Source organism: Hevea brasiliensis, chromosome 1, assembly GCF_030052815.1.
Source record: "Hevea brasiliensis isolate MT/VB/25A 57/8 chromosome 1, ASM3005281v1, whole genome shotgun sequence".
Taxonomy (NCBI): Eukaryota; Viridiplantae; Streptophyta; class Magnoliopsida; order Malpighiales; family Euphorbiaceae; genus Hevea; species Hevea brasiliensis.
In genome coordinates, this window is record NC_079493.1 from 108,451,128 (window position 1) to 108,523,216 (window position 72,089).

At 32.2% G+C, this 72,089-nt stretch overlaps 5 protein-coding genes across 5 annotated transcripts; 1 reads left to right on the plus strand and 4 right to left on the minus strand.

Moving 5' to 3' along the window:
- Nucleotides 1–17,403: 17,403 nt before the first annotated feature.
- On the minus strand, nt 17,404–19,757 carry LOC110668980 (proline-rich protein 4). Its single transcript, XM_058146753.1, has 2 exons — nt 19,472–19,757; nt 17,404–19,185 (listed from the first exon to the last, which is right to left on the minus strand). Exons 1-2 carry the CDS (start codon nt 19,644–19,646, stop codon nt 17,564–17,566), a joined length of 1,797 nt encoding a protein of 598 aa, XP_058002736.1. The 5' UTR covers nt 19,647–19,757; the 3' UTR covers nt 17,404–17,563.
- A 4,222-nt stretch (nt 19,758–23,979) lies between these two features.
- LOC110668979 (translocon-associated protein subunit alpha) lies at nt 23,980–28,868 on the minus strand. Its single transcript, XM_021830409.2, has 8 exons — nt 28,691–28,868; nt 27,854–28,018; nt 27,690–27,740; nt 27,421–27,509; nt 25,322–25,399; nt 24,977–25,180; nt 24,479–24,550; nt 23,980–24,309 (listed from the first exon to the last, which is right to left on the minus strand). The coding sequence occupies exons 1-8, from the start codon at nt 28,758–28,760 to the stop codon at nt 24,259–24,261; spliced, it is 780 nt and encodes a 259-aa protein (XP_021686101.1). The 5' UTR covers nt 28,761–28,868; the 3' UTR covers nt 23,980–24,258.
- A 5,414-nt stretch (nt 28,869–34,282) lies between these two features.
- On the minus strand, nt 34,283–38,530 carry LOC110668968 (protein XAP5 CIRCADIAN TIMEKEEPER). The gene is made up of 12 exons (XM_021830392.2): nt 38,235–38,530; nt 37,939–38,004; nt 37,783–37,847; nt 37,580–37,692; nt 36,350–36,428; nt 36,111–36,187; nt 35,965–36,026; nt 35,709–35,840; nt 35,537–35,590; nt 35,096–35,161; nt 34,887–34,961; nt 34,283–34,611 (listed from the first exon to the last, which is right to left on the minus strand). The coding sequence occupies exons 1-12, from the start codon at nt 38,403–38,405 to the stop codon at nt 34,561–34,563; spliced, it is 1,011 nt and encodes a 336-aa protein (XP_021686084.1). The 5' UTR covers nt 38,406–38,530; the 3' UTR covers nt 34,283–34,560.
- A 2,084-nt stretch (nt 38,531–40,614) lies between these two features.
- Nucleotides 40,615–45,833, plus strand: LOC110668969 (triosephosphate isomerase, chloroplastic). Its single transcript, XM_021830393.2, has 9 exons — nt 40,615–40,899; nt 41,267–41,293; nt 42,226–42,295; nt 42,604–42,727; nt 43,591–43,675; nt 44,653–44,785; nt 44,889–45,062; nt 45,284–45,366; nt 45,500–45,833. Exons 1-9 carry the CDS (start codon nt 40,693–40,695, stop codon nt 45,554–45,556), a joined length of 960 nt encoding a protein of 319 aa, XP_021686085.2. The 5' UTR covers nt 40,615–40,692; the 3' UTR covers nt 45,557–45,833.
- Nucleotides 45,834–51,183: 5,350 nt separating this feature from the next.
- Nucleotides 51,184–51,905, minus strand: LOC110668954 (uncharacterized). The gene has a single exon (XM_058146778.1). It carries the CDS (start codon nt 51,832–51,834, stop codon nt 51,442–51,444), a length of 393 nt encoding a protein of 130 aa, XP_058002761.1. The 5' UTR covers nt 51,835–51,905; the 3' UTR covers nt 51,184–51,441.
- Nucleotides 51,906–72,089: the final 20,184 nt, after the last annotated feature.

Below are 72,089 nucleotides of genomic sequence, written 5' to 3' on the forward strand. Positions count from 1 at the left end.
ATTTGTCAAAAGCCTCCTTGCACTCTTCACTCAACTCACAAGAAACATCTTTTTGCAAGAGTCTAGACAAAGGCAATGCTATCTTAGAGAAATCCTTAATGAACCTGCGATAGAAACCTGCATGACCAAGAAAATAGCGTACTTCCCTCATAGTTGTGGGGTAGGATAAGTTCACAATTAAATCAATTTTAGAATAATCCACCTCAATACCCCTATTAGAGACAACATGACCTAAAACAATCCCCTGTTCCACCATAAAATGACACTTCTCATAATTCAAAACAAGATTTTTCTCAATGCATCTCTCAAGAACAAAAGTTAAATGATGTAAACATGCATCAAATGAATCACCATACACAGTAAAATCATCCATGAACACCTCAATGCAAGTATCAATGTAATCTGAAAATATGCTCATCATGCATCTCTAAAATGTGGCAGGTGCATTATAAAGCCCAAAAGACATCCTTCTAAAAGCAAAAGTTCAAAAAGGGCAAGTGAAGGTAGTCTTGTCTTGATCCTCCAGTTCAATCACAATTTGATTATATCCAGAAAAGCCATCAAGAAAACAGAAATAAGACTTACCTGCTAACCGCTCAAGCATCTGATCAATGAATGACAGTGGGAAGTGGTCCTTCATTGTTGTTGAATTCAGCTTGCGGTAGTCTATACACATTCGCCATCCACTTTGAATCCTTGTTGGAACAAGTTCATTATCTTGATTTGCTACCACAGTGACTCCTAATTTTTTTGGCACTACTTGGACTGGACTTACCCATTTGCTGTTTGATATTGGGTAAATAACTCCTGTATCCAATAGCTTTAAAATCTCCTTCTTCACAACCTCCATCATCTATGGGTTCAATCTCTTTTGAGCTTCTCTACTTGGTTTAGTCTCATCCTTCAGTAAAATCCTGTGCATGCACACTGATGGACTTATACCTTTGATGTCAGCTATTGTCCATCCAATTGCTTCCTTGTGTATTCTCAGAACTCTAATCAATCTGTCTTCTTGAATCTTTGTTAAATTACTTGAGATGATAACTGGAAGTGTCTCATTGTCTCCCAAGTAAACATACTTCAAATGCTCAGGTAAAGGCTTGAGTTCAAGAACTGGTGCCTGCACCACAGAAGGTAATAATTTTGTGTGAGATACAGGTAAGTCAATCTTTGATACTCCATACCTTTTTGGAACAGGAGGTAATGACTGCAATGCCATTACTGCCTCTTGAACCTCTACACTTAATGGTTAATTGGTACTGACTTCTTGAATTCCTTGACTAATCACCACTTCTAACTCATCCTCCATGCTTAACTCAAAAATATCCTGCACAAATGAATCAACAACATCAATAAAAAAAAACAGAATGGTCATCAGCAGGATACTTCATGGCATCAAAGATATTAAATTTGACAGTCTCTCCATCAAACTCCATAGTTAAGGTACTATCATCTACATCAATTTTTGTCTTGGCAGTTTTTAGAAAAGGTCTTCCAAACAAAATCAAATCTGACTTTGATGTGGGAACACTATCCTCCATATCTAGAGTGTAAGAATATGTAAGAAAAATCAATTTTCCAACCTGCACCAACGCATCCTCAACTACTCCCATGGGTAAGCATTAGAACGATCAGCTAACTGAATAATGACACTGGTTTCTTTCAAAGGACCCAAATTTAAAGTTTGAAAAAATGAATTTGACATAACATTAATAGATGCTCCTAAATCTGCCATTGCACGTTCAAATTTAGAATCACTTATTATGCAGGGAATAGAAAACGAACCTAGATCCTTACACTTAGGGGGTAATTTTTGTTGAATTAATGCCGACACATTTTCCCCCACACTGATCTTCTCATTATTCCTCAACTTACGCTTTGTAGTGCATAGTTCCTTAAGGAATTTAGCATACTTGGGAACTTGTTTGATCGCATCAAGTAAAGGTATATTCACCTCCACCTTTCTGAAAGTCTCCAAAATTTCTTTCTCTTGTTCTTCTTTCTTAGTCTTAGCCAACCTGCATGGGAATAGAGGAAGAATAGAATTATTAACCTTATTCAAGTTAGGCTCAGTATTTACCTCAATTTCAGGAACTTCATACTCTTTTGGCTCTTTTGCTCCTTGCTTTTTCTTTTTCATTGGCTCATGTGGAGTCTGGTTATCAACTTCTTTCCCACTCTGTAACAGCATAGCACTCGCATTTTCTCTGGAGTTCATGACTGTTTGTGATGGAAGCTTTCCAGAACCTTGAGCTTTCAGCTTACTCACAGATGAGGCTAACTGACCAATCTGCCTCTCTATGTTTTTAATGCTATTTCTGGTCTCCTGTTGAAACTATTGTGTATTGTTAGCCAAAGCCTTAACATTTTCATCAAGTGACATACCTTGATTTGAGGGAGGTGGAGGTGGAGGTGGTTGATTCACTTGTGGTCTTTGCTGCTGGTATTGGTTTTACACCGGTTGATTTTTATAACTCAAATTGGGATGATCTCGCCATCCTAGATTATAAGTATTAGAAAAGGGATCATACCTGCTTTGTGGCTGTCCATAATGTCCTACTGCATTAGCATTTTGCATTGATTCATCCTCTTGTAAAGCAGGACACATGTCAGTAGCATGACCCGAACTCGAACAAATCCCACATACCTTAATAGTTTTCATATTCCCTACAGACAACTGCTGCACCAAAGAAGTTAAATAAGAAATCTTTTTCTCAAGGTTAGATGTACTTACCTCATTAACCATCATAGGTGTGTGATCCATTCTCATTCCGAACTGCTGAGAATTTGCTACCATGTTAGTAATCAGCCTCCTTACTTCTTCTGGTGTCTTGTTAACCGAAGCTCCTCCACTAGTAGCATCTATCATACTATGGTCCATTTGTAGAAGTCCCTCATAGAAATACTAAATCAAGAGCTGCTCATTTATTTGATGATAGAGACAGCTTGCACACGGTTTCTTAAATCATTCCCAATACTCATACAAGCTCTCTCCATTGTACTGTAGGATGCCACAAATTTATTTTCTTATGTTGGCAGCACGGGAAGCAGGAAAATACTTCTCCAGCAATATCTACTTCATCCCATTCCATGAGTTAACAAATCCGGGAGGAAGGTAATACAACCAATCCTTAGCTGTGCCTTCCAGTGAGAAAGGGAAAGCTCGAAGCTTGATTTGATCCTCTGAAACTCCTTGAGGTTTCATGCTGGAGCACACAACATGAAATTCTTTTAAATACTTATGTGGATCCTCACCTACAAGACCATGAAACTTAGGCAACAAATGGATTAGTCCAGATTTTAACTCAAAAGCAATATTTAAAACAGGGTATTGAATACACAAAGGTTGTTGGTTTAGATTAGGAGCATCCAACCCTTTCAAAGTTCTAGCAGCCATGGTTTCATTTTCAGAATTTGAATCCAAATCCGAATCTGAACTTAACTCCCTTGGAGATTGGACTCCTTCAGATGTACTCGGAATCTGCTTAGCCTGTTTAGCCAATTTTCTCAACTGTTTAGCTGTTTTTTCTACTTCTGGATCAAAGATCAACTCACCAGATTGAGAAGTTCTTGTCATAAACAAAAAGAATTCAAAGTAAAAACAAAAAAAAATGCCTCAAAACCCTAGAAAACGATGGAATTTGGCCTCAAAAGGGTGGGGCCAAAGAATCCTACGAATTAATTGGTCTCGATCAGAACGTCGTTTCCTTCAAAACACGTATGGGCCACCCTCCATATCAACCAAAATTCTTAATGAATAGTAACATCGTAATTTTTTTCCTTTTTTTTTTTCAAAAACCTGAAAATAGCAATAACTCATAAATAAAATTAATAACAGAATATCCTAACACTAAAAACACGAAATCCAATAAATTTCAATCCCCGGCAACAGCGCCAAAATTCTTGATGGTTGTCGATTTCACTAGAAATTAAATTAACTGAAATTACCAGTAATTAAATATTTTCTGCAATAAGTGGTAAGCCCAGGTCGAACCCCAGAGACTGAATTACTAAATTTTGTGCACTTGTGTAATGGAAAAAAAAACAAAGGTTGGAGGGGGGGGGGGTGTAATTCACAATCCAAAGAAGAAATCAGAAATTAAGAACTAAAATTAAATATGAAACTCTCAAATTAAACAGACTTCGGTCTAAGGTAATTCGCATTCAAATGTATTGATTCGATCATAGACAAAAGAAATACAATTATATCTTATTGAATACTTAACGTAGATTTACCAAACAGCGAGGTAAACCCCTAACTTCCCTATACCCATCAATTCGAGCCCAGCACTCTTGTTGACTCTAATTATTAATTGAATTGGTATTAAGCAATCCTCATCAAATTAATAATTGCTTCAAGAATAGGAAGTAGTTAAGCTGAACGACAATTTATGAAGCATAAATCATTTAATTCACCCTATTATTTCCTTAGGTTATTATCAAAAACTGGGATCATAATCAATAAAACCTAATTACCACTCATGTTCAATCTTACACAACAATTATGGATTATGAAGATGAACTAGCAATTGATTACATCAAACAATTAACTAATAGGTCTTTTTAGCAAATCATTCAATAGATCAAAGACAATGAAATCAGAAAATAATAGATATTCAAAAAGACATAAATTAAATTAAGAATCTGGTCTCACAAATCACGCAAAAGAACTTGAATCCCTTAAACTAAATTAAAAACTTAGCCACTCATGTTCATGGCTTATAGAAATTTGAAGAAGAAAATTAAAGAAATGTAGGATGTGAATAGAGAATGAAAGTCTTATTCTCTCTTCGAGAGGCTGCTTCATATCCCCTTGTGTCGGCTGCTGCCTTTTCTATTTATAATAAATGGTCTAGGGTTAGGTTTAAGAGTCTTTCTCTTTGTCAAAAACTGCAACTGGAGCAAAATCAGGAAACTGACTGTCGACGGATACATGGCCCGTGTATCACTACACGGCCCAAGGCCGTGTAACTTACTGGAGCTGAATGGGTATGTCTTGCATTGGCATAGAAGGTTACACGAGTCTCCAGGATTTACACGGGTCAAGTTACATGGCCCGTGTACTTTGTTTCTTCTTCGGTTCTCTAGATTTCTTCTGGCAGAATTTTGCACGGGTCCATGGTTATGCTTACACGACCCGTGTACTTTGTATTAACAATGCTTCTCAATCCTTCGACCTTTCCAAGCTTCCTTCCACACTTTTATGCTCTGAAACTTCACCAAAACCCTAAAAAATATAGAAAGAGTCAAATTAATGCAAATGCTAAAAATTTCTCCATTTAACACAATTATTCCAACAACTCTCTAAACATATGCCTAATAGATAATTATACTTTAATCAACTGAATTAGGCATAAAGATATCCTAGAAATACTAAATGTGATGGGAGTAAAATTAATAAATTATGCACTTATCAAATAGCAATGAGCAATAATATAATAGAATTAATTTGAACAATGAAGATGAATCGAACAATTAACATATTATCCAAAGCAAATTGATTGAGAAGCAAACTCATGCCATATATTGTAAATACCACTCACCTGATCTCATGATACCAACTAGCAAATATCACCTTCCACCCACTTAAAACCATAATCAAAAGCTCCTCCTAAAACTGTAACAATAATCAATCAAATCAACTATAAACTTCTACTTTTCTAATTAAAAATCTGATAAAATTTAACAGCATTTCCCCTTAAATTTAGACTAACCTCTATGTTCCAAATCTTAATTCCATAAGCCAATAATTATATAAACATACTCAATCATCCAACTTATAGCTCCATAAAAATAATAATATCAAAAATAATACTCAATTCTATAATTTCCATAATCATTAAAATGTACTCATACATCAAAATCCAACTAAAATCCACATATATACTTCTCAAAAAAAATTCCACAATCACTCAAAAATTCAACAAACACCATATTCTATCTCAAAATAATCTTAGTTCTATCAAAATCACTTATTCAATGTAACCCAACCATTAATACCTAATCTGACAGCTTATACATTCAAATTTATATATAATGATCCAACAGTCAGATAAATTCTAAATTTTAACCATATATTCAAGACATCCATATACATCATCAGTAAAAATTTTAGCCTAAATTATCACTACATCATGAGATATCAACATTTTTATCCAACCCTTAAAATTCTAAATTTTTCATAAATAATTCTTAATCAAATAACTTATACAAAATAATTTGTATCTCATAAACCACAAGTCTAAAATTCACCAAATTTTAACACAACAACCTCAACATCCCAAATATCATTTTTACCAAATTTCATAATTTTCTAAGAATCCTAACCATTTATTTTTCTCAAATTTTAGTAGCCAAAATTTAGAATTCTAATTGCAAACAGCCTGTGTTCAACAATATATTTCTCCAAATCTAACTGTTGAAAAATCATCAAATTTTAAACATAACTTCTACACATACAACCTCAAACATATCCAAAAATCAACAGTGAAAGATGAGCCAAACTCACCTGGACGGAAGAGAAACTTGCTGCCTTTGCTGAACCCCTATTTTTGCTACTGTTCACCTTCTTTTCCATTTCTCTCTTTTTAATTCCTTGTATCCTAGGCCATAATCATTCTTTTCTCATTGTTGGGTTCTTTCTTACTAGGGAAACTCCAAAAATCCAGCTACCTTTTCTGCCTTACCCCTTATCTTCTTTTCCTTCTTCCTTTCTTTCTTTTTTTCCCTTTTATTTCTCCTCCTTTTGTTCCTCTTTCCCGATTCTTCTTCCCATTTTCTTTCTTTTTTTTTTCTTCCTTTTATCTACTGGAGAGAGGTGTCGGCTGTCCAACTTTTTAAACAAATTTTATTTGGTCCTTGAACTTTTCAAAAATCCTATTTTCCATCCCAAAACTTCTACAACTTTTCCTTCAAGTCCAAGTTCAAATTAAATTTTTCTCCCTAAAAATTTATAAATTTTATTTCTATTCAAATAATAATCATATGTAATATTTCTTCAAAAATTAGGGTGTTACATGACTTCTCTTAAATCGCCATCAGTAAAAAAATAAACATAATCATAAGATAATTTACTTTGGTTAAATCTTCTCCAACTTAGAGAATAAACCAAACATCGACGTCAAATATAACGAATTCATTATTTTGTAATCCATCCTTCCATTGCATAAATTTATTCTGCACATGCAACACTTCATCAGGTTCCTCTCTTCTTTCCCTGACTTCACATCTCCATGAGTGCCGATTGCCAGGTTCCTTTTCACCAAGCCTTATATTGGCAATCATATCAAGTATGAATTGAAGACCATCCTCTATTAAGCAACAGTTCCATATATGAATTGTTTCCAGTTCAAGGCACTCATCAAAGATCATATTAATGGCTTCCCTGTACAAGTAAGCTCCTTCAAAAACTAGGGTCACTAAGTTCTTCATTCTCCATAAAGTTTCAGCTACATCAACTGTTATAAATGTCATCATTACAAAAGGGCTGATTACATGTAGTGTCTTAAGTTCAGAGCAATTTTTACCAATTGCTTGTATGACACCAACAAAAACAGATTGCTGCTTAACTTGTTAGAAAACTATATGCTCAGCTTTTTTCCAATCACATATTGCTTTTGCAAAGCCTTTTTTTGTTATCCTAGAAAAGCCTTCTAGTATTAGTCGTTCAAGATTAGGAGTTCTGGAAGTGACCAATTAATTAAAGGGTAAGAATTCTAATCAGCAACATAAATTGAAACACAAGGCATCAATGAAGAAAATTATAGCTTGCTTACCTTTTGGCTATGTACTGAAGGTATTCATTAGTAATATTAAGATCTATCGGGACTAAAACTGTCTTTACAGATAATCTCCATTGCTCTAGAGAAAACCCATTAGCATCATTACCATCCATTACAGTCCTTAGTAGCTTACTTATTGATTTTTTAATTTTGTAATTAAAATTTGCAGAAGCTTTCACGGCAAGAGTTAAATCAAGCATATTACGCGTCCAAAACAAGATATCCCAATAGGCCAACATCCATGACTGGCACACAGAGGAGACAATACAAAACAAGTCATGGTTGGGCATTTTATAAAATATTTTTCTAAGGATATTAACGTCTAATTCCTCCCATCTTCTCTCAACCGTCAGAGCGGTGTCATGCACACTGCAGTTATCAGTGTTTCTCTTCTCGTTAGATGCCATTCTGTTAAATCTAACATTAACAAAAATATAACTTTAGGCTATAAACAAACAAAGAAACACAAGCTACTAAGTATAAGGATTATTTTTATATCTATTGATAAAAAAAATGATAATAATAACAAAAGTATTTCAAACTGAGAAACAATTTTTAACAGAAAGAATTGAAATTAATGTTTTGAGAGCTATGACTTAATAACTAATTCCAAATCCTTTTTGGGTTAGAATCCACAAATATATGAAATACCAAAGGACTATCTTACTTTAAAAATAAAATTTTGCTTAGGTTTATTATTTTGAAATTCCTAATTCTAGTGTTAATAGAATAATTATACTATACTTACATATTATCATTATTATTATTGATAATTGAATTTTGAATATTAATAAAAAAATTGAGAATTGTTTTTTATCTTTCTTTATGTGGTTCTACATCTATAATGATCAAGTTTCTGGGTGCTAAGTTTCTTTCAGTGCAGTACTTCAAAAACAAATGCCAGATTATCAAAATAAAATAAAATAAAAACCAGCATACTCAAATACACCAAATGCATAAAGATAAAAGAGAGAGTTTCTGCAGACTCAAATCCATGATGAAAACAAGTAAATAAATAAACATCAAGGATTACAAAATTGCTGAACACAAGAGAAAAAAAATTTCTTGGAAAAAAAATTACAAGAACCATCAACACACAGCATCATTACAGTAAGAATACATGATTGTTAAAAAAAAAAAAACAAAAATTTTAGATCTTCTTAGATCAAAAAGCTCTAAATCATTGATCAACTCTAATAATCGAAGATGAACCCAATTAATAAAATGATGCCAATAGACCAAAAAAAGTAAAAATCAATTTAGGTAGAAAGTAGAAGGGCGACAACTGAAACGATACATACATGGCAAGGAAGAGGTAGCCTGACTGTTGTCTGGTGTTAGAAACTTAAAATTTTCCTCTCAGTCTCGACTTTATAACTTTTTATTATCCTTTGTTTCTAAGACTTCCTTTATATGATTTTTTTTCGTACAATTGCTTTTCAACATGAACTCGAATAATTTTGAAAATTCAAAAATTAGGAAATTGACTTCACACATTACAGGCTTCATAACAATGGAACATCAAATTTACTGAAAATTTATTGAAGGGAGGGTTTGTTCAAAGTAAATCTAATTATTTGTTGTTTGCTAAGAATGTTGAGAGTGATTTCATTGCATTGTTTATCTATGTGGATGATATTATACAAGGAGTTTTAATGGATCAATTGAAATGTAATTTGGGTTCATATTTCAATTTGAAAGATTTAGGGCATCTTCTATATTTTTTTAGGTCTAGAAATTACAAGATCAACTAAAGGAATTGTTATTTCCCAAAAAAAAAGTTTGTTTTTGATATGCTAGAAGAGTATGATATGCTTGGTTCTAAATCAAGTTCTATTCTAGTTGAAGTTAATGTCAAATTTGTTCACATGGAGGAAAGGTTACTTAAGGATCCTACTGTGTATAGACAATTGGTTGGAAAATTTATGTATGTCACTTTGACTAGGCTTGATATAGCTTATGAAGTGCATGTGTTGACTTAATTCATGGATAAGCCATCTTAGATGCATTTACTTACTACCTATAAAGTTCGAAAGTATCTTAAAAATGCACCAGGTCAAGGACTTTTTTGTCTTCTAGATTTGAGCTTAAGTTATTGGCTTTTTCTAACAATAATTAGACTGGTTGTAATGAAACAAGGAAGTCCTTAATAGGGTTTTGTATCTTTCTCGGGCAATCCTTGATAAGTTGGAAGTTAAAGAAACAATCTACAATCTTAAGAAGTTCTGCTGAGGCAGAATATAAAGCAATGGCATCTGTTATAGCTGAGATACTCCGGCTGCTGTCATTATTAAAGGATTTGGGTGTTGATGTTCCTAGACCTGTAAACTTGGATACTAATAGTGTTTTTGCCATTCTCATTTCTAAAAATCCAGTACTACACGAAATAACTAAGCATATTGAAATAGACTGCCATTTCATTAGAGAAAAGATTCAGCTTAGCTTAATCAATCCAAAGTATATGAATGAAAAGGAGCAATTTTAACGATATTTTTACAAAAGCTCTTCATCCTAGACAATTTCATTATCTTTTAAGCAAGTTGAACATTGATAACATATATGTTCAAATTGAGGAAGAGTGTCAAGCTAAGCAAGCTGAAAAAGAGCTAAAAAGTTACAGCAATGTTGTTTGTTGAATCAAGTTTAACTTGGTTACTGTAATTTAATTTTATTTAATTTGTTTTAGAATTAGTTAATGAGTGTTGGGCACTGAAGGAGTCGTATATGTCTAAGATAAGAGTTGCAGAGATGAGAATTTTAAGGTGGATGAGTGGTCATACTATACTAGATAAAGTCTGTAATGAGAGTATTAGAGAAAAGGTAGGAGTGCTGCCAATTGAGGATAAGTTGAGAGAAAAAAAAATTGAAGTGGCTTGGTCATATGAAGCGTAGACATACGGCGGCTCCAGTTAGACAAGTAAAACACATTAGGCTAGAGGGTAGAAAGAAAAGAAGGGGTAGATCTAAACTGACTTGGAGGAGAGTGGTACAACATGACTTAAAAACATTGCACATTTCCGAGGATTTAACCCAAAATCGTTTAAAATAGAAAAAGAGAATTCATATAGCTGACTCCAAATTCTTGGGATAAAGGCTTAATTGAGTTGAGTTGAGTTAGAATTAGTTAACTGCTTTTAGCTCTGTTAGTTAGTTGACAGCTGGCACTTTTAATTGTAATTGTTTTGCTTATTTTTCCTTTGTCTCTTGTATGCATATAAGTTGAGAACAACTTTATTGATCTAACGAGAATCACAGCTTCTCTCCCAAATTACTTTCGTAATGGAGAATTATTTTGTTAGGCCTTTTAATTTCTATATTTTTATTATTGGACCTAATATAAAATACTTATTACATTACCTAAAAACTCATAAAAAAGTCATAAATTGAAAATCAATCACTTCAATTCTTTGGTGAAAATATCAAAACCAAAAAATCGAACTTTTAAAAAATACTAACCAAATTAAATTAATTAAAAACACTAAATTAAATTGATTTGGTTTAATTTTTTTTATCATAACCAATTTTTTGCCACCCTTAATGTGGATAATAGAAAAATTGGAATTCTTTGAAGAAGGAAATAATATTGAGAGAATTTAAAATTTATGGATTCAAAAATCATGAATTGAGAAAATATAAGACTCTGTTGTTTGGAATAATAAAAAATTCATGGATTTATATACTTGAATTTTCTATAAATTCATGTTTATTTCAATAGTTAAATTTAATACATTTTCAAAAGAAAATTCTAAATATACCCCTTAAAATTTAAAACTTATAACTATAATTTTGATTTAATTAAAATTGCATGTTGGGTTCATGTGTACCACACAATGTGTGCTAAGCTATGTTATTTTAGTGAAATTTATCACAATGTTAAGAAATATAATTAATTATAATTTAAAATAATATTAAATAGTTTTAATGAAATGAAAATAATTAATATATAGTAAAATTAATGTTGAATAAAATATTATTTCAAATTTAAATATTTAATAAATACTAACAAGATAGCCTGAAACTTAAATAGTATTTTTTTAATTAATTGTATAATTATATTATATTAATATAATATTTTATAATTTATAACTATTGAGGAGGACAATTTTTGAATATCAAATTATTATGAATTTCCTCATTCATCTAAAATGGTGAATCTGGCAAAATCTCATGTAGGAGGTGGAATTGTAAAACCCCCAAGGATTTTCTACTCAACTCAACTAAGCCTTTATTGTAACACTCCTATATTAAGTAGTCTATATATTATGCTATTCCTGCGACTAGTGCCTGTTCGGACAGTCAAGATGTTTAGAACCATATTTAAATTATCTAGAAAAGTCATAAATAAAAATTAATAGAAATCATATAAGGGTGAAATGGAAATAAGAAAACAAAGCATAGTCAGTTAAATGAGCCGAGGTCCCGGCAATGGGTGATCGAAATGGGAAGTGACTGCGAGTTCAGTTGCTAACCTAAATTTGTGTGGGACCCTGTGACACCTCAGGCTTAGGGATAATTGCGAAGTTAATGGTAAAGTGAAAACCACAGAAAAGAATAGAGAACCAGCTCAAATAATTGAATCAAAGTTCAGGAAGCAATCTAGTGCTGTTAGAAAAACTGATCAGACTGGTAAGGGGCAATTGGGTCAATTCACCCTTAGAGGTGACTCTTAGCCTAAATGTCCATTAAAATGTAGAAAATTAAATTTATGAAAAATAGAATAAAAGTGAAGTGGTGGAGGGAAGAAAAGAAAAACAAAAGAATAGAAAATTCAAAAAAAAAATGCTTACAAAAGAAAAGAAAATTCAAAAAAAATTAAATGTTTATGACATCATGATGATGTAAGCATGACAATAAATATTTATAATTTAATTAAATTAATTTGAGATAAGTACAAATAAGATTAAATGGGAATTAAAAAGAAAAAAACCTTCCTTCTTCCTTATTCTCCTAGCTGTCCCACCTTCTCTCTCTTACACTCTCTCAAAAACCTCCATTGATGAGCCAGTAAAGCTCATTAAAACCCTAATTTTCCCTCATTATTCCTATAATTCCCAACACTAATTCTTAAAATCTTACTTTGGGTTGAAGATTGAAAGAAGAAAATTGAAGAATTTAAGAAGATTGAAAAGCTTCACATAGGTGAGTTATCTCTCTCTACTTGATTAAGTATACATGTATAAAATTAAGTTGAAATTGATGAGTTTATGTAAAGAAATATGAAAAATCATGCATGTATGGAACACTATGAAATTCGGCCAGCTTGTGAGAGTGAAGGATTTGATGAGTTAAATTGAATTAAACATGTTTTGTGATGTTTTATGAGGTGTTGGGTATAATTAGTGAAGTAATTTTGACATGAATTAGACAATTGCAAAATTAGGATTCTTGGTGATTAGGGTTTAAGGTAAAATTGGGAATTTTTAGAATTGTGGACTAATTAATGTGTTTAATGCTCAATTAAGGTCAATTAGGGTGCTTATAAGTACAATTTGATGATTGGAATTGAGATAGGTCATGGATGTGGAATAGTTAGATTCTGGACAGCCTAACCTTTGTCCACTTAAGAGGTCATAAGTTGAATTGCATGAGTCCAATTGGTGTGAGGATAATTAGAGATGAAACTAGGGTCACAATGCTACAATTTTGATGAAGAAACCTTGCCCAAAAAGTGACTACAAGTTGGTCTAAAATTAGGTTGAATCCAGAATTAGTGCCCTGATTCTGGGCAGAATTGATCAAATGAATAGTACATGTTCAAATGGCCATAACTTTGTGTAGAGAGGTCCAAATGACCTGATTTTTAAATCATTGGAAAGCTTAGACATATTAGAACAACTTTCATGAAGGACACAAACCCAAGTTTTTACCATAACCTAGTCAAATTTCTAATTAAAATTAGGTCACCAAAACTGCTAGAACCAAAAACTTGCCCAGAAAATCTGAAAATGACCAATCCGGCCAGTTATGGTAAAAATATCATAACTTGAGCTACAAAACTCCAAATGGAGTGATTAAAAAAAAGAATTAAACTAGACATATTAAGAAACAACTTTGATGAAGAAAGTTTAGCCAAATTTTCACTGTAGATTAGTCCAATGGAATAGTAAACGTAAGAGACTAAAACTGAAATTTTGAAATTACTCTTAATAGGCCTTGAATTGTAATTGGCAACCAATGCCAACAAAATTAAAAATCAAAATGTGGTAGAATAGGAATAGTATACCTATTAATTATGAAAAAATTAACATTTTGAATGAATAGTAAAGTGAATAGTAACCACAAATATCCCAATTGCAAAGGACTCAAACCTTATAAGTTTTATTGGGTAAATTAAGTATATAAGAATTTAATTGTTGGATTATTTATTTAGAAATAAGTTGAATGGATATTGAAATGCTCTAATTATGTGTTTCAGTGGGAAAGGAGCCCTCCAAAGAAGGAGGAAAAATTGGACCAAGTCAAGACTAGTTAAGAGGTTTGTGCACAATAACTAACTCCTTTTTTACTTTCAAATTGAATTTTGAATTGAATGAGTTGTGAATTTAATTTATGGCCTTATTTATATTGAATACTTTGATTAATAAAAATTATGTGTTGTTAGCCCAATTTTGGGAAATTATTTGAAATGAAATAAGAATGTGAATTGATGAATATTTTTTATGCTTGAAAAATTGTTGAAATGGTTTGAAACCACAGTGTCATGACTATATATTTGAATTCCTCACTAGCTTGCCTAGTGAGACAAATTAGATTTATATTCCCTCTCTGGCTGAAGTGTTGAGGTATGTGCCAGTTGAGGACAAATTGAATGAGTACTCATATATTTGTACTAGCTAGCCTTTGCATTCTCCATTAGCCTTTGGTTATTGGGACGAATTGGATATTTGTATCATGATAAAGTTGTGTGACTTTTCAAAATTTTGGTTTATGATTTGTGGAATGAAATTTGATTTATTTAAGGAAATTTTTGGCTTTAGAAATTAATGTGACGCCCCTTACCCGTCTACCGTATAGCCGAGCAAGAAGTGTCACATTTGGTGCCGGAGCACCCTATCTTGTTTTAGCATATCTATTGTAAACTTTTGATGTCATTATGTGTAGAATTTTTTTTTTTTTATATCTTATTTCTGTGGAGACCCGGACAGAGCCTCCCTTATTTTATTAGCATCTGGTGGGTTCCACTAATCACCTGTTAACATGTCCATATTCATTTCACACATTTCCATATCATATTCTCATGTATCATATCATTTACAATATTTATGAGATCTAAAAATGAAGTATTATCTATTGCATTCATATAGAAATTCATAGATAATAAATTACAAGTTTTCATTTCAATCTCAAAGTTTAATTACAAGTCCAAAATGAAATACATCATAAACTAGTAATTACATCATGACTAAACATAATGAACCAAAATACTAGTCTATACATGGGCCCTGTAATGGCCCGGCCCACTAGTGATATTGTCCGCTCTGGGCCGAAGCCCTCACGGTTTTAAAACGCGTCAATAGGGGTTACGAACCACCAACTTATGAACCCGGCATCTCTTCCGTGTTTTGTCGATGTGGGATTTGGCTAGGGTGTTACAATCCAGCCCCCTTATGGGACTCAGCGTCCTCGCTGAGGTTTGCCCCACCATCGTTCAAGGTTGCACGCGGAGCGGCTCTGATACCACAAATGTAATGGCCCGGCCCACTAGTGATATTGTCCGCTCTGGGCCGAAGCCCTCACGATTTTAAAACGCGTCAATAGGGGTTACGAACCACCAACTTATGAACCCAGCATCTCTCCCATGTTTTGTCGATGTGGGATTTGCCTAGGGTGTTACAATTAAGCATGATTTTCTATGTGTTAATAATTCAATTGATTTAGTTTGAAAAATTGTGATTTATTGGTTGTGTAAATTATTATTTCCTTAAAGTTGTGCACCACTGAGTCTTTGGCTCAGCGATAGCTTTTTATTGCTACCGCAGGTAAAGAGACAGATAAAGCAGCAGAGTAGGCTGCTGGTGACGTGAAAAAATCATTATTTTGAAGTCATTACCGGGTATATAGAATATACCCTTGTAAAAAAAATTTTTAATGTATATGTATCTGTGTGTATGTACATACTTGACTTGAGCAGTTGTATAAAACTTTTATAATTTTATTTTGATCAATGTGAATATTTGTAATGTAAGCCAGTTATTTCTTATTAATGAAGTCTTTGAGCTTCTTTTGAAAATTTTTTTATAATGAATTGGTTGAAATTGTGTTGATTGAGAATGGATTATGATGAGTTTAAATGGAGTTGTGGTTTAAATGTATATTGAGAGTATTTTCTCAGGTTTTGAAGAACTGTTTTCTCCATTTACAAACGGAACTCTATCAAAATTTCCATAAAAATTGTAGAAATTCCAAAAAGATCAAAATTTATTACCATGATATAAACCCCAATAAAAGTTCTTTAATGATAATTATCTTCTCTTTTCACCTTGAAGGAAATTGAAATTGTTTAAAATCCCTTATAATATATTTAGTGGATTATCGGAAGGCAAGGTTGGGTAATTCATTGGATATATTACGAGATCATGTCATGCCTTATGTAAGGATAATGTGTGATATTTATCCCAAAAATTTATTAGGGTCGGCTATATGGATTCTCTTTCTCCACTCTAAACAATTTTAGGCTAAATCCTCGGAAATGTATAATGCTTCTAGGTCATGTTCCCCCAAGGATTTTCTAAACTTTATAAATTTTACTCTTTTTTTCATCAGATAAATGGTTAATTTCAGTGAAATCCATGAATTCTATGAAATCTCTCATTCAGAAACCCTCAATTTTCAGGTTGATGCCCTGCTTTAATTTTATTAAATATTAAATAACAAAACTATAAAGGGTGCTAAATTTCTAGTATCATGATTATAATTTTTAAATTTTCAACACTAACTTAAATAATTGTTAGTTAGTTGATTTATTATTTTTCTTTAACTCTTAAATTTATAGAAATTAGGGAGTTGTGAAAATAGAAAGGAATCCATTAATTATTACTAGATGAATTGAGGTTTTATACATAGAATTAAAAAAAATGAAGAAATTATTTTTTTATGAGAGTATAGTGGTAAAATAATATTATCTCTATTTATTTTTATCTATCATTTTTAAAAGTTGTTTTGTCTATAATTATTTGTCATTTTAAAAAGATTAAGGAAATATTAATTATATTTTTTTTTTTCAATTTTACCCATATATTTACTAAAAACAATAACTATTTGTACAATTTTTTAAAACCTATCTTAACACATTACCTATCTTTCTTTTAATTAGGTAAGATAAAAGATAATTTAGTTAAATTAAAAAGTATTTTATTGTAATATAAGTAATTTAATTGTTTTCTTAATTGCCATAAAAAAAATCTTAGAAATATAGATAAAAGTGGATGGAGTAGCATATTCTAATAGAGATATAAAACTATTTTTGGAGTTCTCACCTACAAGCTTACATTTTTAGATTGAGAGGTTTCTTGACATGGTATTAGAGTTTTTTAAATCAAAGAGGTCACCCTATTTATTAGTTGGATAATTTCTGCAAAAGGTAAAGTGAATCGATATTTGTTCACGCTCAAACCTAATGGGCTTTCATTGAAAATAAATTATTAATTAAAAAAAGTGGCAGGCATACAAAGATATATCATTTACAAATGTGAAGAAAACAATGTACTCAAACACAATCGTGAGAAAGGTTTTATTGTGGTACTGAAAACTTCATATTGGGGATCATAAATATCACCAGTAGCCTAATGAATAGGAGAAAATGGTGGCAATGGAGGCCATTTTCCAAAGATGTGGTGGTGGAATGGCTTTGGAGGAATCTTTGGGAAAGGAGGAAGCTTAGGAAGAGGAGGGCATGGCTTCTTGTAAATTGGAGGGATTTTTGGGAGTGGAGGGAGAGGCTTATAAAAGATTGGTGGTTTTGGTTTATAGATTGGAATAGGAGGTGGTACGATTGGAGGAGGCTTCACAACTGGTGGTTTTGGTTTGAAGATTGGAACAGGAGGTGGTAGAATTGGAGGAGGCTTCACAATTGGTGGTTTTGGTTTTGGCTTATACACTGGAGTTGGAGGAGGTTTAAACACTGGTGGTTTTGGTTTATAGATTGGAACAGGAGGTGGTAGGATTGGAGGAGGCTTCACAACTGGTGGTTTTGGTTTGTAGATTGGAACAGGAGGTGGTAGAATTGGAGGAGGTTTCACGATTGGTGGTTTTGGTTTTGGCTTGTAGATTGGAACTGGTGGCTTTGGTTTTGGCTTATATATGGGAACAGGAGGAGGCTTATACACTGGTGGCTTTGGTTTTGGCTTATATATGGGAATAGGAGGAGGCTTATACATTGGTGGCTTTGGTTTTGGCTTGTACACTGGTGGCTTTGGTTTTGGCTCATACGCCGGTGGCTTTGGTTTTGGCTTGTAAACCGGAACCGGAGGAGGCTCATACGCCGGTGGCTTTGGTTTTGGCTTGTAAACCGGAACCGAAGGGGGCTCATACGCCGGTGGCTTTGGTTTTGGCTTGTACACCGGAACCGAAGGGGGCTCATACGCAGGTGGCTTTGGTTTTGGCTTGTACACCGGAACCGAAGGGGGCTCATACGCCGGTGGCTTTGGTTTTGGCTTGTACATCGGAACCGAAGGGGGCTCATACACCGGTGGCTTTGGTTTTGGCTTGTACACCGGAACCGGAGGGGGCTTGTAGACTGGTGGCTTGGGTTTTGGTTTTGGCTTATAGATGGGAATAGGAGGAGACTTGAAGATTGGTGGCTTTGGTTTTGGCCTGTAGATTGGGACAGGAGGAGGCTTAAAAACTGGTGGTTTAGGTGGTGGCTTATAGACTGGAATTGGTGGAGGAAGAGGCTTCGGAGGGAAAACTTTTGGTGGGAGTGGAGGGAGAGGCTTTGGAGGGAAGATTTTTGGCGGGAGTGGAGGAAAAACCTTTGGTGAGAGCGGAGGAAATACCTTTGGAGGTAGTGGAGGAAACACTTTAGGAGGGAACAGATATGGATGGCCAAAGCTTTTCGATGGAGGAAGTTTCCATTTAGGCAATGGTGGGAACTTAAAGTGAGGCCACAAGAAAGTTGAAGTGCAAGTTAAAGGTGAAAATTTCAGTTTTCCTGCAAGCCCAAATGTGTGTTTTCCATTGCTTTTGGACTTGAAAATAATCTTGGAAGACTCAAGACCGCTGTGAGCAGGGCATGGTGTTGCTGAGGCACTGTGTAGTTGAGCATAACATTCTTCCTTTAATTTTTCATCTTTTACCATATCACTAGGAAGAATCACTTTGAACTTTCCGTCTTCATCCAACTCTCCAGCTCCCCTTGTTTTGAACTTTCCATTTTCCGGCTTGCAGTCGATGGTTACACGAAGCCCTGCCACAAATCAACAGTGCATAAGATATCATCTTCACAATGGTGCAAAACCATGTTAGCTTAAAAATTTAAAGGCTAGCCCATGCCTGATTTCTAATGTATGGCTAAATAATGCTATATTATATGATACTAAAAGAGCAGACATATACAAGTGAGATATCTCAGGGGTACTTGAATGGTCTTGAGTCCCGTGGGAGCCGATTAAAAAAAAAAAAAAGGAACGGACATATGATTCAGAAAATTTTTACTTCTGTCTTGCCTATCTCCAAAACAAGAATGCACCAACCTGAAAGTGCCTGGCTGGTCTGAATGTTGCTTTCTGCACAGTCTGCACATTCCCCTATTCCAATTACCTCCACTGTAGTACTCTTATCATTATCACCATAGGAGGAGGTTGCAGAAAACAGTGCAGATACGTAGAAGCACAGAAGTGCTGCTCGAAAAAGGGGGAGAATCCCCATTGGGAAAACACCAATGCCTCCTCAAAATAAAGAAAACCAAGAACACCCCACAAAAACCAACTTTTTAGAAGCTTAGAGCTTCTATTTGTGTTGATCTATGGCAGGAGAGTGGAGGGTTATTATACAATGAGCTTAAAGAAGTTATTTCAAACGCAATGAAGGCACACGCCGACACCCACGTGAGGGACTCACATGAGGCTATGGGACCCTTTGAGCTAAGCTTGTTTTCAGTTTGAAAATGATAGTAACGTGTACATACCCGCTTCTTCAAAAAAAGGGCATTATCTTTCATTCAATGAGCTCTCAACTGTACACAGCTAGATCTTTCTCTACTATCTCCACCTTTTTAGACCTACTTAGCTGTTCCTCATTAATACTTTGCTTTTATTATACCAAGAAACGCTTGTAAAAAGGGAAAAATAGCAACCCTAAAAATTCAAATAAATTAATAATGTATTTGAAGGATATCTTGAAGAATGAAGATAAATTACAATGTTGTATTGTGAGGCTCAAAACAACTTCACATGAATCCATTGAATATACATGTCATCTTGTCAACCAAAATTAATTAGGTACTGCAACATTAATAAATTTTTTTAAAGTAATTATAGTACTGTTAGTACTAACATTGTAGATAAATAAAATCAATCCTTTTCTCTCTCTCATTTTAAGCTTGGTGATATATTAAGCGGCTCTTAATTACGTTGTCTATAGGTTGCAGAGGAATCTTTACTTGGGTGTTCAATCGTTTTTGGTAATTTTTATGGTAAAGTGGGCATACATATATATATCGGTACAACAATAATAACTAAGTATTAGTCTCAAACTAATAAAGTTAAACCTATATGAACTTAACAAAATATAGTCGATCCCAAACCTGAATAAAAGAGAAAAATTGCGATAAGTGGACTGCCAATGTAAAATTCGATATTTTTCATGAAATAGATTCTTATAATACCTTTCGCTAACAAGATAAAATTTTAAATTAAAAGTATATATGTTTCAGTTGTTTCATAATATATCTCCGTTGTTGATCACTGTTTTTAACTTAATGATATTAAAAATTAATGTTGTTAAAATTAAAAATTAAAGTCTATTTTAGGGGCTGGGTAGGTAAAAGGAGCTGTTGATGTGAGGTAGACCAGTTGAGGTTGATAGGTTAATCAATATATATGAGCAATCTGCATGCATGATTCACACAATTTGAGAGCTCTCCAGAAATTAATTAGCATCGACACATGCAACATTCAACATTACAACTTGAGCTGCTAAAGTTTCACACGAAGCAAAAGTTTAGAAAAGCTATATATTGTCGAGGTCTAAATCAAATAAATTGCTGATAAGAAAGCAGCATACATATGCTGCATATACAAAAGAACTAAGGGATCAATCGAGCTTGTCACTTTCTTGAGAAACTTAATCAAATCAAGATTAAGGATGTTGATTAGCGGAAGAAAAAGGAAATAATTATTAAATGTGTTTTTGTTGTGAGCTGTAGGGGGGGTTCGAGGATGCGATATGTTATATGGTCTAAATCTCTAACCACCATATGTTTTAATAATAATAATAATAATAATAATAATAATAAATTATGTTAATGATATCACAAATTTGTGAATAATATCTGTCGACCTTCGACCTTCAAATAGTCATAGCTATAAATGAGTATTAAGTTTCGTGATAATTTGGTAAGCAACAGTGACATATGTCGTATTATGCATTATGTATGCTATTTGTTATTACCCTTTAATTAAAAGCATATAAGAAATGGACCGAATGGGAAGATAATACATCACAGCATGATTTGAGCACTAATAATGGTCAATGACTGATGTTGCCGTGTTTTCCTGGGTAGCCGGATGATGGATATTAGATGTCGGGTAACTTGAAATCAAGAAAATGTGAGGTTGGTGGCTATTCAACGGTCACTGCAACACTCAACTCAGTTAAGATATCGAGATGATAATGAAACAATATTTCAATTGTGTATTAAAAAAAAAAGTACTTAAATAAGTGTTTGCAGGTCTTTTTATATAATAATGAGCGATATTTTAACATGATTCTCAAGATATTATATAAGTTCCGGCTCTTATCTGTAACTGCACCCGGTGCACATACACCTTCTCTCACAATCATGTGGAACTCACTTCCTATATAATAGGAATGACTCACTTTCTGTGAGAGAATGAGCACTATTTTTTAGTGCTCCTGGTGTACCTAATAATTAGCCGTCATGAAATAGTATTGTTAGCATGATTTCCAACAATGATGGTGCTAATCGAATTCTAAGGCATCTGTCTTATTTATGTTATTTCAATTTTTAATTTGAGTTACTGATTTTCTGATCACCTATTTATTAAGAATCCGAATGATCCTACTTGTACGATCAGACCAATTTTTGGAAGATCAAAATTCGACAGCTTATAAACTTCTATTCGGTCCCCACTTATAATGAGACGATAACGGGTACTGGCCAATCCAAATCCTTAAAGTTCAAATTTTAAGGTGAATCAATGTCATAGTCTTAATCAATCTAATAATAAAGCTAAAACAATATATTACGTTTGAAATATAGGATTTTATAAGAATTTCATTCAATTAATTTTTTTTATATTTAAAATAAAAAAAAATTCAATTCTCTTTAATTTAAAAATATTATTTTTTAAAAAATAAAAATCAAATATTAATGTAAAAATTCATTTAAATTTTTTTTAAGTGATTTATTTATATTACGGCATGGTTTGAGCACTAATAATGGTCAATGTCATAGTCTCATGGCATGTTTAGCATTACTATTAAAACCACTATTAATAAAAGTATTTTTTAAAATATATTAATTAGGAGTATTAAAAAATAATTTAAATTAAATTTAATAAATTTTGATTATAAGGAGTTAAAATAATAAAACATTTTTTTTAAATTTTTTTAACATTTAAAATAATTTTTTTTTTGTTAAAAAGTAATTTCAGACATCAAAAGAACAATGTCAAATAAATACTTAATCAGCCTAATGATAAAGCCAAAACAATCTCTCATTTAAAAGAGTTTTACAAGAATTTAATTCTATTATTTTTTTTATTAATTTTTATATTTGAAATAAAAAAAATCAAATTCTTTTTAATTTAAAATTTTATTTTTAAAAAATAAAAATAAAATATAATTAAATGAAAATTCATTTAATTTCTTTTTTAAGTGATTTATTCGGCACGAACTAAGTTTGACCATGGACCACAAATCGCCTTCCTTTTCCGTTATGACACGAGTAATACACACCAACGAAAAGTGAAACCATTCATGGATGTTCCCAATCGGAAAGCGTCTTCTCGAGGTCTCCCCCCGTGACAGACGAGATTGTGTGGCCCTCATATTCCATATGAAAGGGAAATGCATGTTTGAGAAAAAGTGAAGGCACTTCCACCATAAACCTCACATTACAAAAAATAACCAGCTGAGCTATATTTTTTTCTTTTATTGCATTTAAAATATCAAATCAAATCAAATTATTTAAATTTAAATTTTTTTAAAAAAATTAGTTTCATTTTTTCAATTAATTCAATTAAGTAACCGAATTAAATTAAACAAAATTTTAAACAAACTGAATTATAAACCAACTTTAAAGTATTAAACAAACTAAATCGACATTAAAAAAAAATAATTTAATTAAACTCAAATTGATTATAATCGAATTGAAAAAGTAAAAAATATTATTGTATATTATTAATTAATTAAAATATTAATAAAAATATCATTATTATTTTCTATTATTTATAAAAAAATAACAAATATAATTTAATATTAATAAGAGAATAATTATAAGTTAAATATTATTATAAAATTATAAAAATAATACTTATGAATAATATATTATTAACAAAATTATAATTAATATAATAATTAATAAAATTCAATCATTTTATTAATAAAGGTAATTGAACTAATAATAAAAAATTAGCCAAATCGAATGCATTTTTATTGAAAAAATCAAATTTCATCATTTTTCAACTGCAATTACGCATTTAGCCAGTGTCTAAAATATTTCTAAATTTTGATTTCTATTTTTTTTAAATTACAATAATAATGTTAAAATTATTGACCTAACACGACACTTAATCGCCGCAGAAGTTAGCGCCACGTCAATAATTTTAGACGCTGTTAGTCACTTTTTATCAAGTGCTAACTGCTCTAAACCACAAGCCTCAATTATAAAAAAAGAAAAAAAAAAAGAAAAAAGAAAAAGCCACGTGTCTGCTTTCATAGCCATGACAAGAAGACCCTATGTTGCAGCGAAGCTAAAGGGAAACTTGACCAAAAAATTGAAATAGAAAAGCAAGCATGTGAAATGATAAATTCATATAAGGTTCAAGAAAATCATATCCTTCGTCCTACCTCAAATGAGTGTTAGTCATCCTCAAAAAGGCTCAACTTCCAAAATTCTCGATTTTTTTTCAAAAAAATGTAAACAAATTTCTTTCACATGCTACAACAGCGAAACATATTCCTTTCTGGACTAGATTTCAGTAACTAGATCAACTTACGAGCTCTCCAATATCCTACGCGAGTTACAAGTCCGTGCAGTGCCTTGCCTTGGGCAGCTGAGTAGGCCACCAACATATTACTTCTTCTTCTTAGATTTGCTGGATAATGACTGAGTGTATGCAGTTCCCTGAACATTTAAAAAAAAATAAAAAAAGCAATTCATTAAAAACAGTTCCTCTAAATTATTGCCTTCAAAATGATATTCAAACTGAAGGGGTGGGGGGGTGGGGTGGGGTGGTGAGGGGGGGTTTTGCATCCCAAAAGGAGAGACATTGCACTAAGCAAAGCACACAAACCTGTAGCCATTCATCCATTGAGGCATCCCTAGTCCCAGTTCCAACTTCCACCTTTGGAGCCCTCTTCGTTTTCTAACCAAACAGAAGTAGCAAGTAAGAAAACATCTATGTATGAAGCAAACAAATGAAACATCAAAAAAGATGCAAATGAAGATTTCATAAACAAACATCTAGCAAACATATTAAACATCAAAAAGATGCATGCAAGTACATATGCAGATGAACATATCACAACCCAGGCATCTAACAAGCTACTTGCCTGACCTTTAGTCACCCACCAACTTATCCCATAATTTCATCTCTTGCAAGTACACAGACTACCATAAAATGTCCTTTTAAATGATACAACAATGGATACCTTTTACCATATACTAATTCAACCTTCCCATGATATAACCGCTATTCTCATCCTAACACAATCTAAAAGCATGACTTAGAAACTTGGATAATCATAAAAGGAATTATTAAAGCAATTATGGTATCTGGGCAAGTGAGTACCTTAGAAAGGTTCTGTATTTGACCATGAATCCATAGACCAAGGAGTCCAAGAAGGGCAATTCCAAGGGTAACAAGAAAAACTGACTCAATACTGAGGAAGCCACCAGACTCAAAAACTTCAATGGTACCATTGTAGAAGGTGCTCTGGTATGGATGCTGGTCCATCTCATAAAAAATGGTGCCCACAAGATCAAAGCTTCCAGGCTACACAAAAAATTAAACATAAAAAGTTCAACTTCCAATTTCTCCATATTCAGTTTTATGCAGAAAAAAGACTGAATGTACAAGCAATGCAAATATATTGATAATAATGAATTAAAAAAACTCCCAGAATACCGCATGTACCTGCAAGTACTTGCTGACAGAAAAAATATAAGGGAAAGTTGCCTGTGTTGAGACAGGAACAGTTGCATTGTTGAAGGCCTGCAGTTGAACAACGGTAAGTAAACAACAAAATAAAAACTATATATATCAGCATTAATCTCCAAACATCACTACAAGCAGTCTTTCCAAAATAGCCACCATGAAGACATAAAGTTCATATTTAGCACAAGATAGACATGAAATGTGTAGAAATTAGATACCCCTAATTTAAATAAAATTAATTGGTACCAATAAAGGTTCACTCCTAGGCTAGTGACAGGGCCCAAGGAGTTAGCCCATGGGATGAGTATGGAGATTTGGCTTTGTGGGCTCAGGATGGAGACCATTAGAGGGAAGATTTGCTTTTAACCTCTCTTGGTGGACTGGTCCAACTGGGCCCAAAAGTGACAGAAGACAAATACTAAACCCCTCCATGAGATCATGATGCAAGGCACACAATCAACGATACTAAAGCCACTACACACACCTACCCTATAAATACCTTCATCTATGGCATTTGTGGAGGATTCTTGGAATTCCCACCTCTCTCTCTCTCTCTCTCTAGCTCACAATTCTCAAGAAATTCCCTTGTACATTCCCTTCATCACTGCCTAACCTGCAACCGCTAACCTGTCATGTGTACCAAGTCTACATGGAGTGTCCATCCTTCCATGCCTCTCACTATCTCATCCCTCTCCCTACTATCCCATGTAACACCAAACCTCCCCTTTTTCCAACAAGTATAACTACTCTAAGAACCCACCTGCATGTACAAAATGGTACCCAAATATTTGGCCTGTGACTTTGATAGCCTCAATTGAACTATGAAATCTATTGAAGATCGTTGTATATTAGTTCAACAAGACAAATTAAGCCCAACAATATCAAGTTCCAAATGGAGAAGAAACCTTTCATTACTTTATCAAAATCACCAAATGGAAGGTCGTTCTAATTAGCAGATGCAAGGCAAAGACATCCAAATTGAGTTTCTCCTATCCAAAATGAAAATGAACTTACATATTCTGATGTATAATTAGCTCATTTAATCTTACAATATTTGCAAGATTTAGCTAGTTACCTACCACTGAACAATTATATGCACGTAGTCATAGACAATGAATGAACAAATCACAATTTTTATACGTCATTATTCTTATCATGGACATAACTGAACATTTCAAATTGCCAAAACATGGGAAACAAATTACGTTACATAAAGATCCAAGGAAGCAAACGAGGATAATTCAGTGCATACATATGAAATTAGAAATCAGAGCATACTCAAGTCAACCAAGTCTCAGTCCCAAACTAATTAGGGTTCACAAAACAAACCCTCTTTATTAACAGAGGAACTTTCCAAGAGCTATTCTAAAAGAAATTATTCTATAGGTATTCCATTTATTTCAACACCTACCATTATGACCAACAACAAAATAGATGTTCTCTAGCTTCTTTTAGCAACTAGTGACCACTCAAAAAGTAAAAAGTCAACAGATGATGCAGAAACACTCAAACTAACTAAATAATATTTATGATCAACAAGGGCACAAAAATAGGGTAATTGATAAAATTGGGCATTCCTAGAAATTCAATAGTTGCCTCCACCACACTCATTATGAGAAGTAAGTTCCCTCCATCCCTAAGCCCTGCTTTTTCCCCATCCATGATTCAGAAATGCATTTCATTACTAGTTAAACTGGGTCTGATCTTTGATCTTGGCCTTTGGTTTGGAGAAGCTATTTCCACGATCTATGATTTTTTTAGAGAAATTAGAGCTTAGTTCACTGTTCACTCTATGTTTACAAAACTACCCAAAAATGATTTTGTGATATAGGAAGAGCATTCAGTGCATGTGTGCATGTGATTGTGTGTGTGAGACAACAAGAGCCAAAAGGAGAGGGAGGAGGAGAGAGTTTAGAGGTTAGATTCCCCTATCTCCACAGCTAAACCACCCATGAGATGGGCAGACCCAGAAAAGGGCAAGAAAACGTATGTACTCACATAACAAATCAAACTAGAACCTGTTATGGAGATCAAGTCATTTGAATTATAAATGCAAACATCTACAACTCTGCACTCACCTGAGCAGTGAGATTTTGAACCAGTAGACGATGATCAAAAGGAAGATGAACGCTGGCCTTAATTGCAATGATATTTATGCTTGACTCCCCTGCATTCCAACCAATGGATCATGTGAGCAGATTTCTAATAGAATGACATAACAACAAAAGCATGTAATAGCGCTTTCACCCGGATAAGAACTAGAATCAAAATAAGGTAGACAGAGAAATTATAACCGAGCGTTGTACATTCATTGCAAAATTAATATGATAAAACAAGTTCACCATACCATCATTCTTGAGTCCAACGAGTAGTTCAGTATCTTCACCAGCTGGCACCACTGCAACAATAAATAAATAAAACACAGAATGCACACCCATCATGCACGTTATTCATTCTTAAAATCATAATGGAAAAGAGAAATATCAATGAGCAATTAGATGAAATTCCTACAACGTGCACTGTTTTTTGGGAAAACACAGACTGTATCAACTCCCGGAGCAGGGCTAAAACTTCCATCACCAAAATATTGGGCATCTTCGCCAACAATACCAAGATCGCTGACTTCTTCAGCAGCCTCGGTGACTTCTGCATCAGAATCTGACTGACACCTAGTCACTGTAACAGGAAAGAACTACCAAGTTAGATGAAGTTCCTAGACACTAAAAACCTCCAGAAAATAATTTCCAGTGGCAGTTTCCATTAGAAAAGGACAGCTTCAAACTGCAAAACAAGTATGAAAAAAAAAAAAAAAATCATAGACTATCCAATGTAAATTGACCATCAAAAGCATAGAATTCATAACCCAGAAACTATACATTACTTAAGTGATATTTAATCAGTTGACTAGTAATTCTTTTAATTAGAAAATTGCTTTTCTTCATGCAGCAAAAAATAAAGATCAATTACCCTTTAAAAAAGGGAAGCAAAATTACAAATACAACCACTTATGATCAACATACAACCACATATGATCATTCATTTTGCTTGCCCCCTTTCCACAGACAAAGGGAATATCAAGTTAAATTTAGCTTTCAAAAACCAACCAAAAGCATCAGCTAAATCCCACAACCCCAGAACCCAAATAAACACACCGTGTTAGCTTGTTTGAAAACTCCAATACTTGCAAAAGAACAATTCAGAGCCAAAAACTCACAAGAACATCATTTTAATCGATTCAGATCTCATTTCTATAGATCAATTTGACCGTAAACGTAAACACATAAAACATCTATCTATTTAGAGTTTAGCATAAGCACAGATCTAGATCTAAAATTGGGAAGGGAGAACCTTGAAAGAGAGGAGAAGCGAGGAGGAGGAGAGCGAAGAAGAAAGCCCTAACATTGTTCATTTTCGCCATGCGTAAGGCAGCTTAGTTGGTGGTTGAGATCAACACGACGCCAAATACATAAATCGAAGTTTGGCTCTACGGTCAAATGTAAGGTAATAATAAAGGGCATTTATATTGTCTGTGGAAAAGGTTCGGCGCAAGATTGCAATTAAAATTTGTTAAAACATGGGAATGACGTCAAAACGGTGGCGTTTCATTTATGCTATTTTATTTATATTTTTTGAAATCTTTTTTTTTTTAGTAGAGAGAATTTTAGAAGGGAAGAGACTCCTAATACAGAAGAGTATACCATCAATCTTGTTGAGATATTATAGTACAATTTATAAATTGCATATAAAAAATAAGTAGTTAATTTAATGCTAACTAAACTAACTCGAGTTCTTTTGGTATAGAATCAGAGCATACCAAAAATCTTATATTGAGAAACTATAGTAAAATTTAAAAATTATACACTAAAAATAAATAGTTAATAAGACTCGAATTCCAGTTTAATGATGATTGTATTAACCGTCACTGACTAAAATTATTTATTTTTAAGCCGAAAAAAAAAATGACGTGTATAAATTTCAAAAATATACTGTAACTCAAATTTTACCTTATATATAAATAGGAAAGTAAAACCTATTTTGTTAATAACTAATCTTAAATAAATTAATAATCTAGTAATTAAAAGAACAAAGTATAAAACAATGCATTAAAAATTAAAGTAGCTGAAAATACTATATTTTGTCCAGATCTAAAATAAATTTTTTAAATAAAATAAAATAAAAAAGTGAAAAATAATTAGTTTATTTTTAATTTTCAGTCTCAATTTTACTTGATATTGTCAATTTTAATCTTTCTTTTTATTTTCCTTTTTTTATTTTAGTTCTCAAATAGTAATTTTATTATTATTATTTAATTAAAAGTGCAAATTAAAAGGTTTGTTTGGATTCAATTTTGATTTTAATTTCGATCTTGAAATTCATTTTACATTTTTAATTTATCCTAAATTTTATTTATTTATTATGGGAAAAAGAAATATTCTATTGGTTTTTAATTTGTTGCCATTAAATTTTAGTTATACATTTTTTTTTTGAAAAAATAAAAGAAAATAAAATCAATTAATGAGGAATTAATTTTATTAAATTTTCTAAGTTTTTTATCTACCTGTACAAGGAAACTCTTACTTTTTCCTTTGATTGCTCTCTTGAAAATAACCTAGTTCCACATAAAAAGATAAACCTTTCCACTCCCTTTGACTCTCTCAAAAAGACAGAAGCCTCTCTTTAAAATGGGAGAACAAATACTCTCCTAAGGACTCTTAATAGCAACGTCATTAGCTTTCCTAAAAGGGGATTCATCTTCTTCTTCTCCAGAGAAAAAATGTTGTTTCCTCCAATATTTGATTCTCGCATCAGTTGTCTTCTGTCCAATTCTCTGTTTTGTTCAAGGATTAAGGTCTTTCTCTTAATCCCAAACAACTCTGTTAGATTAATTTTCATTCAATCTTAATGAGTTTTGTTAAAATAAATAAATTTATGACTTTGATAAGATGATGTTTGAAATTTGTAGCTTTAAAATTTAGGTTGTTTTGAGTTGTTGAGTTGATTTCTTTTTGTTTTGATAGTGATTGAGAAAAGGAAACTTTGATTGTTATTTGTTGGTAACCAATTATAATGCTGGATAGATTGAAAATGTATTCTGCTAAATGATATATTGATATATGAATTGACTGTTCAGTTTTCTATGGGTTTAAAAATAATCTATCATGTTAAAATGAGATGTAGGTATTCAGATTATTTGAAATTTACAGAGTGTAAAAAACTTGTTAATTCATTTTAGATCTTATCAATTAATTTTTATTTTTTTTTATTATTTTTTTTTCTTTTCCTTTTTGTTGAGTTCAAATATACATCCTTCAAGTGGTATTATGTTAGTAGGGAGTAGTCGGACATTTTTTAAAGAATGAGTTTTTACATCGGGTTGTGGTTTGGATAAATAATTTATTTAAAAAAATAGTGACAGTTCCATTGTAAATATTAAATAAATGAAATTAAAATTAGTTAAAATTTTGAATGTACTAATATTTTCATCATAAATCTTGAAAAAAAAAGTAAATAAATAAATTAAATTAAAGTAAAATTTAAATATCGAAGGTCTAATGACAATTTCATCTTAGACCCTGTTTGTCATGAATTTGAGATTAATTATTTTATGTCTATTGATAATTGCATCTTAGACTTTGTAATTAAAAATATTAATTAAAAGATTGGTTGGAAGTTATTGATAATTTGATCATAAATCCTAAAAATAAAAAAATAAATTAAAAATGAGCAAATTGGATTAAAGGAACAAGATCTTCGGTCTAATGATAATTGTACCTTAGATCTCACAAAATCATATTAATTTGTTAAGCTTATTGATAATTTTATCATAAATTTTTAAGATAAAAATCTAAATTAAAGCTTTGGGGTTTAATGGTAATTTCACTTTAAATCCTATTTAAAATAAAATTTTATAATTAATGTTTTAGGTTTAATGGTAATGTTACCCTAAACCTATTAAAATAAAATAATTAATCTAAATTGAGAGTTTTAATGGAAAATTCTTCTTAAGTCCTATTAAAGTCCAATGGAAATGAATTAGTTAAATATTTGGGTTTATTGATAATTTCATCGTAGACTTTAATTAGTATTTGATGGTAATTTCACCTTAAACATATTTTAAAAAAGAAATCAATTATTAATTAAAATTAGTTGGGTTAGTTGATAGTTTCATCACCTAAATATAAGATATAATCTTGAACCACATAACAATGCGCTAAAATACAAAATTAAAAATAATTGGAAGTCTAATGATAGTTTCACCTTAGACCTCATGATTTTAAAATCTAAGGGTTGTTAGGATTTAATGATAATTTCATTTTAAATCCTATGAATTTAAAAATGAAGCATATAAAATGTTTTAGGGTTTAGTGATAACTTTATCTTAAATCCTATAAGTCAAATAGTTAAGGTTTTTTTTAAGTTTAATGATAATTCCATCTTAAACTCTATAAATCAAATAAAATTAAAATAATAAAATCTTTAGGAAATTTAATGATAATTTCATCTTAAATCCCACAAAATGAAATAAAGTGAAAATTTTGGGTTTGATGATAATTGCATCTTGAACCTAAAATTAATAAGTAATAGTTTGTTGGGTGTGATGATAATACCCAATAAATCAAAATAATCAAAAGTAGCGATAGATGTAATAGATAATATTATTCTTGTGATATTAATTATTTGGCTAATTGAGAGCTGCAAATCGAAAGGAAATTTGACTTTGGGGGCAACTTGTTAAATCTCTTGGTCAACTTGTAAGTAACATAAGTATTCAATTTATAAATTGCATTTCATAAATAATCAGGCGCACCACACACATAACACCCTAGTTGTTTGGACATCGATGATGGGATCAACAATGAAGAGTTGAAAGTTTTCATAATTTATTGGAATCCCTAGGAACTAAATGACACATTTCTTAAACTGAAACTTTTTTAAAAATAAAACTAAAATTCAATTTCTTAAAAATAATTCGCTTTTATTTTTTTAATAATGTGATTTAAAAAAATTAAAAATCTTAAAACCAAAAATTTATTTTAAAATCCATTTTCAATTTCAAATATATTTTAATTTTGAAGTTAATCTAATTTCCAAAAATTTTAATTTATAAGTCAATTTTTTAAGATAATTTCATTTTAGGCAAGATTTTATTTCAACAAATTTAATTTTTAAAGCCCAATTTAATTTTCAAACGGAATTTAATTTTCAAATCAAATTTAATTTTCAAATAAAATTTCATTAGATTATTCGTCAAATTTAGAAGCCTCTTTAAAATAAAAAGTTTTCAAAAAATAAAAACAAAACAAAGATCAAATGGAGTCAAAATTCACATTTAGGATCGCTTCACTTACTTGTATATTTGATTTACCCTAATAGTGAGATATTTAAGCGTTTCTACATTTATATTTCCGATCAAATGCAAGGAATCAATATTAAGCTCCATTTCAAATTATTGACATTAATTCATTCGAACACATCCATAAATCCATCTATCCTTTTAGGATGATGTGGGATGCCTAACACCTTCCCCACACACGTATAAGGACCTCGAATCTTGAATCTCTGGAATAGAAGTTGATCATTTTCTTTAAAATAAAAGTTTCGAAAATATAATAAAAAGTTTTCTCTATTTTTCCCATAAAAATTAGAGTAGCGATTTCTCACCTTTACACTTCGGTGTGAATTGCATGGCAACCGCAAAACACATTGCGATACTAACGATAAAAAATACTTATATAATTGAATGTAACTCATTAAATTAAAGATAAATATTTATTAAAAGTAATATTTTAATAAATATCAAATCACTAATATTTAAATTTCACCACGTGACAATTATCTAAAATGGCATTTTAATGGATATATAACTAATTAATTAATTAGTTATAAGAATTTTAATACTTCATTTATTTTAGAGTTCTGCAATATTTAGGACACTTAAAAAATTCTACCAGCATTGAGATTTCATACAATTTAAATGTTCAAACCTTCTTTTGTTTCCAACCCAATGCCATATATACACTAACCACATATTTTCCTGTGCTCCAAAATAATACTTTAACATTATAGTTTTAGAGTTAATGTTTTTATGCAGATGCTAATATTGTCGATTGATTGAAGATACACCATGAGACGTTTGGTAATTGAAGAAAAGAGAGGTAATTTTTGAAGGTCGGTTATAATTAATATTGTATCATAATGATTTTTAAGTCATGAGAAATTTATTTATATTAATAGCTAAGAGTTATAAATTTAACTTTTATTAATATATAAATTTTTAATACATAACACTAATAGAAGAAAAAAAGAAGAGGCTGCTGCAAAACAGAAAAGACAGTCATTTAAAGATTCTCATTTAGCAAACCGATCTTATTTCAATCTTTTCATTTTATTATTTAACAATTTAGTTTTTAAAATATGATACAAAGTTATCAATACCTAAAATATAATTCTAATGGTAAAATAATCATTCTAGACTATAATCTAGACATCTGAAGATTAAATTTTAACAAATTTTTAACTCACTAATGATAAATTTTAATAAAAAATAATATTTTATTAATAAAAGCACACCTTTTCTCATAAAAAAAACTAAATTATAAAATTTTGTCGTACTAAATTATAAATTATCTTTTTTTTTTTCAAAAATCCAAAAGTTAGCTTCCAATCCAGAGACCTAGCTTCAGGTTGAGGTTTGGAGCTTTTTGGCGCGTAGGGCCGCAAGGTTTCACGTCTATCTGAACCCAGCTCAGCTCTCAAGAATAAATAAAGAAATAAACTATCTGAACCCAGCTCCGCTCGTGAAATGACCATGTCTACAAGAAACAAAATGAAGGCTAATCACAGAAAAAAATTACCATTCAATATATGAATCCAGAAAGAGTACAAACGTAAAGCAGCTTCAATTATGAGCAATCAACTATGAGCTCTAGACCTCTAGTCTTGACATGGAAAGGATGTTGATTATAGCATGCTAATTAATTATGCTGAATTCTTGCAGCAGTAAAAGATGTATTTTCTGACCAAACTGCCAAGTAGAAGATTCATGATCAATGACTAAATCATTATAACTCCATCCACTACCAACTGCACTTAAATACATCATGATACTGAAATGAAAAGACACAAAAAAAAAAAAAAGTACAAAACTAGTGCTCATGCAGTTGATAACACAAACTTCCCACGTCTTTGTGAAATAATAAACAAATCCAGCTACTAAATCAATCTCCATGGATGGTGTAACGCTCCCACTTCTTTGATGGGTCATATATCTAACACAATGAAAAGGAAAAGAATTAATCTGATGAATTATCCTCGTGTATTTAAATTAACACCACTTGCCACATTCACAGCAAAAATGCCTGCACAGCAGACTAGCCAAGCTAAACAACTCAGATTGGATTGTCTAGTTTGTCATAATGAATGCTAGATTTCTGTTTTTGAGAAGTGTCAAGCATTCTTGTAAAAATACAACGCAATCTGGAATGTTACACACACACAGAGAGAGAGAGAGAGAGAGAGAGAGAGAGAGAGAGAGAGAGAGTACCTCCCATCTTGAAGCAGGGAAAATGTGTTTGTTCTTCTCATACCAGTGCCTCTCAACAACTTTACCCGCATGTGACTGTTGAAAATAAATTGAAAAAAAAAAATCAATTTTTGCTTGAGCAAGTCCCAGGACTTGATTGGGCATGAAATCTGGTACAATCCCTTAATTAACGCTGACAACTGCTAAAATTGAATACTGTAGGTATATACCTCATCCTTCTCTATTGTAGCATCAGCTATAGTCCGCACATCCTCATGCACATCAAAGTGAAATAGCTGGAAAAAAATAAAAAAGAGAAAAAAACCATTGGATTCTAGTATAAGGACTTGGTATCCCAGTCATATGCAATTAAACATTGGAAGGCCACAGTGTTACGAGTTGCAGAGAAAATCCACAACCAACATAGCTTATCCACTTGGTAGGAAAGGAGCTCAGCCAAAAAAAGCAAATAGCAACCAAAATTAAGCAGGGAAAAGATATATGATCAGATAGTCCACAATATTTTAAAATTAAGGCTTTCTTCCCCCCCATGGTCAATACAACAAAAATGTTTCTACTGCTCTTTCACTGCTTATCTGATGAATGTTGCTAAAATTACCACCATCATAATAAAATGCATTGAGAGAGAGTTTTAAGGAGTTGAGGATTACTGGTCCACTTTTGCCCCTAGCCTTGTTAACAATAAGCTCATAGAAGCTGTGTTGCTGAAATTCCACAACCATGAAAGGGAAAAAAAAAATCATTAAGGGAAAAAATAGATAGAATGTGATCAAATATATGGTCAAAATGTAATTAAAAAGCTTAATTTCAAAATTAACTCACATGGGGAATGATGAGATCTTCTTTCACATAAAGTAAATTCTCCACAGATGTCGTTCTGATTTCCCTAAACTCAGGTGCAAGTTGCTGCTGAACTGCCCTAAGAAACTCTCCTATGGTATCACCTTTGCGTACCTAAATTATGAAACCAAAACCCCCAACAAAAATTTAAAAAGAGGGGATACTAAAGCTAACACTATGGTCAAGGAGAAAAATGAAAGCGGATGAATAAAATATAGGTAAGGTTAATCTAACTAGCCTGGATCACTCTCCTATGGCCTGCTCCATCCCAGTAGCTGTAAGTAATTTCAAGGGGCTCATCTGAAATATCAAGAGCTTGATTCAGGATAAGTATTTTTCCAGATATTAGTAATATATTAGGAAAGAGCCAGAACACATAATTACTTCGAATCTGTTCCTGTTCATGAAGCCACTGTTTCCGCAACCTTTCACGCTCAGCTTGCTCCTCTGCCTCCCGCTCACTGAAAAAGCATCCTCATCACCCCTAAGCTCATATGTTAGTTCCAAACTAATGCACATCCAAATGCACCAAGAGTGTGTGTGTGTGTGTGTGTGTGTGTGTGTGTGTGTGTGGAGAGAGAGAGAGAGAGAGAGAGAGAGAGAGAGAGAGAGAGATGTCAAACCTGTCAGGCAAGAAGCTTGTTTCCACCGTGGGATCTTTGCCAAATTTTCCATGCACTAATCTGTTTGACTCTAAACCTTCTGGAGAAAGGAGAAAAAAATTGTAAACACTCAATTCAGATTCTCATGCAGCCAAGGAGCTGGATATAAATAAAAACTGAACAAGGTTTACTAGTGACAGCCATGTAGACTTTTAATGAATGAAATTTATGCAAAAGCAAGCCAGGCCAAAACTCCTGCATACACACAGAAGTGTAACTGGTACGTATTTCCAGAGTTGCATTCTTCCCACAGGATATCATGCCATAAAACAAACTGAAATTCAAAGGTAAATATTTGCAACACATTTACAATAGCCACCGGCAAGTACTGTTGAATGAAATGGACCACAAGTATGCCTTTATACATCAGATATATGACATAAATACCAGAAACTAGAAAATTTTAAGGCGAACAATGAATAGAAAATGATAGGACCACACCTTCAAAGACTAATCACTAATGAAAAATGAGCTTACAAATAAATTTCTAAACAGAATGTCAATCACTTCATATCTGCAGAACATATTATCTAATATCAATCCCCTAGGAATAAAATAATTAAAGAGTAATTCTGAAAAGCATAACTTGATTAGAAGCCAACAACAGAAAATGGCTGAAGCCAATCACCTTTCAGCGAAGAGTAAACATCTAACCAAGCTAACATAATTATCACTGTTCACAAATTGTGGAAAGCCATTGCCTTTTCAGTTATCTTCCAAATCTCAGTGCATCAAAATACGATGGCTTAGAACTAAAACCAAATATTCTTTTTAAAAACAAATGCAGCAAAACTTGTAATAATGACTTATTATAGCATTATTAGCATATGATTAGAGGGTATTTAGCTAGTACGGGGAATACTCTGTCAAAAGAGTTGAGGGATCAGATGAAATCATACAGCTCAAAAAACCAAATCCTCATATAATGAATTAGAACTTAAGAAAAAAAAAAGAAAGAAAGAAAGAAAGAAAGAGCGCAGCAGAACTTGACATAGTGTCATGTTATTATAGCATATGACTAGAGAGGATTTAGTATGGGGAATACTTTGTCAAAAGTGTTAAATAATCATATGCGATCATACAGCCCAGGAAAATCCAAATTCTAATATAAAACAATAAAATAGTCCAGCACATCGAATCCAGCCCTTTAAAAACAGTTCAACGTATTAAAGCCTTTGAAAAATGTCTTACTGTCTTCAGCGTCCTCTTCTTCACTTCCGTTCTCAATATCATCAGCAAACGATAATCGAGGATTCACCTTAATCTTTCTCTTTTTTCGCTTTTCCAACTGAAGCTCCTCCTCCCTACAATACAATGCGCAACCCAACACATAACCAAAGAGGACATTATTCATAAAAGGGGGTAGGCAATTGCAGGGGTGGAAGTAAACTCACTCTTGCCGTAACTTTTGTAGCTTCTCCTTTTCTTCCTCTTCAATTTTATTCTGAATATTAACCCTCTAAACATATGCACGCACATACACAACAACAAAGAATAAGCACTTCATGCTTCAATTATTAGCAAACAGATGAACACAAAAAACCTATTACCTTCTCAACATATTGCTCTCTTGTAACCAAACCCACAGTCTCCTTCTTAAATGCAGTCTCAAGAATCTGTTAAACACATAACCATGAGAATATGTATAAGACAAATGGGAAAAAACAGCGATTAGAGAATAAAAAAACTATTATTAATCTCTACGACAAGAACTGTTTGCTTGCCGAGAAAATAAACTACTAATCAGGTTCTGAAATCTAAAACCCTAACAAGAGGAGAAATGATTGTAAAACGCAAACCCTAGGTAGCAAAGAGGAACTGATTGAAGGTGGTTTAGAACACGAACCTCTGAGGTGCTTGACCCGAATTGGAGGAGGCCAGGTTGGCCCTTGGCGGAGGCCGACTTGGTCTTAAGCTCTTGGATTTTGCGACGCTCAGCTTCTCGCTGCTTCTCTAACCGCCGGATCCTCACGGCGTCTTGGGCCGTGCCCACGTACCCGTCTCCCATGCCCGACATCGTTTGCTTTCTTTTTCCTTTCCCCTGTTATGCCTCCCTGGAAAATGGGTTTTGGCCCTCGTTTGTTGCCCGATAAAACGATCGACGAAGGATGAGAAGGCTTAAACCGCCTAAGGACTTCGCCCAAGTGAGGCCTTTTATTAGAAGGGGTTGCGCTATGCTATGATATTGTAAGGTTCAATTAAAATGCTATTGGCTGAAAGAATGATTAACAGCCGTCTGATCTGGTTGCCATGATCTGCTTTCCAAGTAACACTGCGATTTAACGCCATACTATTTTAATTGGATTTTAACCCCGTCTGACAATGCTAATGAATTTTCATATTTACTTAAAACATATACTTAAATTGGATTTTACTAAAATATGTTTAAAATAAATACATAATTGAAGATTAATTTATATTTATTTTTTAAAATATTATTGACATATCAATCTTATATAATAAATAATAAATTCAAAATTATATTCATTTTACTTAATTATCTTGTATTTATAATTTTTTTTATTAAGATACATAATATATTTATATTTTATATGTAATTACCATTAAAATAATATCTATCATTATGTAAATTAAATACCTTAAAATGACAAAATATAACAAATTTAATAAATGAGGGTGAAAAAAATGAGTTTAATAAGAGAAAAGAAATAAAAAGTGAAAATATGAGTAATTTTGATATAAAAATATTTGTGGTGAATTTTATAAAATTCATTAAGAAATTTTATCTATTTTGATGAATTTTGTGATAGTTATATTCAATTTTATAGAATCAAATTATATAATTGAAATTATTTTTTTAAATTTAAATATTAAATTTTAAATTTAAAAATAAATTTCATAAAATTTTACGAGATTCATTATTCTAAACATACTAAAAAAGAATAGTTTCTAATACTAATTATAAGAACCTAATACTAATTTATCTAAATTTTTTTGAAAGAATTTATCTAAAATTGTAGGACATAAAAGAATGTTAAAAAAGAAAATTTATTATTTAATTTTATTATTTTAAAAAAATTAATTATTTAATTTTTTATATTTTTATTTTATTTATTCTTTAATCTTTCTACCTAATTTAAATCATTTTTTTTTATCAATCAACATTTAAAGGGGAGAGAATTTATCATTATAGAAGCTAAATGATTTAAGATTTAAAAAATAAATAAATTATATAATTATATTTTTTAAATTACAAAAATTAAATAAATTTTAAATTAATACATAAATAATTACAGAGACTAAAGTAAATAAAATAAAATTATAACAACTAATTAATATATTTTTAGAATGAAATAATAAATTTTATTAAAATAAAGAGAATACATAATAATTTTTCCTAGAAAAAAGGCAAAATAACTACTTGATAGTCAATACTCACACGAGCACTTAAACTTTGTTGAGGTTTGAGTGCATTATTTAAAATTTTAAAAAGATAAAATAAGTTTTTAAATTTTAAAATTAAATTAAATAAAACTTTTAACTATTAAAAATATATTAAAAGAGTTGTTACAATAATTTTCCTTCAATATAAATTTAATCAAGATTGTACACAACAAATTTTTTAGTGTACATACATCTAATTTATAATAATAGGTATTTATTGCATTCTCTAATTATTGATAAATTATTTTTTTATCAAATGGTTATGAAACTTTTATCATATTTGTCATAATTTTTATGCATAATTGTCTTAAATTATTTTATAAATAATAATTTATTAATTTTATTAAAATATATTGAATACCCATTTAAATGTTATAGATAATACAGATTACAATCGATAAGGATTTCATATACTAAAAAAATTTTCATACCCAATTTTGGTTAAATTTAAATTAAATATTAGTTTTATTTCAATTTTTTTATATATTTTTAAAAATTGAAGGATTATATGTACTCAAAATAATAAATTAATTTTTTTACAATAAATAATAAAATAATTTATTTAATATATTTTTTTAGAATTTTTTAAATTTAAAAGGTTTATTTAAAGTTGAAAAAACTTCAAGTATTTGGAAGGGTCCAAATAAGGCTTTTACAAAAAAGAAAAAAAGAAAAAAAAAAAGAGCAAGTGGACGGGACAGGATAGTGGGAATCAGGGAAATCATCATGTCTTCGACGGTGCGTGTGACGCGAAGGAGACTCGCGTGAACCAAAACCGGCCACCTGGCACCCTTCGACTAACCTAACACACGAACGCAACAATACCACAGCTTCTACTCCCATTCCCACTCTTCCACAGACCACCGTACAGCAAGTGAAAAGCCATAGCCGACTAAACCATGGCGATGCTCTCAACATCTCTCTCCGGCCCCAAATCAGCTATTTCATATTCAGCTCCTCATTTCTCCGGTCTCCGCCGATTATGCACTAAGCTCGACGCCACCAACTCTCACTCTTCCTTTCTCCCTAATTTCAATTCTCAACTCCGCTGTTCTTCTCCTCGCAAACCTTCCAGACACGTCGTCGCCATGGCGGGCACTGGAACGGTGCGTTCCTTCTTCTGCAGTGTGTCTCTGCTGGATCTTGTTTCAATGCTTTCAATTACTGTTTAGTCTTAGCTTTATTCCTTTTGGTTCTTGCTTTCTGTATAGTTAATCTTTGTTCTTTTGCATATTTAATGTGGGCATTGTGAGGAAACCGATATTGGATATGGTAGACTTGATATAGTTGGAACTTTACCATTATTTACTTATTTCATGTTTGCTTGGAAAGTGAAAGTAATTTGCTTAAATAGTGGTTTAGAAGCAACAAGATCTTTTCGAGATTGTTTGGTTGCTTCTCTAATTGTCTTGAGCTTTTTGCGTTTCTGGCATTCCACCTATTTATTGATATTTCTCTTTGTTCTGCTTGCAGTTCTTTGTTGGGGGGAATTGGAAGTGTGTAAGTAGCCCTTTTCCTCACTGATTCAGTCATTTAATTTTTTTTTTCTTTTTTTTTTATTCGCTTTGGTTTTTTACTTTATCACTATCATTGTTATTTGTAGCTTATTGTTTCCTCATTAATTTCTGTATTTATTGAATGGACTTGATCTTGAACAAAAATTTTGTTAGACCATTATATATGCCTTTGCAATTGATTTAGACATTGCCATCTTGTTTGGCACAATACTTAGTATTAAATCTGGAAAAATAAGAAGAAGATGCAGTTACCCATTTAGAACACATTTTAAATCTGCTTGAATATGTTCCTTTTTTACCTATATTGGAGATTTTTTTTAACATACTTTGTAAATTAATCTCTTTGCATTAATTTTTATTGACCTCATTCCCTGAGGCATCTTGTAACGTTTCTTAGTAACGTGTTTATAAATTTGCCAGATTTGGTGAATGATTTTTTTTATTTGGTCAATCATCTCCATACCATCACATAAGTTCTGGAAAATTTCAATCCTGTGCTGGGTATTCAGATGTGTTCCTTTTCTTTATATTGGTATTGCTGTGTGGTTGTGTTTCTTATTTTTAAATGTTTAACTGTACTCTTTTTATCTGTCTCATTGCAACAATGGCAATGTTTTTTTATCCCATACTCTTTCTTGTTATGAACTCTTTATTCTCTGGACACTGTTTTAACCTTTTCACAAGTCCTGCTAGTTATTTTTTTTGTTATACTATTTAAATTGTATTGCGGTTTATTTTATGTGCTCTTCTCAACTTTAGTTTGGCCTGGGTTCTGTGAAGGTCTTTTAGCTTTCTGTCTATTCTTTTTGTTAGCATCTTGTGCTGGTTGGTGAATACTGCAGTTGTTTAGCTATTGTATCCTTTCATTGCTTTCACTTTAGTTTCCTCTAATTACTTTATTTTTACTGTTTCCAGAATGGGACAAAGGAATCTATCACTAAGCTTGTTTCTGACTTAAATGATACAAAATTGGAGACTGATGTAGGTGAGATAATATTTTTCATAAGTTTTGGTGTTTCACTTGCTGTTTTCCATCAAGTTTGCTATTTTATGCATAGTCTCATGTTATACAGGCTAAGCTTGTTATACAGACTGGTGTTTCATGTTTGACATGATTGATTTTGTAATGTCCAAACTAATGTTGGACATGGTTTTATTCTTCTATATATCCATGTAGAAAGGGGACTTTATACATGTGGCTTTGTTCTTCCTATTTTATCTTGTTTTTACAAAAAAAAAAAACCAAATAATAGATTTGTCTTACCTTTTCATTTTGTACTTGTGAGTGGGCAGATGTTGTTGTAGCACCTCCCTTTCTTTACATCGATCAGGTAAAGGCTTCTTTATCAGATAGAATTGAGATATCTGCTCAAAATTCCTGGGTTGGAAAAGGTGGGGCATTCACAGGAGAAATCAGGTTAGTTTTCACAATTTCACTTCCATTTTTTTTTTGTCATATCAATCATGGTTGGTATTGATTTTCAAGCCCTGCACATAGTTTTTGTTTTTTAACCATGAGTCATAGCAATAGTTTTTGGTATTGATTTTATAACCCTTCACAAAATATTATATTCCTTTTTTTTTCTTCCTTGTTTTCTCCCTGCTGTATCTTTAAGTGACAAAAAAATGGGTGATATACTATACTATGGCAGTCTGGTCCTTTGTTTTTAGTTTTTATTTTCTTTATACCCTCTATGTTGGGATTTCATCTGGCAAGGGGTCAAACTCTATTGGGTTGAGCTGAGACTTATTTATTGAAGGAAATAGGATGATATTGCTTCCATTCTAACTTCAGTTTGCCTTTGAAATGATATCTCATTCTAGTTTTTGCTTTGGTAACGTCAGATCTAAGAAACTCAAATTTCAATACATCTGGATTGCATAAACCCAATAGTAGTCAAATGCATGTTCTTGTTACCGAGTTATTCTCTTGTAACTTAAACTAATACACAAGGGCTTTATATTGTTTTTTAGACTTCAATGATAAGTGCTATTCCTTTGGTGCAAAATCCCACTTTTTAACTGTTAATGCAAGAGTCTTCTCCAAGTGTAGCTAAACACAAGTCTGAGAAACTCTTACTTCTTGTTCTTGGACTACAAGCAGTGAGTGATAGTTAATTTCAAGTGCAATCACTCCAATAATCCACCTATGCCTTTGCTATAGTGCTTTACATGTATGGACTAGGATATCCAGGTTAATGAAAACCCATGTATGAGACTTCTCCATTGTTGGTGTTAATTCTGAAAATTTTCATATAATTCTTGTACTCTAATTTGCAGCGTGGAACAACTGAAAGATATTGGCTGCAAGTGGGTTATTCTTGGGCATTCCGAGCGCAGGCATATAATTGGTGAAAACAATGAGGTGAAAATTTAGAAGAAAAAATATATGTTTTTGAGAAGTTTCAAGGTGTAGATTGTTGTTGTTTATGTGGCTTAAAGTCATTTTGTTCAGTAAAATTATCAGTGAATATCAGCTTGATTACTAAATTCGATGTGTTACTGCAAAATCATTCAACTTTGACTTGGTTTCAATGCTATCAGTGTTGCTGGATTTTGGTATAATTTCCACCAGATTTTGACATGACAACCTAATAAAATTTGCTAATTTAGTTGTATAATTAAAAATAGGTTATTAAATTTTCTTAGCCAACACATAAAAAATTTGGCAAAATGTTTGCAAAAATTTTGCAATAATGATGTCATTAAAAGAAAATCAAAGATATGTGATTTTTGTATTGCTAATTGAAGCTTAGTGATGTGCTTATTCAGTGATACATCTAGACCATGTGTCAGATTGATGCAAGTAGATAGAGAAGAGGAGATATTCAATGGAGGAAATTCTATTTGTACCAGGGAAAATGGTGGAAGTTCAATTACTAGATAAAGAAGAAAAAAGAGAATCCAGAAGAGAGAGAAAACTATTATTGATCTTCCCTACCTGAATAATACAATCTGCTAGCTTAAGTAGACCATCCAGTCTGTTATGGATTACATGATCATTGCTTTTCTTGTAATTATTACAGCTGGCTTAATCTACTTAGCATAACTGCCTACAAAAATTAACTACCCTTCCCACAATTATTTGAACTTCTCTCATTTTTTCCTAACTTCATTATCAGCTAGTCTGTTATAAATTACATCATCATCACATGTATTTAACAACTTCAACCATCTACAGCTTGCTTTAACTACTTAGCCTAACTGCCTATGACAACTAGCTATCCTTTTCGCTATTATTTGATTTTCTGTAAGTTCTTCCACACATCAGAGATTAAGCATTGATTTTTGCTAATTATTTGGATTTATTTTGAACTTGAACTGAAGCTTTGTTTTCTTCAGTTTATAGGAAAGAAGGCTGCTTATGCCTTGAGCCAAGGCCTTGGTGTGATAGCTTGTATTGGTGAACTTTTAGAAGAAAGAGAGGCAGGGAAAACCTTTGACATTTGTTTTGAACAATTGAAGGCATTCGCAGGTAATTGCTGATTTGTATTGCTTCTGAAATACAAAGTCATTTATACATTACATTGTGGAAGAGAAGAGCCTTGTCCTTACACCGCTAATATCATTATTTATAGATGCTGTGCCCAGTTGGGATAATATAGTTATTGCATATGAGCCTGTATGGGCTATTGGGACTGGAAAAGTGGCCACACCTCTGCAAGCTCAGGAAGTGCATATAGCTGTCCGTGATTGGCTTAAAAAGAATGTCTCAGAAGAAGTGGCATCCAAAACGCGTATCATCTATGGAGGTACTTACACATCTACGTTGAGAATGTGGTTTTACATCTGTGATATTAACTAGAAAAAAGGAAAATACTTATTTCACATTTTCTTTCTAGGCTAATAGACAGAAAATATTATGGCACCCTGCAAAGTTGTATCTGTTCTAGCAAGGTTTTTGGAATATTATGGTGCTCTATGTCTTGTTAGCTGCTGCTTATAATCTCATACATCTGTGTTGCCCTTTCAGGATCTGTAAATGGAGGCAATTGTGCTGAACTTGCGAAGCAAGAGGATATTGATGGTTTTCTTGTTGGTGGTGCATCCTTAAAGGTATACTATTCTGCTTCAATATTTCAAGACTGTTGAAATATTTATGCTCTGGTTGTGAAAAGCCTCGGCATAGTCTCTATCTTTAATGGAATGGGACTGCTGGATGATTAAAATACGACATTTTGTGATGCAGGGCCCTGAATTTGCAACCATTATCAATTCTGTAACATCCAAGAAAGTTGCTGCTTGATTATGCATACTGGTCTTGGCAATTCAAACAAATAAAGGGCAAACAGAGAATACTACAGTTTGAAGCTTATCATAATCAGCATATGAGCTAGTCAGGATAGATGGAGTTCTGATTATTAATCCATTTTTATTAACTTTCTGCAAGATAGAAATAATCCTTTCACTTGTATCTGTATTTGTAAAATGGAACTACCGATTATGAATCAAGTTGATGCCATAATCTCAGTGATCAATTTCTTAATTGATCAATTTAGTTATTCTGAAAATAAATAAATAAATAAAGAGCCTATTGCTAATTCACATTGGCCATGTCATTTGAGGGCCTGCATAGATTGGTTTCATACTGTCTTTTGCGTGCGTACGTTCTGAGGAAACTAGTTCGATAGGCATGATATGCAAATCGGCTTCCTGATTTTAGTAGGCATGATATGCAAATTGGCTTCCTGATTTTAGTGCTTAAGACCTAAAATTTATATTTATGCATATGAAACTTTGGGCAAAGAAGAATTCTCCTCTAGTCTAATGTAACTTTATACTTCGTTGAAAAGGACAAAACTCCATAAATTCTTTGGAGATGCGGTCTTTTAACAGTTTTGCTCTGATGAACACTATGAATAAGGTTTGGAGTCTATCCAAAGGAGCTGAGGTTCGGGCGATTCAAATGATTTTTATTTTCTTTTCAATTTGCAGATAAGCAGGATAAGGGGAAGGTATTGAATCCACAACATGACATTTTGATAAACATGTAGTTATCTTAAAAGAAATTGGGTGTGGGCGTATTTCAAATGTGAAAACGCCCAAACATTTTACTAGTAATGTGGTTCATTGGTCATGACTCATGTCACGACCTAGTTTTACAAGTCAGACTGGTACTAGGACCTAAGCCTACATAAAATCACTGAGATCCGTAATAAGTTTCATTATTTCCAAACTAATAACCAGAACAAAATCAAGGTTTAACATGCAAAAAAAAATAAATAAAATATTATAAATTTATTTGAGCCAATTCAACCCGATAACTATTAGAAAAATTAAAACTAGAGGAGTACAGTTCAACCCTGATACTCATCATGCACAAACTATTAAATCTCCATTAATTAATATAAAACATAAATACGTTAGTGTCATAGCAATGGTCTAATAGTCAAATAAATAGATAAATAAATAAAAACTATAAAAATTACTGACAAAGAAATACCACAACCTGAGAAGAAAAATATAGATTAGACTAAAAAATAAACTTACTTCTCCTGCAACCTGAAAAAAATATTTGAACAGGAATGAGTGTTTGACTTAGAGAGTTTAGATATTGATCATAGATGCAATTTCTATAACTACCTATAACTAGTGTAATCCTACTATGAAATGCGCATACAATACATATAACAAATAATTCACTCAATATTTGCACGAGAAGATAATTTAGAGTTACTTACGCACTCAATGTATCACATCAATACATAAATATGGGAGCTGATGCCCTATATAGCTCTCTCAATCTAAATCCTGCCAGCGAGCTCAACTCAAGCCGAACTTTCGCCTAAATCTAAGTGTGGGGGCCAGCGAGATCAATTCAAAACCATATCTCACCCCGACTTTTCATATCCATAAGGACCGAGTTCCAGCGAGACTAGCTCAAGCGGTGACTACCTGTCCAATCCATATCCATATATATCATATATAAATAACACACATATACAACTCCAAATTATCCCTAGGGCTGCAAACATAAGTAATTATGAACAAATAAATATGAAACAATAAAAGTGCTCCTAATTTATTTAACTAAGCATGAAAATATATTTATAAAATGCATAAGCATGCCAATAATATTTAAATAATATTAAAATTACAAAATATAATCAATATCCAATTCACAGACTGGTCGACCCGATTACAATTGGTCCGGTTGGAGAGAAGAAAAGCTAACCGGCACCGATCATCTATACAAACACATTGACCTCTATCAATTACTGACAGAATTAATTAATTAATTTAATTAAAGAAGTAAGAATAATTCCTAAGGTCTTGCCAAAATTTCAGCATAGTCTCTCCTATAATTGGACCTAACCCCCCTATAAGAAAACACAACAACAACAATACAAAAGGCCTCAGGCCCACAACAATAACATCATATACCCGACCTACAAGAACCTAATCTAAGTCCAATCATCCAAACTTCAACTCAGGTCCCTAACTCCTATATAGTCTAAAAAAATTATTTCCAACATCTCAAAAATTATAAAAATATTCTTGGAGATTCTTTATATCGTCCTTGTATTAATTAAATTTATTTCCACTTAATTTTACTAAGCTTCCTTTTCATGTTTGCATATCTATTAACTGGTATTTGAAGCATTCAGACTTGCTAGTTAGAGACAAAGTGGTAGAACTGTTATAATATTTTAATTTTGTAATTGTATGATTTTTATGTTGGACGCTTGCTTATTTGCTTTTATGTTTGATATATTTTATGGAGTTCATTTAATGTGAATTGTATAAAGACTTTTATTTTATTGGTTTGAAACAATGTAGTCTCTAAAGTTTCATAAAACCTACAAATTAGTCCTTAAGGTTTAATGAAACCTACGTATTAGCCCTTATATTTTTAAAATCTACCTATTTAGTCCTTAACATTTTAAAAAAGAAAACCTATATATTAATCACTATGTTCATTTTTCCATCAAAATTACAGTTAATTAAAAAAAAAAACCCTTCATTTATGAATTTCAATATAAAACAAAGTGGTTATTAACGTTTTGATTTATTAACAAAATAGTACATGATGTGGCAAAATTAAAATTTTTAATTGTTTAAATTTTTAATTTTAAAAATTAAAAATTTATAAATAGCATGTTAAAATTTTTAACATATTAATATAGTTTATTTTACAAAATAACTATTAATTACAAAATTAACCATTAATTAATTGGGTAAAATTTTACAAAATAACTATTAATTGTATTTATGTTTTATATTATATTGTTAAAATGTAAAGATGAATTTGTAATTAACAAAAATATAAGGATGTTAAATTTATTAATTCAAACTTTAATAATTATAACTATTTACAAATTAATCCTTATATGTTTATTAATTACAAAATTAAAGACCTATTTGTAAATAATTTTAATATGCACGGATATTTTGTAAAATATATGGATAATTTTATAAATAACTAAAATTTTTAAGGATCTTAAAGTAATTAATCCATATTTTTAATAATTATAATCTACAAGAACGAATTTATAAGTTTTACCAAATCTTAAGAACTAAATTATTTTAGATAGAAAATATAATAAAAAAATATTTTGGACATTTTTAAAGGTATTTCAATCATTTTTATTAAAATTAGCGGTGACATAACTATGATTCTAATTACAAAAATTAATTTATAGATTTATTAAAATCTCAATGACTAAATAGATGAATTTTAAAAATACATATATTAATATATAAGTTTTTGCCAAATTTTATCCAATAACTTTTGCATGCACCTAATACATTTTGCAATTTCACTTTACCTCTACTCTAACTTCACTTTTGTGCAATATTTCTATAGAACTCGTTTCTCATCGACAGATTGTGCATAATTTTGGCAAGCATTATTATTATTATTATTATTATTATTATTATTATTATTATTATTATTAGCATTTACTTGGGTTTAAATTTATAATTTTACTATTTTTAAAATAATTATAATACTATTAAACATAAAATTTTACTTTATCACAATCTTACCATACATAATCTAAAGATCATTTTATTTTTTCTAAAAAAAAAAGATTATTTTATTTAATTTTTTGACTTTTTCACAAAAAATGGAAGGCATGTAGGATATATGATTTTTCTTTTTTAGCTTTATCCCGACAAGCAACCAAATTGATAAGGCCAAAAGTGTCGAGCGATCATTGCAAGAGATGACCCCACAAACATTCCGAATGGTTCACGGATTGATTGACATTGGATCACGAGGCACGTGGCAGGTTTTGATAATATCATAATGAGCTAATGCCTATTTTCATTATTAAAGAACTCTTCCATTAAGACAAGGTGTCTATTATTTTAATATTTTTATAATAAAAATTTATTAAATTTAATTTTAAATTATTTTTTAATATTTTTTATTTAATATATTTTAAAAAAATAATTTCTTCAATAATAACTTAACGATAATACCAAACAAATTAAATATAGTGTGAAACAATTTTTCATCAAGAAGATTTTTAGTAAAATATTGAATGAGAACTCAAATATATTGTGAATAATATGTTTTCGATTAGTATCAAGAATTGCTATATATAATATAATAGATAGTGTTATGAGTTTATAGAATATTTGGATTTCTCTCCAAATACTAAATCCATGAAAAATAGATTCTTTAGAATTTTATATTAATCTATTGTAGATAGTATGAGTATTAAATGTAAGACATAATATATTTTGATAAAATTATTGTAATTTTATTAAAAGGCTATTTGTCTTTTTTGTTTTATGTATGTTCTTACAGCAATTAAATAAATACATAAATAATAAATAAAGAAATAATTATTTAAAAAAATATTTAATTAGGGTCATACTATTACATAGGGATGGTAATTAATTGAGTTTTTATGGACACTGAATTTGATCAAATCTTAATAGGATGGGTTTGATAGTATATAATCGGATTTGGATATGTTTCGATTTTAAAAAATAATACTCTCGATGATTTATGTTGGATTCGAATTTTACATATTAGATATTTATTACTCGAATTCGTTTAAATAAATATTTAATTAAATATAAAATATATATTTTTAAATAATATTTATAAATTTACATATATTTTTAATAAAATAAAATTTAAATATTTTATAAAATTATTAAATTTTTAAAAATAAATTATTTATTGAAATAAATTTTTATATAAATTATTAATTAAAATTTATAAAATTAGAAGGATTTAAGTTTTTTTTTTATCATTTAGGATAAATTTAAGTAGTTGAGAATAAATTTTATTAAAATTAAATAAAAATTTAAATTTTAAAAAAAATTAATTAAATTTAAATTTAAATATGATAATTTACATGTCCTATGAACTTCTCATTGATCCAATGATAGATGTTCTTTATTATTAATTAAAAATAAAAAAGAAAGTATGGTTATTATTTTTGTTCTCCAAATGCTGTTCTTTTGACCTCTTCATCTTTCCAAAAGCTCTGTTTTTTTTTTTCTCCCCTTGATGTTATCATTTCCAAGAAAAAGACACATGAATAATGGCCAATGCCGTGTAACTTAAGTGAGCGATGACTTGTCTTTTACAACAATTATTAGCCATAAACAATTAAGCAAGGGTTAGTGCTCAAGAAAATCAGCAACAGCTTCAAAATCAATATAAAAATTTCACTATTTCTTTGCGTTTAATTAATTATTTTTCAAGGTTCTATTATTGATCATTACAAGATATACAACACAAGAAAATAAATTACAGAATTGTGTGAATCCTAAACTTATATGATCCAAGAAAAGAAGACAAGGAATACTAATCTTGGACTAAAAACATAGCCACATGATTCCTTCACATTACCACAATTTTCTCTGCATCCAAACAGGAGGTAAAGTTTGTAACCAGGAAAGAAAAAATACAAATTAAAGGTGCCTTCGTTAAGATCTCACAGAACTATATCAAACAAGGCAGCAAACCCCGATTAATCATACAACTTAATGCATCATCCTCTATTATATATATATGCAACAACCACCAAAACCACCTCTCTATATCCTCTGCTATATAACCAGTCACTTATAACTCTATATTTAATTTGTCTATCTTATGAACACAAAACCCAAAATCCAAGTTCTTGAAATCAGATATCGGCAGTATCTTGAGCATATATAGTGTTAAAACCAGCTATCAAGAAAAGCAGACTGGAATTGCACCAAAACAAGCAGCAACACAATCAAAGCAGCCACACCCCACGGCGAGCTTCCCTCCGATGGACGGTGGTAGGTCCGCCGTTTCCAGCCCCACGGTGTTTTAGCAAATAACATGTCAGGATTTTCCATAGATGACAACCAACGGACGAGAAGGAGCAACGCTAAAGGTGTGGCCAAAAGCAACCAATTCATTTGCATCTCTGCAGTCTCTGCAATTTCTTCATAGCTGAAGTACCATGATATGCCAAGAAAGATTGATATGACTGCTAAGATTAGAAGAACTGGGTATGGCAGAGGATTGAGTGTGAAAGCATCAAAGATTGAGTTGCTTCTTCTGCCATAGTAGTAGTAGGTCATTTTCTTGGCTTGGGAGGCTTGTTTCAAAAATAATTGTCAAGGTTCAAGAGGTCTTCAAGAATTCCAGGCCCTTTATATTTATGGCAAAATTTGTGGACAAGGTACGGTGCCTGATATTTGAACTAAGTTACTCCACATATGGATTGGTGTGCCTAAACCGTTGATTTTTTTTTTTTTTTTTTAGTCAAACGGTCAAATGAACAAGAGGTGATGATCATGTATATTTTTTTTTTTAAATTGCAAATTTCATTACATGGCCACTCGGGCATGATCATGTATACTTAAGATATGCTCAAGTCCAACAAACAAATATGATTTAATAAATTAATAATTATATATTTATTTTAATAGTAAAATAAATTACAAAATATAATTTTAATTAGTGATTTTACGTATTTATAATAATAATTAGACATAATTTATTAAATACTTAATATAAATTAGCTACAATAAATTATCAAATATCAATTAATAGTAACAACTATCAATTACCAGTTACATCTAACAGTTGCAGCAGCATGTTTGGTTTAATTATTGAATACAGCTACCAACTATTGTTGATAGCTGTTATTGCTAATTGGTAGTTGATGATAACTGATTTATGTTAAGTATTTGATAAAATTATATTTAATCATTACTACCGATACGTAAAATAACTAACAAAGGTATATTTCATATAATTTAATTTATTATTAAAATAAATATAAAATTATAAATTTATTATATTTTATTATTTATTTTATTATTAAATTAAATATATAATTATTAATTAAATATATTATATCATTCATTATATTATTAAAATAAATATATAATTATTGATTATATCATTTATTTTCTTATTAAAATAAGAAAAATTAAATTCTTTAAAAAATAATTAAATAACTTTAAAAATATAGTCATAAAATAATAAAGTAATTATTATTGATAAAAAATTTATAATTAATTTTAAATTTTTAGATATAAAAAACGTATTTTTTATAATAAATAAATATTTTATGTTATTAATAAAAAATATTTTAATAAAATTATAATGCAATAATTAAAATATCAAAATTATAAATAAAAAAGATAAAAGTGTTAATAATATTAAAGTATTAATAACATTAATTTTTTAATTAAATGAAAAAAGATAATACGATCTAAATAAAATTAAAATTAAATCAATTATTTACTGATGAGAAATAATTTTAAAAATAGAGCTAACACAAATCGTAATTGATGGATATCACATCAGTTACTTGTATCGGCTATTAACATTTTCTTTTTAATTTACTTAATTGGGTATTTTTTTGCTATCAGCTGCACCTAATAAATGTATCAAACACCCTCTTAAATTAAATAAACCCTAAGTTTAGATTTTTAACTCCCATGAATGGATCCCAGAACTGTAGTTTTGGAAGGGCGAAAATTTAATTGATATATTTTACAATGCTTAAAATAAATTCAATTTATGTATAAATATATAATAAATATCCAGCAAATATTTTTTTTATTATATTAATTTACAATTAAATAAAAAATCTAGAAATATTAAAAACTATGTAATTGAATATAATATACCAGCATTAATTTGTATAAAATTAAAACAATTAAATTTGATTCGTTGAACCTCATTGTAAAATTTATAATTTACAAGACATATTTTGATTAAATTCTAGTAAAAAGGTTGTACTTTAAAAAATAAATTATTTTCTATTATTAATTTAATATAAGAGAAACAATTAAAATGAAAAGAAAAGAAAAATCATCAATTTAAGTCGTTAATTAAAAAAATTATATATTCATCCGTAAATTATCAATGAATTTTTAAATTCATTCATAATTTACGAACAAATTTTAAATTCGTTGGCAAATTGTTAGACATAAAATGTTGGGTATACTATTTAACAATAAATTTAAAAATCTGATGATAAATTGTTTGACATAAAAAAAAAGTTTATAATTTATTAACAAATTTAAAAATTCATTAGTAACTTATCAACGAGTTAATTTATAATGAATTTTGAAAACATTGATAAATTGTTTAATATAAAAAAAAATTTAAGACTATAATTTATTAATGAATTTTAAAATTCGTTGATAAATTATTAATGAAAATTTTCATTTTCTTTAATCAGTCTTTTTTTTCCCGGTTATCAACAAACTTTAGAATTCATTAGCATTTGATTTCAAATTCTATTTGTAACGCCCTCACTTTAGATAGTCCGTACCTTCTATTGTTCTAGTGACAGATGTCTGTTCGGACAACTAGAATGTTTGAAACTATATTTAGACTTAAGGAGTCATAAATAGCCCAAATAATGGTAAAAAAAATTTAGAAAAAATTTAAGAAAAGAAATTCAATAAAGTTAAATGAGTCATAGCCTTAGCGTGGGTGACCTAACGGGGAGCTACTGTAAAGACAGCTAGCAACCCTAAACTTGTAGGGAAACCTATGAAATAATTTATGGGACTCTAGAGAAAGATTATTGAGGGTTCGATGATAATAAATTGCTAAGAAAACACTAGAAAAATTAAATCAATCGGTACAGACGATTTTGGGGTAATAAGCCAAACGGAGGGTATTTTGGTCATTTCGCCTTCAGATATGACTTTTGACCAACTTGTCCATTTAAGTAAGTGAATTATATGATATAAAATATGAATAAATATTAATAAAAAAATTAATTAAAAATGAGTAGGAAAGGAAAGAAAAGAAAATGAAATTTAAAAAGTTAATTATTGTATAAGCCTAGCATAAGCATGATGTCATAAATAAACTAATTAAAATTCTAACCAATTGGAATTAGAAAAACATCTTTAAAGGGATAAAAACAAATTAATTAAACAAAAAATTAAATCCATCTTCTTCTTCTCTCTTGCTTGGCCGAACTCACCTCTCTCTCTCTTCCTCTATTAATCCTTCAATCAAGCTCCATCTCTCACTCAATTCCACCATAAAACCCCTTGTCTTTCATTAAAACTTCTCCTTGCATCTAGAGCAAACTTGAGCCAGCAAAAGGAAGGAGAAAAACAAGAAGTTTGGAAGTTGGAATTAGCTTATTAAGAGGTTAGTGTCCAATCTTTCATCTTTCTCTCTTAATTCTTATTTAGGGACATGATTTAAGTTAAATTTGTAAGAAAACAGAATGAAATTTATATGTATGTACCCTCCCAAGATTTCGACAGCCATGGGATTGTTAGGGTTTTGATGAATAGTTAAATTGTAAATGGAATTTGGAGACCCCTGGACATGAATTTAATACTTAGAACATTGAATTGTAAGTTAGTGCAAGAATTGGAATTTGGAAATTAGGGTTTTGAGCAAAGTTAGGGTTTTGCTCATGTCATGGTGAATGAATATTTTAATGGTCAATAAGTGACCATTTGGTAAGGTTTGACCACAAAATGAAGTGAATTGTGACATTGGATAGGAGAATTGGTAGGCTGCCTTGTGGATGTGAATCTGGACCCTTGGAGTCTTGTGTGTTTGAACAACACTAGTTGGACTTGTGTAGCTCCAATTGGTGCAAGGCCAATTGGAGGTGAAATTAGACATATAATGCAACATTTTTGGTAAGAAACCCTGCCCAGAAACTCAACTTAAGTTGACCTAAAAATTGTCTCAATTCGGGCAACATATAAGCTCGACCTGAAAATTGACTAAATGAACAATATTTGTTCAAATGGTCATAACTCAGTGTAGAAATGTCCAATTGACCTGATTTTTATGTCAATGGAAAGCCTAGACAATTTAAAATAACTTTTGTGGGGAACATAAACTCAAATTTTGATCATAACCCATCCGAAATGCTATCTAAATTCAAGACACCAAAACTGCCAGAACCATTTTCTGCCCAGAAATTCTGGGTAAAAATCAATCCGGCCAACCTTAAAGAAAATAGTATAACTTGAGCTACAAAACTCCAAACGGAGTGTTTCAAAAAGAGAATTAAAGAAGACACAATAAGAAATAACTTTGATGAAGAGAGTATAGCTAAATTTTTACTATAGAAAGGCCTAATGGAACAGTTAACTTAGGTGGATCAAAACTGAAAATTTAAGATAATGTCCATTGGGCTTGGAATTGAATTTGGCAACCAATGCCAACGTATGTAATATCCAAAATGTGGTATGTTGGTGTCATTAGAACTAACATACCAATTGATTATGAAAAAGTCAACATTTTGACTGACTAGTAAGATGAATAGTAACTCCTAAATATCAAATGCAATAAATTATACAATTAACTTTGTAATATGTCCTAGTATGCCTAGTATGATTGGTATGGATAGGTTAGCATGCTAATAGGGTTCTGATAGCAGTACTACATATGGCATTATGTCATTTTGTAATTTATGGTATTTCGTGCCATTCTGTGATATTATGGCCTATGGCCATTTTGTTATACTTGAAACATTTGGCCTTGTGCCCGATGCTTATTACGACTTATTAGTTGTTCTGTTGCACACCTGGAGACACTTTATGACCGATGGTGTGATGGCCTGAGGCACTTGGTACTCGATGTCAGTTTACCCATTTATCCAGTCCGGTCAAATCGCATAGGTTACTTGGGTAACTAAATTAATTTTTAATAAATTATTACCAAATAATGAATATAAAAAGTACCAAATTGATAATATTATTAATAATTTTCAAAATTTAGGTTGCATAAAATATCAATAAAATGCCTGCATATTTATTTATTTTAGTTTATTTTTATTTTATATTGGCACCACTAAGCTGTATTGCTTAGCGCGTCACTATTTTCCACGGGTAGGTACTGAAGACACCGATAAAGAGCCCAGCAGACCTCAAACTGGGTGATCATTCAGATCTGCAGTGAGTTCAGAGTCACCTCCATTGCAGTGCATCTTTGGTAGGACTCTTAGGCTTCTTTTGTATTTTGTATTTTGCAATTTGTACTAGACCTTAATTTTTTGTCTTGTAAATGATAAATTCATGTATTTATAGACTGATGTAATTATCTGTAACTTTTGTTAATGAATAAATTTGAGTATTCCTTTGTGAATTGAGCTCAAATATATATGATGAATGAAATGTATGAAATTGAGTTTGAGAAATATTAAGAAATTATGAAATTGTGTTGATGTTTATTGGAGTTGAGATTTGAAAAATATATTGTAAGGGTTTTTAACAGGTTCAGAAGAACTGTTTTTCTAATTTGTAGCTGGTACTTTGCCGGATTTTCTGTAAAATTTATGGAAATTCCGAATTAGTCAAAATTTCAACGAATGACATAAATGTTAGAAATTTCACCTAAAAGCTTTTTAATCAATAATATAAGAATTAAAAATTATAATAAAATAAGATAAATACTCCGACACTCTGTGTGACTTGTCTTGCTCGGCTATACTATAGACGGGTAAAGAGTGTCACATTTAGTAGTATCAGAGCACGGTTTAGGCGTTTTTGGGTCTAGATAGAGTGCATACCATTGCATTGTATTTGTAAGAGTTGAGGTCACACTAATACAGATCTGTTTGTCTTTGATTATTTTGGTTAGGATATGGACTCAACCTCACAAAGATCAGTTGATGAAGAGGTGAAGAGTTATGCTCCACCCATGGTAGAAGCTGGAGGCAGGGGGGAACCTACTCCACCGGCACAAGAGGCACCTGCACAGCCTTCGCAGGCCATGTTTCAGCAAATGGCTGAGTTTTTCGGGCAAATGGTCAGAGTTATGCCACCGATACCACCTCCACATCAGAAGTCCCATCTAGAGAATATCAGAAAATTTGGGGCTGTGGACTTTCTGGGAAAGAAAGAAGATGGTCCCGTGGCAGCTGAGAACTGGTTGGATAGAACCAGAAGGGTACTAAAGTAACTCCACTGCACCCCAGAGCAGAACCTGGAGGGTGTTGTGACACTGCTCTAAGATGATGCATATTAGTGGTGGGAGACAGTATCCAGTGAGGTGCAGCCAGATTAGATAACATGGGACTTCTTCTGTTAATAGTATCATTTAGTATGTATCTTGTACATATTTTTATTAATAAAAGGCATTTTCACTTTTCCGTTTACATAATATATTTATGTGTAATAGAAAAGGTCCATTGATATTTTGTTAGAAATTCTATTCTTAAGTTGTTAAGAATATGAGTGACAGTATTTCTAGTACAAAGTATCATAAATAGGTTCACAATTGAGGATACTTCATAATAAGGACATGACTTATCCAGAAAGATTGTATTCATGTTTATTCCCAAGTTATTTATATGAGATATAAATAAGATGGAATGGTGAGTCTCATGCCATATGACAAACATGATAGGTACTTATAAATGATAAATAGGCCAAACCAGTGACACTTATGACAAACACATGGAGTTTACTCTTGTCAATGTTTTATCATAAATCATATCAGTGCATATAATCTTTAGACCTGAGATAGCACAGTTATCTTATATATAGGTAGTTTGAGTTTGATACTGCTTTCATACTTGTACTGTGTATGGGTATATGGGCATGTGTTGGCTCCTACTAGTTATATATGGAGGTAGGTGTTGATCAAGATGGAATCTGTTCCTATAAGTAAATAGAGATAAAATCCTATGTTCATTTAATTGTTCTTGATGTTTCAAGTTCCTGGCCAGGACAGATAGATTTAATCAGAAAAAAGTTTTTGATAAAAAAATCTTTTTAATCAAGAACTAGAATTAAAAGAGAACATAATATTCATAGCAAATGGAGTTTGACATAAGCCATGACTCCAGCTTGAGTTGGGATTTTGTAATAGAGAGATTCCAGTGCATGGTAACATATGATTATAGGTTCATTTAAGGTAAACCTTATTACTAATTGGGTGGCCGTGGTATGCTATGCTAGGTGTTAACCATGGTCTACGAGGTGCATAAAATGATTTAGAGAAATCATTTATGGTAAGAAAGAGTTCTGATGATATTAAGAGTTGATATCATGTCTCATTGCCAATTAGTGATGAGCCTAGTAAGTCACACATATACACAAGTTATCACCTAATTAAATATGATTTAATTAATTAATTAAAGAGTTTAATTGATTAATAAATATGTTTAGTTTGCAATTAAATTGCAAAGTCTCTAGCATGACTTAAAACCAAATCTAGATTATTGGATGTATAGTATAAGTTAAATTTATATTTAAAGTGTTTAATAATGAATTTAATTAATGAGAAATTAATTAATAGAAATTAACTAATTAATTTATATTTGATATAAATTAATTAGAAGAAGAGACATAATTATTTTGGGTTAAGAACTCAAAATTAAGACACAGGGGCATTTTGGTCATTTCGCAGTGTGACATGTGGCACCATGAGATGGTGACACATGGCATTACACATAAGCTTGCCAAATGTCTTTTGATCATGTAAGATGATTAAAATTAAGATTAAATATAGGTTTGACACTTGGCACAATGTGATTTGGTCACTTAAACCTAGAGCTAATCAGAGGGTGACATGTGGCAAGGGTTTAATGTGTTGACCTAGCTATATAAGTGTTGTTATAAATTAAAAATATGACAACCAGTAGCTACACTCCTTTGTCACGCCATTTTGAGGCTCTCCATCTCTTCTTCTTCATCTCTCATCAATTCAAAGAGATTAGCCATCAATCTCTTGAATTAAAAATACTAGAAATTATTTCTAGTGTCCTGTTTACATCTTTAGTCCCTTAAAAGGCAGAACTTGAATTTCTAATTAATAGAAAAAGCTTTAGAAGCTATTCAAGGGCTACCATAGGTGTTCTTGGTGTGGACAAGCTAGAGGGACAACATTTGGTGTCCTGAAGACAAATATCAAAGACGCAAATACGCTGCAGTACATCAAGAGGTTAGTGTAATCATTCTTGATTTAATCTAGGGTTCTAAAATTAATCTGATTAATTTTAAAATCTTAAATGGCAAATACAGATCCAAAAACATATTAAAAGAGTTTTAATATGTTGTTTATCATTGAAATCAAATAGTTAAAAATAAATCTTTCATGATGCATGTGACCCTAGGTGAAAATTTTTGAATTCAATGGTATAAACTTGTGTTTTTCACGCTTCTGTTCCTTCAATTGGTATCAGAGCCACTATATTTGTCATTTAGATTGTTGATTATATGATTTAATTATGTGTTTGATCATGAGATGATTTATCCATTGCTGGTTGCAATGGATGTGTGGCGGCATGCAGGAGATCACCATCAATGGTGCGCATGGTTTAGCTTCATGGGTGGTGCAAAGGTTTGGCTTTTTAATTTGCAATTGTTATATGATCTAAAAGCTCATCCAATGTCTAATTAAATTGTTTAATTAGAATTTTTATTAACACAATTAAATTTTGATTCAAATCATAATTTTAAAAATTGTTTGAATGTGATTCAAATCTGAATTTTAAAAATTGTTTGAATGTGATTCAAATTTGAATTTTTAAAATTGTTTGAATCATATTCAAATCTGAATTTTTAAAGTTGATTGAATAATATTCAGATTTGATTTTTTTAAAAATGTTTGAATGTGATTCAAATCTGATTTTTTAAGAAATGTTTGAATATGATTCAAATATGAATTTTTAAGGTTGTTTGAATGTGATTCAAAACTGAATTTTTAAATTTGTTTGAATGAGATTCAAATCTGAATTTTTAAATTTATTTGAATCATATTCAAATCTGGATTTTTTATGTTGAATATGAGATATTTAATTTATTTTAAGTATGTATGTTTTATTTAATTGTTAAATAGTATATGCATGATGGATGATCATGGACTATAAAAGACCAATGTGATTGGATTTATTTCTTGTCACACCTTACCCCTCTGTAAGGCATAACATGATCCCGTAGAATACCTAATGAACTATCGCACTTCACCTACCGATAACTCATTAAGTACCCTACAAGGGATTTTAAAACAATTTTCTTACTTTTGTTAAGTGGTGAGCATTTTCTAATAGGTATTTAAAACGTATGATTAAAAGTAAATCTAGTTAATATTTTTAGTCCATTTTATTTTTTCGCAAATTTTATAAAAATTTTGACAGAGTTCTGTCTGTATTTTGAGAAATCAGTTCTTCAAATACCTGTAAAAAGCACTTCTAAAAATTTTCCTCAATAACTATTTCAATTTCACAATCAAACTCAATCCATTTTAACAACTCCACAATCATTTCATTCAAATTAAATAAAATAGCTCCACTCATATTTCATTTGAGACAAAATGATTTATATACATCCTTACAAAATTCACATCAAAAGAAATACAAACTAAACTTTATTACAAACTTCATACAAATTTTGTACAAGCTGCTCAAGACCCATTACATGTCCATACATTTATATGCAATACATACATCAAAAGAAATATTTACAATTAGGGTATAAATTATACCCGATAACTTCAAGCAGAATGATCTTTAATCCTTAGCAGCTCAGTCTGCTGCTCTTCTAGTCTCTGTATCTGCGACAGCAATAAAAGCTATCGCTGAGTACTAGGACTCAGTGGTGCACAACATACTAAAATAATCTTTATGCAGAACTTAAATCACATTTATTCAAAAATTTGACTAAACATGAGCATTAAACACAAAACATGAATTATGAGATTTTAATGCAAACAAAGTTCATTTCAAAGTATCAAAACACATTTCATAAAACCCACAGTTATATCATGCCATTTGAAACAAATAGAATCTCAATAGCCAGAGGCTAAAGAGAAATCACATCACAAGGCTAGCTAGCTCAAATATATGGATATCCATCCACATCCTCTTCTACTGGCACACCTCAACACTTCTCCAGAGAAGAAATCAAAATTCGAAACTAATTATCCCCACTAGTCGTGCTAGTGAGGTGTTCAAATATATGGTCATGACACTGTGGTTTCAAAACTTATCATAACAATTTGCTAAACATTGTCATTTCAAATATACACAATAACTTTCATAATTTAAATCAAACATCATAAGAATGCCATAATTCAATATTTCACATTATTCAAAAAAGTATGCAGAAGATAATTATAAAAAGTATACGTTGTGCACAAACCTCAAACGAGTCGCCTGTTGGCCTTGACTCGACTCCTCGGGTTCTGTCCCGGTATTCTTTTCCACTGAAACACACAATTTCACAGTGTTTCAATACCATAACTTAGCATAAATCCAATAATAAATTTAACTTCACTTTTACCTAGCTCTAACGTGCTAAATTCGACGTTCTTGAAATTTTGTGTTTCGGGTTACTATTCACTGCACTATTCAAGTCAAATTATTGACTTTCTAAGGCTTAATAGGTATAGGAATTCCAACTTCACCCATATACCACATTTTGGTCACTAAACTTGTTAGTTTTGGTCATTTTCTCAAAACTTAGGTCTTTTAGGCAAAATTGCCAAATTTTTAATTTTGGTGTCCCTAATTGTACTGTTTCATTGGTCAGTTTAATGTTGGAATTTGGCAAAACTTTCTTCATAGAAAATGTTCCTTATTGTCTTAAGTTTATTCTCCTTTTTGAATCACCCCAATTGGAGTTTTGTAGCTCAAGTTATAAGCAAATTATGTTTACTGTTCATGCTACAGAATTTTATTCTGGCAGATTATTGATTCCAACTTCATTCATCAATTTGATCAAGTTAGGTCCATAATTTGGTCTAATTTTCTTCATATTAAATGTTCTAATATGCCTTAGGTTTCCATTGGTTCAAGAATCACCTAAATCAGAGTTTTCTAGAGAGAGTTATAGCCATTGAAACTTTACTGTTCATATGGCAATCTGCAGTTCTGCAGATTCAGGTCACCAAATTTGCTCAGTAATTTGATTGGGTTAATGGCATAATTTGGGTTAGTGTTCTTCATGAAAGTTTTAGGTCTATATCTCATCTAACCACTGGTAAAATTTCAGATCATTTTGACCTACCTAGCTCGAGTTATGACCAAATGAACAAATACTGTTCATTTGGTCAGGTTGTGCAGGGTAGCCTGCGATTTCTCAACTTCGATCACTTTGTTCACTAGGTTTTAGTCACTTTTTGGGCAGGCTTCCTAAATGAAAATTGTGTCATTTAGTGCCTATTTTCATCCCTAATTGATCCCATATCTATTGGACTTGTAAAATTTCATTTTTGACCCCTCAAAGGAAATTTTGGTCATACTGCCAGCACATGACCTTATCCAATCCGAATTGGCTTTTAATTCCAACACTTCTAATACACCTCATTTCGTCACAAATGACCATTTTTCACTTCACATTAGGTCAAATATATCATTTACCAATTTCTCACAATTTTGCCTCCCAAACCCTAGGTCCAAACTCTAACTTTCATATCTTACTCACTTGTTGAATTCTAAATGCATTTTTAGTACTCATACCCTCACTTACACTTAACCACTTCATTATTTGTATCAAAATTACCCATTTCAACATTAGTTTACTGCTGGCCAAAATTCCTAGGGTTCTAGATAGGCATGATTTTGCACGTTTTCATATATTTCTAACCACTTTCATCTTACTTCTATACTTATAATTCAATCAAAATTAAGGAAGAGAGCTTACCTCAAATGGAGCTTTCCAACTTCCTGATTCTTCAAGCTTCTTTCAATTTTTCTCTTTCCAATCTTCTTAACAAGACTCAACTACAAGTTTTAATTAAGAAACTTATAAATTTTATGGCTCAAATCTTGGGTTTAAGAAGCTTTTTAGTGAGCTTCAATGGAGGAGTTTAAGAAAATGAGAGAGATGAGAGAGGAGATGAGAGTTGACGGAAATGAAAAAAAAGAAACCATTTTTTTTTTCTTTTTATTTTTTCTTTTAATTATTAAGATTTATCCCCAAATTTTCAATTATTTAAATATTAGTTTTATTGCATCATGCATGATGTAATAAGCTTTTTCTAACCTTTTTTTTTTCTTTCTTTTTTTTTTTTAATTTTTTTCCTATTAGTTCTTTAATTTAATTTCCGACCATAAAATTTTCTTTTCTCTGATTTTATTTAACAGTTAGGTCAGGAGTCAGCTTTCGGGGTCAATTGACCAAATTGCCCCTCGCCGGTTCATCCCGGTTTACAATTAATTTCATATTTCTTCCGGTTCCCTGACCTAATTATTTGACTGGCTTAACAGTTCTTTTTCGTGATTTTCTCTTTTCCACTGTGTTTATAAGGGTCCTAAGGACCGTAGCGTCACTTTTTACGGTTCGAAATTTGGGTTTAAATCGACTTCGCAGTTGTTCCCGAGAAGGTCACCCATCGCTGTGACTCTCGGCTCGTTTAATTTCTTATGTTCTATTTTTCTTGTTTATACTTAGCTAATTGGACATTACTAATTATTTGTGTTTATAGCTTCTCTAGTTGTCTTAAGTGTGGTTCTAATCCCCTTAATTGTCTGGACCGACACCGATCACCGGAACAGTGAAATCTACCAGGCTATGCAAACAGGGGTGTTACAATTCTCTCCCCCTTAAAATAAATTTCGTCTTGAAATTTTACCTGATACTAATCTCTGAATAGCTGTGGGTGTTGTCTCCTCATGTCCTCTTCTCGTTCCCAAGTAGCCTCCTGGCCCGAATGATGGTTCCACAGCACTTTTACCAATGGTATCTGCTTGTTCCGTAGCTGCTTCACTTCATAAGCCAGAATTTGTATGGGTTCTTCTTCATATGTGAGGTCTGGTCGAAATTTTACCTGATACTAATCTCTGAATAGCTGTGGATGTTGTCTCCTCATGTCCTCTTCTCGTTCCCAAGTAGCCTCTTGGCTCGAATGATGGTTCCACAGCACTTTTACCAATGGTATCTGCTTGTTCCGTAGCTGCTTCACTTCATAAGCCAGAATTTATATGGGTTCTTCTTCATATGTGAGGTCTGGATTCACTTCAATTTCCTCTACTGGTAGTACATGAGATGGGTCTGATCGGTACCTCCTCAACATAGACACATGGAAAACATTATGTATCTTCTCCAACTTTGGAGGTAGGGCCAACCGATATGCCAAAGGACCCACTCTTTCCAGAACCTCATATGGCCCAATGAAACGAGGACTCAGTTTCCCCTTTCTGCCGAATCTCATAATTCTCTTCTAAGGAGAAACCTTGAGGAAAACTTTTTCACCCACTGCATACTCAATATCCCTTCTCTTCAGATCAATGTAGGACTTCTGACGGTCTGATGCAGTCTTAAGTCGATCTCGAATCACCCTGATTTTTTCTTCAGTTTGTTGAACAATTTCGGGTCCAATCATCTTTCTTTCACCCATGTCATCTCAACACAACGGGGTTCTACATTTTCTGCCATACAAAGCTTCATATGGAGGCATTCCAATGCTTGATTAGTAGCTGTTGTTGTAAGCAAACTCAATCAAAGTTAAGTGTGTATCCCAATTGCCCTCAAATGCAATCACACAAGCCTGTAGCATGTCCTCCAAGATTTGAATTACCCTCTCAGACTGGCCATCTGTCTGTGGGTGGAATGCAGTACTGAAGTTCAATCTAGTTCCTAGGGCTCTCTGAAGACTACCCCAGAATCTAGAAGTGAACCTAGGATCTCTTTCTGATATGATGGATACTGGCACTCCATGTAGTCTCACAATCTCATCAATGTACAACTTGGCCAATCTTTCTAAACTGTAGTCCATCTAAACTGGCAGAAAATGAGCAGATTTAGTCAGTCTGTCAACAATGACCCAAACTGCATCATGACTCTTCTGTGTCCTCGGAAGTCCCATCACAAAATCCATCGTTATTCTCTCCCATTTCCATTCTGGTACTGGTAGTGGATGTAGCAACCCAGCGGGTACTTGATGCTCTGCCTTTACTTGTTGACAAGTTAGGCATATGGATACAAACTCTGCCACATCTCTTTTCATACCCATCCACCAGTAATGCTCTTTTAGCCCTCTATACATTTTTGTGCCACCAAGGTGCATGGCAAAAGGAGACTCATGTGCTTCCTTCAAAATGATCTACCTCAAATCAACATCATTAGGAACACACATTCTGCCCTGGTGTAGCAGTAAACCATCATCTCTGATTGAAAATTCAGGTTTCTTGCCCTGCCGGACTTCTTCCATCAGCTTCTGATACTTCTGATCATTCTGAGCAGCCATTCTAATTTGATCAATTAACACTGGCTGTACATGCCATGCAACTGCTGTCTGCCCATCATCATTAATCTCTAAGTTGGCATGTAATGATCTCAACTCATGTACCAAAGATAAAGGAGTAACCCGTAGACTTGCCATAGTCTTACGACTTAAGGCATCAGCCACAACATTAGCTTTCCCTAGCTGATAGTCTATCAAACAATCATAGTCTTTTATCAACTCTAACCATCTCCTCTGTCTCAAATTCAGCTCTTTCTGGGTGCCCAAATACTTCAAACTCTTATGATCTGTGTAAATGTAACACTTCTCTCCATACAAATAATGTCTCCAGATCTTAAAAGCAAACACAATAGCTGCAAGCTCCAAATCATGTGTTGGATAGTTCCTCTCATGCGGTTTTAGCTGGCGTGATGCATAGGCAATGACATTTCGATCTTGCATCAATACACAGCCTAACCCATTGTGAGAAGTATCACTACATACTGTATATTTTTTACCCAAAGTAGGTAAAGTCAGGACTGGAGCTTCAATCAAACATCTCTTCAATTCATCAAAACTCTGCTGGCATTTGTCCGTCCACTGAAATTTCACATCTTTTCTAAGCAGCTTGGTCAATGGAGATGCCAACATGGAGAATCCCTTCACAAATCTACGATAGTATCCAGCTAAAACCAGAAAACTGCGAATCTCTGTGACATTTCTGGGTGGCCTCCAATTAAAGACAGCTTCAATCTTACTTGGATCTACCTTAATGCCCTCTTCTGATACTACATGCCCCAAAAAGGATATCTCCTTCAGCCAAAATTCACACTTCGACAATTTGGCATATAGTTGTTTCTCCCTCAAAGCCTGCAGTACAATCCGCAGATGTCTATCATGCTCTTTTGCATTCCTCGAATAGACCAATATATCATCTATGAATACTACAACAAACTGATCGAGGTATGGTCTGAAGATAGTGTTCATCAGATCCATAAAAGCAGCCGGAGCATTAGTTAACCCGAATGGCATGACCAAGAACTCATAATGGCCATAGCGGGTTCTAAAGGCAGTTTTAGGAATACTCTGCTCTTGTACTTTCAACTGATAATAACCTGATCTCAGGTCAATTTTGGAGAACACAGCTGCACCCCTCAATTGATCAAACAAGTCATCAATGCGGGACAATGGATATCTATTCTTTATTGTCACCTTATTCAACTACCGATAATCAATACACAAGCGGAGAGTGCCATCCTTCTTCTTAACAAATAACACTGGGGCTCCCCAAGGTGACACACTAGGGTGGATAAAGCCCTTGTCAAGCAATTCTCGCAATTGCACTTTCAACTCTTTCAATTCTGCAGGTGCCATTCTATATGGCTTTATGGAGATTGGGTCCACACTAGGCATAATATCAATTTCAAACTGCACCTCTCTTTCTGGAGGTAATCCTGGCAATTCATCTGGAAATACATCCGGAAAGTCACATACAGTAGGGATGTCCCTTAGTGCTGGGCTCCCCACTTGGGTGTCTATCACATGTGCCAAGTATACTTCACACCCCTTTCTGATCATCCTTCTGGCTAGTGCAGCCGAAATGATGTTTGATGGCAGTAAATGCCTCTCTCCATGTATTACCACATCACCGTATAAAGGGAGACCAAAAGTAATTGTCTTTAGTCTACAGTCAATCATGGCGTGATGCCTGGCTAACCAATCCATGCCCAAGATGATATCATACTCTCTGAAGGGCATTTCAATCAAGTTTGACAGGAAAACATGTCCTTGGATCACCAAAGGACAGTCTCTATACATTCTGTTGACCCGGACCTCTTGTCCTAACGGACTAGTTACTAGATGGAACAGCAAGTGAACTGACTATGCTAGCACTAACATATGAATGGGTTGAACCCGGATCAAACAATACAAATACTTCTTGATCAAAGATAGAGAATGTACCGGCTACAACATCAGAAGTCTCAGCCTCTTCTCGCTGTCTCATTGAATAAACCCTGACCGAAGCACTCCCTTATGCTGACTGACCAACTGTGCCCTGACTGCCTGAAGCAGTACCTCTACCTCTGCCTCTTCTTCTACCAATAGACTGTGAGCCTTTGGGAGCAGGACTCTGAATAGATCCCTCGGCAGTAGTAGGAGCTGGACTATATCTCGGAGCACTAGTGCAGTCTTTAGCTATATGGCCGTTGCCTCCACAGTTAAAGTAGGCTCCAGTGGCCCAATAACATTCCCCCCCATGGATCTTGTCACAAGTCTCACAGGGGCGGGCAGAATGCGAACCCTCGCTGATCGCTAACTGCACTAGGGGTCTCGTCCGAAAATCTGCCCCTACTAAATCTTCCACCTCGACCCCTGCTGGGTCCACTAAATTTCTTCTTTTTCCCAGAAGTCCCACCAGAACTCTGTTCTACTGACTTTTCCCCCTTGTCTTTTTTGGAATTCTCAGCTTTCTCTGATTTTTCTTTCACTGGGGTTACTTCTGATTCAATTCTCTCTATCTCAAGTGCTTGAGACATGAGCTCTGAGAAGTTGCTGTGTCGAAATCCCACAACTTGCATCCTTATACTGGGCTTCAAACCCATCTCAAATCTCTTGCATCTTGCTTTGCTAGTAGTAAGGAGACTCCCAGCATAATGACTTAAGCGGGAGAACTCCCTCTCATACTCTGCCACTGATCGGTTCCCTTGTTTCAAACTCAAAAATTCTTGCAATTTCTGATCAACATATGCATCTGGGATATATTTCTGTCTGAACTCTCTGATGAAGTCATCCTGTGTCAAGATCGTGGTTCAGCCAAGTGGGGCATGGTCTTCCACCAATCATACGCATCCCCTTACGATGGCGACCTGAGTATTCAAACTTCAATTCATCTTGGCAGTGCAGCTTCTTAAATACTCTGTCCATTCTTTCAAGCCATTGCTCTGCCTCTAAAGGGTCCACTGTACCCTTAAATTCTGCAGCCCCATACTTCAGTAACTTGTCATACTGTCTGGCTGGAGGCAGTGGTTGTGCCACAGGTGTCTGGGGTGGAGCTTGAACAGGCATACCCCCAGCCATTTGTTGAAACATCGTAGCCATCTGCTGCGCAAACTGTGCAGGAAACTACGACATTTGCAGGGCTGGTGCTACTGACCCACTGACATTCGGTAAAGCTGGGGCTTCCCCTTGTGCCTCAGCTTCAACAGACTGCTCAACTGAGCGATCCCCTTCTTCCATTTCAGGCTGAAGTTAGGGTATCTCCTGAACAAGTAACACATGGAGATTTCCCTCCGTTAGTTCATTTTCATGATGTAATGCATTGTATGTAACAATTATGGACATTAAGCAGTTGTACTTAACAAAGAAAAGACACAAATTCACAATTTAAAACATACTTCAAAAACGTGCTCTGATACCACTAAAACATGTCACACCTTACCCCTCTATAAGGCATAACATGATCCCGTAGAATACCTAGTGAACTACTGCACTTCACCTACTGATAACTCATTGAGTACCCTACAAGGGATTTTAGAATAATTTTCTTACTTTTGTTAAGTGGTGAGCATTTTCTAATAGGTATTTAAAACATATGATTAAAAGTAAATCTAGTTAATATTTTTAGTCCATTTTATTTTTCCGTAAATTTTATAAAAATTTTGACAGAGTTCTGTCTGTATTTTGAGAAATCAGTTCTTCAAATACCTGTAAAAAACACTTCTAAAAATTTTCCTCAATAACTACTTCAATTTCACAATCAAACTCAATCCATTTCAACAACTCCACAATCATTTCATTCAAATTAAATAAAATAGTTCCACTCATATTTCATTTGAGACAAAATGATTTATATACATCCTTACAAAATTCACATCAAAAGAAATACAAACTAAACTTTATTACAAACTTCATACAAATTTTGTACAAGCTGCTCAAGACCCATTACATGTCCATACATTTATATGCAATACATAAATCAAAAGAAATATTTACAATTAGGGTATAAATTATACCCGATAACTTCAAGCAGAATGATCTTTAATCCTTAGCAGCTCAGTCTGCTGCTCTTCTAGTCTCTGTATCTGCGACAGCAATAAAAGCTATCGCTGAGTACTAGGACTCGGTGGTGCACAACATACTAAAATAATCTTTATGCAGAACTTAAATCATATTTATTCAAAAATTTGACTAAACATGAGCATTAAACACAAAACATGAATTATGAGATTTTAATGCAAACCAAGTTCATTTCAAAGTATCAAAACACATTTCATAAAACCCACAGTTAGATCATGCCATTCGAAACAAATAGAATCTCAATCGCCAGAGGCTAAAGAGAAATCACATCACAAGGCTAGCTAGCTCAAATATATGGATATCCATTCACATCCTCTTCTACTAGCACACCTCAACACTTCTCCAGAGAAGAAATCAAAATTCGAAACTAATTATCCCCACTAGTCGTGCTAGTGAGGTGTTCAAATATATGGTCATGACACTGTGGTTTCAAAACTTATCTTAACAATTTGCTAAACATTGTCATTTCAAATATACACAATAACTTTCACAATTGAAATCAAATATCATAAGAATGCCATAATTCAATATTTCACATTATTCAAAACAGTATGCAGAAGATAATTATAAAAAGTATACGTTGTGCACAAACCTCGAACGAGTCGCCTGTTGGCCTTGACTCGACTCCTCAGGTTCTGTCCCGGTATTCTTTTCCACTGAAACACACAATTTCACAGTGTTTCAATACCATAACTTAGCATAAATCCAATAATAAATTTAACTTCACTTTTACCTAGCTCTAATGTGCTAAATTCAACGTTCTTGAAATTTTGTGTTTCGAGTTACTATTCACTGCACTATTCAAGTCAAATTATTGACTTTCTAAGGCTTAATAGGTATGGGAATTCCAAATTCACCCATATACCACATTTTGGTCACTAAACTTGTTAGTTTTGGTCATTTTCTCAAAACTTAGGTCTTTTAGGCAAAATTGCCAAATTTTCAATTTTGGTGTCCCTAATTGTACTGTTTCATTGGTCAGTTTACTGTTGGAATTTGGTAAAACTTTCTTCATAGAAAATGTTCCTTATTGTCTTAAGTTTATTCGCCTTTTTGAATCACCCCAATTGGAGTTTTGTAACTCAAGTTATAAGCAAATTATGTTTACTGTTCATGCTGCAGAATTTTATTCTGGCATATTATTGATTCCAACTTCGTTCAGCAATTTGATCAAGTTAGGTCCATAATTTGGTCTAATTTTCTTCATATGAAATGTTCTAATATGCCTTAGGTTTCCATTGGTTCAAGAATCACCTAAATCGGAGTTTTCTAGAGAGAGTTATAGCCATTGAAACTTTACTGTTCATATGGCAATCTGCAGTTCTGCAGATTCAGGTGACCAACTTTGCTCAGTAATTTGATTGGGTTAATGGCATAATTTGGGTTGGTGTTCTTCATGAAAGTTTTAGGTCTATATCTCATCTAACCACTGGTAAAATTTCATGTTATTTTGATCTGCCTAGCTCGAGTTATGACCAAATGAATAAACACTGTTCATTTGGTCAGGTTGTGCAGGGCAGCCTGCGATTTCTCAACTTCGGTTACTTTGTTCACTAGGTTTTAGTCGCTTTTTGGGCAGGCTTGCTAGATGAAAATTGTGTCATTTAGTGCCTATTTTCATCCCCAATTGGTCCCATATCTATTGGACTTGTAAAATTTCATTTTTGGTCCCTCAAAGGAAATTTTGGTCATGCTGCCAGCACATGACCTTATCCAATCCGAATTGGCTTTTAATTCCAACACTTCTAACACACCTCATTTGGTTACAAATGACCATTTTTCACTTCACATTAGGTCAAATATATCATTTACCAATTTCTCACAATTTTGCCTCCCAAACCCTAGGTCCAAACCCTAACTTTCGTATCTTACTCACTTGTTGAATTCTAAATGCATTTTTAGTACTCATACCCTCACTTACATTTAACCACTTCATTATTTATATCAAAACTACCCATTTCAACATTCGTTTGTTACTGGCCAAAATTCCTAGGGTTCTAGATAGGCATGATTTTGCATGTTTTCATGTATTTCTAACCACTTTCATCTTACTTCTATACTTATAATTCAATCAAAATTAAGGAAGAGAGCTTACCTCAAATGGAGCTTTCCAACTTCTTGATTCTTCAAGCTTCTTTCA

Bases quoted from the DNA above. Each gene is read 5' to 3' on its own strand.
- LOC110668980 (XM_058146753.1), bottom strand. From the start codon at position 19,646: ATGGGGATTCTCCCCCTTTTTCGAGCAGCACTTCTGTGCTTCTACGTA. The intron at 19,186-19,471 runs GTTGGTGCATTC...GATTTGTGGCAG, and splicing joins GACCAGCCAGGCACTTTCAG to GGCTTCGTGTAACCATCGAC.
- LOC110668979 (XM_021830409.2), bottom strand. From the start codon at position 28,760: ATGGCGAAAATGAACAATGTTAGGGCTTTCTTCTTCGCTCTCCTCCTC. The intron at 25,181-25,321 runs GTACATGCGGTA...TTTTTTGTGTAG, and splicing joins CTGTCAGCAAGTACTTGCAG to CCTGGAAGCTTTGATCTTGT. The intron at 24,551-24,976 runs GTACTCACTTGC...CTGTTTGGTTAG, and splicing joins AAATACAGAACCTTTCTAAG to AAAACGAAGAGGGCTCCAAA.
- LOC110668968 (XM_021830392.2), bottom strand. From the start codon at position 38,405: ATGTCGGGCATGGGAGACGGGTACGTGGGCACGGCCCAAGACGCCGTG. The intron at 35,591-35,708 runs GTGAGTTAATTT...GTGGAATTTCAG, and splicing joins AAGATCTCATCATTCCCCAT to CAACACAGCTTCTATGAGCT. The intron at 34,612-34,886 runs GTACTCTCTCTC...TCATTGTGTTAG, and splicing joins TCCCTGCTTCAAGATGGGAG to ATATATGACCCATCAAAGAA.
- LOC110668969 (XM_021830393.2), top strand. From the start codon at position 40,693: ATGGCGATGCTCTCAACATCTCTCTCCGGCCCCAAATCAGCTATTTCA. The intron at 40,900-41,266 runs GTGCGTTCCTTC...TTCTGCTTGCAG, and splicing joins CCATGGCGGGCACTGGAACG to TTCTTTGTTGGGGGGAATTG. The intron at 45,063-45,283 runs GTACTTACACAT...TTGCCCTTTCAG, and splicing joins AACGCGTATCATCTATGGAG to GATCTGTAAATGGAGGCAAT.
- LOC110668954 (XM_058146778.1), bottom strand. From the start codon at position 51,834: ATGACCTACTACTACTATGGCAGAAGAAGCAACTCAATCTTTGATGCT.